The 66,213-nt window shown below is 54.3% G+C and overlaps 1 protein-coding gene, 1 long non-coding RNA gene, 2 pseudogenes and 3 gene segments (V, D, J or C); 1 reads left to right on the forward strand and 6 right to left on the reverse strand.

Moving 5' to 3' along the window:
- Positions 1–3,072: 3,072 nt before the first annotated feature.
- LOC125345350 (complex I assembly factor TMEM126B, mitochondrial-like) lies at positions 3,073–4,115 on the reverse strand. The gene is made up of 2 exons (XM_048337564.1): positions 4,075–4,115; positions 3,073–3,710 (listed from the first exon to the last, which is right to left on the reverse strand). The coding sequence occupies exons 1-2, from the start codon at positions 4,113–4,115 to the stop codon at positions 3,248–3,250; spliced, it is 504 nt and encodes a 167-aa protein (XP_048193521.1). The 3' UTR covers positions 3,073–3,247.
- A 5,906-nt stretch (positions 4,116–10,021) lies between these two features.
- Positions 10,022–12,355, forward strand: LOC125345351 (annotated as a pseudogene).
- A 9,721-nt stretch (positions 12,356–22,076) lies between these two features.
- LOC125345352 lies at positions 22,077–24,444 on the reverse strand (annotated as a pseudogene).
- A 4,842-nt stretch (positions 24,445–29,286) lies between these two features.
- On the reverse strand, positions 29,287–29,857 carry LOC125345359. The gene is made up of 2 exons (XR_007209722.1): positions 29,643–29,857; positions 29,287–29,386 (listed from the first exon to the last, which is right to left on the reverse strand). It is a non-coding gene; the product is annotated as an uncharacterized LOC125345359 (long non-coding RNA).
- A 2,698-nt stretch (positions 29,858–32,555) lies between these two features.
- LOC125345354 lies at positions 32,556–40,328 on the reverse strand. The segment is given in 4 exon segments: positions 32,556–32,996; positions 33,199–33,537; positions 33,787–34,148; positions 40,324–40,328. Coding segments are annotated over 4 exon segments (1,101 nt in total).
- Positions 40,329–42,708: 2,380 nt separating this feature from the next.
- On the reverse strand, positions 42,709–52,938 carry LOC125345355. The segment is given in 7 exon segments: positions 42,709–42,792; positions 42,873–43,006; positions 45,684–46,010; positions 46,096–46,416; positions 47,212–47,529; positions 47,680–47,979; positions 52,758–52,938. Coding segments are annotated over 7 exon segments (1,665 nt in total).
- An 11,935-nt stretch (positions 52,939–64,873) lies between these two features.
- Positions 64,874–65,834, reverse strand: LOC125345356 (the record flags this gene model as incomplete). The annotated part of the segment is given in 2 exon segments: positions 64,874–65,305; positions 65,419–65,834. Coding segments are annotated over 2 exon segments (739 nt in total), but the record flags the coding sequence as incomplete, so codon positions are not given.
- Positions 65,835–66,213: the final 379 nt, after the last annotated feature.

Raw genomic sequence — 66,213 nt, forward strand, 5'->3', positions numbered from 1 at the left:
CGTAATTCTAACACCTCCAACTGCCTACAGAAGACAGGGCCTGAGCCTGGCACCTCCTGGACAGGATGGGCCCCTGTCCCGCCCCCCCCCCCCCCAACCAGGAGAGAGGAGGGGTGGTGCTCCCTCCCCGTCCCCAGAACCCATGGGGAGTAGTGGGGACGATGCTGCCCTCGGCCACAAGGGGGCAGGAGAGACACGCTCACGCGGGTGCCGGCTCCCACTTGCAGGGAAGGTAGTTTGTTTCTAGCTTTGCTCCGCTGGCTTGTGTGGTGTGTGAGGTTTGTGTGGGTTGCCCGGGGCAGAGCCTGGCCTGGGCACAGACAGCAGGCAGCACTCTGCACAGCATGGCCCTTTGAGGCCCCGGGACAGGCCGTCCACATGGCTCTGCTGTGTGACCCCGGGGGTCGGCACCCTGGAAGTCGGGGCCATGAGACAGACTCAGGGTCCTTGGGCCCCGGGCACTAGGGGAGGTGTGCTGAGGCGTCGGGGCGTCCCTCGGCCCTCTGCTTGGGCTGGGAGCCTCTGGGGAGGAGGCCCGGGCACGTGGCTGTGGCCGCGGGCCGGAGCTGGGGCCTGTGCTCTGTGCCGTCCAGCTGGGGGCTCAGGTGTCGGCCCAGGCGGCGAGCTGTCACCCCTGTGGGAGGCGGAGAGGCCCTGGACACGCCTGTGTGTCCCGCTTGGCTCCTGTGTGTGCACATGGGTACAGGGAGCCCCACCTGGCCCTGCCTGGCGCAGGCCGATGGGCACTTACACCCACACCCTGTGGTTGTTCCTGGTGCCCCAGTGCCAGCCGTGCAGGGTTCTGCCTGGCTTGGTCCCTGGTACCCTCACCACAGTGGGGAGCACAGTCCCCTTTCCATTTCTGCATTCTATGTTCACCTTTGTGCTGTGTGTGCACGCGCTGGTCCTGAGGCTTCAACTCAGCAGCCGGCCCTGAGCTTTGGCGCCTGAGCCGACGCTCTATCGCCTGAGCCGACGCTCTATCGCCTGAGCCGATGCTCTATCGCCTGAGCCGATGCCCTATCGCCTGAGCTGATGCTCTATCACCTGAGCTGACGCTCTGTCACCTGAGCCGACGCTCTATCGCCTGAGCCGACGCCCTATCACCTGAGCCGATGCTCTATCACCTGAGCCGATGCCCTATCACCTGAGCTGATGCCCTATCGCCTGAGCCGATGCTCTATCACCTGAGCTGACACTCTGTCACCTGAGCTGACGCTCTATCGCCCGAGCCGATGCTCTATCACCTGAGCCGACGCCCTATCGCCTGAGCCCTCGTTCCACGTCTGGCTTCTTGGTGTCCAGTCTCACAGACTTTCCTGCTGGGACTGGCCTCAAGCTGCAATCCTCTGGGCTCAGCCTCCTGAGGAGCTGGGATTATAGGCACCAGTGCCTGGCATATGCCTTAAGATGATTCATTTACTATTTTTTGCAATAGGTTGGACTCAGGGCCTTGTGCTTACTCACTGTTGGTGCTCTGGTGCCTCACCTCCAGCCCTGCACTTCTGGGATTGTTTTTGGAGAGGGAATCTCACAGACTTTTCTCCTTGGGCTGGCCTTGAGTCTCAGTCCTCCAGGTCTCAGCTAGGATTGCAGGTGTGTGCCATGTCTCCTGGGCTTTGCTGCCTTGGGCTGACCCAGCTGGAGACCCCCGCTCACGCCAGCAGCCCACAGGCAGTGTCCTGGGTTCAGGTTCTGCCCGGTGGCAGCGTTCCCGCTGGCGTTGCTGGGCAGGCGTCCCCAGCTCTGGCCCTCGGCCCTCTCAGTGGGGGAGCCTCATGCGGCGGCAGCAAGGGAAACCTCACGGAAGGCCAGGGCCAGAGTCAGAAGTGAGGGCGCACGCCCGAGGTCTGGAAATCCTGGGCTCAGACCCTCATCTCCTGGGGGCGGGGCCGGGGAGGGCAGCTGTCAGGGCCTCCAGGCCGGAAGGCAGCCCCGGGAGCGATGGTCTTCTGCCCTGGCTCTGGGATTGGGATGGGGGCCAGGTCCGGCCTGGCCACAGGCAGGGACGCCTCGTCAGCGAGTCTCAGCCGCGTCCCGCGTGGATGCCCGGGGTTCTGACGGCCTGGGGTCAAGGTCGTGGGTGGTGTCTGGAGCTGTGGGCATTGGCCCTGTCCTGTGGGGGGGCCGGGCCTCAGGGACACACCACACACAGCAGGTGTGGCAGGGCAGAGGCACGAGGCCAGGTCTGGATGGCCGTGCGGTGCTGTGGGGCCAGGCAGAGGACAGGGTGGGGCCCTCCCGGCCCTGCTCCGCTCTGGGCCCTCTGACCCGAGCACGGGCCCCATGATCTTCTCGTTCATAACCCCTCACTGGCCTGTCTCCTACCCCCCTGCCCTGTGGCCCTCAGTGACCGGTCTGTGGAGGGGCAGGGGTGGGGGCCGTGCAGTCCATTCTGAGGCACAGCCTGCCCCCCCGGGACATCCGTGGCTTCTGTGGCTCCGTGTCCCCTCCTCCGCCCCCTGTTTTTGTTGTTTGGTGCTGGGATGGAACCCAGGGCCTCGTTCCGCTGAGCGAGCACTCCACACGGAGCCGCACCCAGTTCCACTTCCACTGTGGCGAGGTGGGTGGGTTCGCACCATGCCCCATGCTTCCGACACTTAGCACACAGGGTACTAGAGGTTGAAGTTTTTGGGGGGCAGAGTACAGTCATAAAATTCAATGCATAGCCTACAAAATCAAGAAAATTGAGGGAAGGGGTAGGACTTGAAGGAGGGGGAGGATGATGGAAGGGGAAAGCTGGATCAAGATGCGTTGTATTCATAAACAGCCTTGATGAATGGCAACTCCTTTGTACAACTACTTAAAGATAATAATAATTAGCCAGGAGCTGGTGGTTAGTGCCTGTGATCCTACTCACTCAGGAGGCCGAGATCTGAGGATTGCAGTTCAAAGCCAGCCCAGGCAGGAAAGTCGGTGTGACTTTTTTTTTTTCCTTTTCAGTGTAAATATTTTAATATTAAAGATTGAGAATTTTAGAAAAACTGGAAATGGAGAGGCAGTGTGACCTAAGGAGCAAAGCTACCAGGAGGGGAAAAAAACCCCACCACATTTGTTTTATAATAACATTCATTGAATTATTACATATTTATTAAGTGTCTGACATATACCAGGCAAACAGAACAGAAACAGGAGTTATTTTTCATTCTTTCAGCAATGGCTATGTCTTCAATAAAAAACACACAAACATTCTTCTGTGTTAGTGTCCATTTATTGTTCTTTACATATAGTTTTCACGTGTGCGTTCCTATACTGCATAATGTTGTAGACCATTAAATAGTCCAAAACATATCTGGAAGATCAGTGGAATCATCATTAGTTTAATATCCGTTTGACAAAGCAGCACCCGGTGGAGTAAAACTCTTCCTTTTGGTGGCAGTGGGACCGTGTGGTAATTGACTGCAAGACCTCCATTTTTAGAAAAAGCCAAAGCAGTGGGCTGCAACACGCCACACATTATACTAACCAGCAAGCTTCTCAGGGCACAGTCTTCCTTGCTTATGTTACCTGAACACAAAGCATCGGTTACAAGGAGCTTGTAAGTAACTACTGAAGATAAAAATGGAAGTGTAGCCAATGATGTAAATGTCTTCAAAGTATCATAATTGACTTTGAAGCAACTTCTGAAGACCAAGTTTGCTGATATTCCAGAGATGCCAGCTGTTGCTCCAAGGAGGACGGTTCCACTTATATTTAAGGCCTTTTCTTTTCTAAGAGATTCAGTTTTTTTTTTTTTTTTTTTTTTTTTTTTTTGCCAGTCCTGGGGCTTGGACTCAGGGCCTGAGCACTGTCCCTGGCTTTTTTTGCTCAAGGCTAACACTCTGCCACTTGAGCCACAGCACCCCTTCTGGCCATTTTCTGTATATGTGGTGCTGGGGAATTGAACCCAGGGCCTCATGTATACGAGGCAAGCACTCTTGCCACTAGGCCATATCCCCAGCCCGAGATTCAGTTTTTTTTCCTATGATATCCATGACCATTGGTCTTCTAAGTTTTGCACCTTGTAGGGGAGGAGTCGGATGACCTGGTGGGTATACTGCCATCTTGGTGTCCTCGGGCCCGCTGTCTCTCCACGGTGCCACACCGGCGCTGGGCCGGAGCGGGGGTGCCGCCATCTTGACGCCCCGGTGTGACTCTTATCTCCAATGAACCACCAGAAAACCAGAAGTGGATCTGTGGCTCACTATGGAGCATTAGCCTTGAGCACAAAGGTTCAGGAACAGCACCCAGGCCCCGAGTTCAAGCCCCATGACCACCACCACCACCAACAACAACAACAAAAAGAAAAAGACAGTAAAAATTAGAAAAAGATAAAGTTTCAACACAAGGACAAATACCAAGCAGTGCGATTGTCCTGTCTGGGGGTGCCTGAGGCGGGGCAGGGGCCCCGCTGCGGGAGCGCCCCCCACATGGGGTCTCCCGTGGGGCTGAGGGTTCCGGAAAGACCCAGTGTCCCCTCCAGTCACCGGACAGTCCTAGCAGAAGCCCTCCACTCTTGCCTCCTTTGGAACCGCTCACGAAGGGTCCCTGCCCAGCAGCCCACGTTCACGCAGGCGGGGTTGGGGGGGCTCCTTCCTTTCCCACTCTGAGGCGGGGAACCCTGTGCCGGCTAGAGCCCTGGCCGCTCTGCCTGCCGCAGCCCTTCCTCCCAGGTGCCTCCTCTTGGCGTGGTGTCCCTGCGGGGCCGGTGCCCGGGTGACAGACGGGCACACAGCACGCCTGGCCTGGCTCTCTTGGTGGAATTGTGGGGGGCAATTCCCCACCACCCTTCGCAGTGGCCCAGGATGGCCGGGTCAAGGAGTCCCTGGCCACTGCAGCTGGCCAGTTGGATGCGGGCCGATTAAACACAGGTGCCCGGGCCAGCCCAGAGGGCAGACAGGAGGGGACGGTGGGGCTCAGTGCTTACCCTGCCCCTGCCCTCCCCCAGCCCTGCACATCTGCCCTGGGACCCTCACGGCTGGTGTGGGGAGATGGGGGTGGGGAGATGGGGAGTGGGGCTTTCGGGGGCCTCCCAAGAGTGCTAGAGGCTGTGGTCAGCAGGGGCCTGAATGGGTCCTCAGGGGGCTGGCCGGGGGGAGAGGGAGCCACAGGCAGGAGGAGGTTGGGAGGAGTCCATGACAGGAGGCCCGGGTCAGGACAGCAGCACCCAAAGGGGCCGGGCGGGGCTGAGCAGGCCCGTGACTGTGTGGTGTGTCAGTGAGTGTGCACACTAGTGTGTGTTCACCAGGCAGAGGGTCTGGGTGGGGCTGAGCAGGACTGTGCCTGTGTGGTGTGTCAGTGAGTGTGCACACTCGTGTGTTCACCAGGCAGGGCAGGGCTCAACAGGACTGTGCCTGTGTGGTGTGTCAGTGTGCACACTCGTGTGTGTTCACCAGGCAGGGCTGAGCAGGACTGTGCCTGTGTGGTGTGTCAGTGTGTGTGTACACTCGTGTGTGTTCATCAGGCAGAGGGGGCAGCGTGGGGCTGAGCAGGACTGTGCCTGTGTGGTGTGTCAGTGTGTGTGCACACTCGTGTGTGTTCACCAGGCAGAGGGGGCCAGGCAGGGCTGAGCAGGACTGTGCCTGTGTGGTGTGTCAGTGAGTGTGTACACTCGTGTGTGTTCACCAGGCAGAGGGTCTGGGTGGGGCTGAGCAGGACTGTGCCTGTGTGGTGTGTCAGTGTGTGTGTGTACACTCGTGTGTGTTCACCAGGCGGGGGGTAGTGTGGGGCTGAGCAGGACAGTGCCTGTGTGGTGTGTCAGTGAGTGTGCACACTCGTGTGTGTTCACCAGGCAGAGGGGGCAGCGTGGGGCTGAGCAGGACTGTGACTGTGTGGTGTGTCAGTGTGTGTGCACACTCGTGTGTGTTCACCAGGCAGAGGGAGCAGGGCGGGGCTGAGCAGGACTGTGCCTGTGTGGTGTGTCAGTGTGTGTGTGCACACTCGTGTGTGTTCACCAGGCAGAGGGTCTGGGTGGGGCTTAGCAGGACTGTGCCTGTGTGGTGTGTCAGTGTGTGTGCACACTCGTGTGTGTTCACCAGGCAGGGCAGGGCTCAACAGGACTGTGCCTCTGTGGTGTGTCAGTGTGTGTGCACATTCGTGTGTGTTCACCAGGCAGGGGGGTCTGGGTGGGGCTGAGCAGGACTGTGCCTGTGTGGTGTGTCAGTGTGTGTGCACACTCGTGTGTGTTCACCAAGCAGAGGGAGCAGGGCGGGGCTGAGCAGGACTGTGCCTGTGTGGTGTGTCAGTGTGTGTGTGCACACTCGTGTGTGTTCACCAGGCAGAGGGTCTGGGTGGGGCTTAGCAGGACTGTGCCTGTGTGGTGTGTCAGTGTGTGTGCACACTCGTGTGTGTTCACCAGGCAGGGCAGGGCTCAACAGGACTGTGCCTCTGTGGTGTGTCAGTGTGTGTGTGCACACTCGTGTGTGTTCACCAGGCAGAGGGGGCAGCGTGGGGCTGAGCAGGACTGTGGCTGTGTGGCGTGTCAGTGCGTGTGCACACTCGTGTATATCTGTGTACCTGTGTACAGCCTCGTGTGATGATGTGTCAGCACTGTGTATTTCTGTGTGCCCGTCGAGTCATGCTCTGCTTGTATATCACCATGTGAATGTCCTGAGCAGGATTGCACTTCTGTGTCTCCAAGTGTGTGTGTCTATGTATGTGTCACTGTGTCCCCGTGTACCTGAGCGTTTCTGTGTTGTCCACGTGTGCATGCGTGTGCACGTCTGTGTGGTTGTGTGTGTGCACGTCCACATGGCCATGCATGTCTGTCTGTGCATGTGTGTATATATCTGTGTGGCTGTGCACCTCTGCGTATGAGTGTGTGTGTGTGTGCTGTGCATGTCTGTGTGTGTGTGTGTCTGCGTGTGCATGTCTGTGTGGCTGCGGGTCTCGGCGTGCCCCTTTGCGTGTGTCTGGGAATCACCCTGCCCGGGCTCGGCGCAGGGCTGGTGGGGTGAAAGGCCTAGTACACCACCCGCTGTGGCTCCTGGGCACCCGGGCTGGGTGGGGGCAGCGGGGCTCGGAGGTCCTACGGTCGGGCTGGGTACCTGACTGTGCTCACGAGGGACAGGCTAGCCTGGGTGGGGCCCAGCTGGACAGTCTGGGGGCAGGATGGGCTGGGGATGGGAGGTGCGTGCAGGGCACACGAGCCGGGCTCTGTCCCCACGGGTGCCTGGAGCCCGCTCGGGCACCTGAAGTCCCTGCCTGGGCTCTTCGGGCTCTGCTGCCGCCCGGGGCCAGGCCCACAGTGTCCTCCCAGGCCGCCCTCGGCCGTGGTGGGAGTCGGGGTGGTGGGTCAGGGGTGCTCCAGACCCTGCTCTCCTCCGGGCAAGTCCCCTGGGCCCTGGGCCCCTACGTTTCAGGCCCAGGGGAAGCCGGGGCTTTCCGCCCTGGCCCTCCACCTGCGCTGTGGTTTCTGTTCTCGGCATTTTTAGAACTACTTGCAAATGTTGTTTGTGCAGAGTGCGGCTTGGGCGTGGGAACGGTGAGTCAGGACTGGGGTCTTGTTTTTCAGATTGCCTGGGGTGGGGGGATGGGGCAGCGCGGCCCAGGCTGGACCCCAGGGCCAGCTCCTGCCCTGCGCGGCGTGGAGGAGAGGCTGCGGCTCTTCCTGGAGGGAGGCCCTGGCACCCTATGCCCAAGGAGAACGAGGCCCAGCTCTGCCTTGTGCCCTGTGCCAGGGCCCAGCCCACGGCCAGCCATGCCAGGCCAGGGCCAGTTGGGCTTCATGTTCTACTGCCGGGGACAGGAACTTCCCAACAACACGAACACCTTCATGTTTGCACGTGACACGCACGTTTCGTGTTCTCTGTGGAGCTAGCCCAGGCAAGCGGGGTCCTTGTGGCACCATGCACGAGGAGGGCCACGCTCGAGTCCTGTGTCGCACACGCGGCAGCTGCAGCCCACACCTTGACCCGCGGCACAGACATGGACGCCAGCCAGCAATGACAAGGACGAGGAAAGAGACAGGAAAGGAGAGACGAGCTAGGGAGAGAACAAGGACACGAAGAAAGAGAAAAAGAGACACTATATGGAACAGAGAGGAGGAAAAAGGGAGACATGGGCAGACAGACAGCAGTACAGGAGCAAGGCTGCACCACAGACTTAGTAATGGACGCAAAGACAGAGAGACAGACACTGAGAGACACAGAGCTGGGGATGAGGAGAGAGATAATGAGAGACACACACTGAGAGATGGAGACAGAGGACCAGGGAATACAGAGACAGAGACAGAGAGACAGACATGCCGACTCCCAGAGAGAAGCAGAGAGGTGAAGATGACAAAGAAACAGAGACACAGAGAGAGAGAGACTGAGAGACAGAGACAAAGATGGGGATGAGGTGACAGAGAGACAATGACAGAGACAGGAAAGGACAGAGACAGTGGGAGTGGGGAAGAGAGAGGCAGAGACACAGAGAGCGACCAGAGGCAGGGAGAGGAGACAACACGAGAAGAGAGAGAGAAAGAGGCAGCGGTGGGGCAGGAGAGACCAGGGACAGCACTCTGGAGGCAGAGGCCCAGCTCACAGCCACAGACCCAGAGGGCCCCCCACCCTCAGAGCCCCCAGACACACCTCCCACCACCCCCGTGACCCCGAGCCCCACAGAGACCCCCCCCGCCCCAGCCACACGCTCCCCCACGCCACCCCAGGGCCCTGTCCTCGGGAGCCCGCTGAAGGCCCGGCAGAGAGCACGGGGGGGAAGCAGGGGGGCACCCGGGCCCACCACGGGTCCCACGACTGGCCTCAAAGGGCCACCTGGAAGGGGTCACGTGCCCTCTGCTCAGGGTGTGCTGGGCAGGGCCCGCCAAGGGCCTGGCTCAGGGAGGGAGGAGTGGGGTGGTCAGTCCTCAGGCCTAGCGGGGCCTGCTTAGCACCCGGGTGGGGGGGGGAAGCTTGTCAGCAGGAGGAGGGAATGCAGGGCCCTGAGGTCCCTGGGCCCCCCACCCCACCCACTGCCCTGCTCACTGACCGGCGATGGCCAGAGCAGGCCCCGGGACCTCAGGGAGAAACCCCCAGATTCACGCGTGACTCAGACATGAGGCTGGGAGGAGAGGAGAGGGCAGAAGGACCGGGAGCTGGGCTGGTGAAAGCCCGGCTTGGGCTGCTCCGCCTGGGATGTGTCCCCACCCCGAGGGTCTGGGCGGGAAGGACAGTCAGAGCAGCACAGGCCGCAGCACGGCTGGGCACACTGGTGACACTAGCCGGTCCCAGGGCCAAGGGGCCAGGCCTGGGACTCTCAGCATGCGAGGAGGCCCTGGAGCCCACAGCCCGTGACAGGCGAGTCCGCACCGGCGCTCCCTGCCCTGGTCCAGGCGAAGACCGTCCACGGTGGCCGGGCTGAGCAGGGCCGGCCGGGCAGGGAGGACCAGGGAGGGCCAGGGAGGGCAGGGGCCAGCAGGGCCTCGGGGAGGGGGCTCAGGCTGCGCTCCGGGCAAGTCCAACGGCAGGGTGGTGGCCCGGTGGAGCCCAGGGCCCAGTCAGGGAAGAGGGCACACCGGGGTGAGGGCAGGGGCCAGGGACGAGGCAGGGGGCCTCCCCTCCCCCCATGGCAGTGTGTCCTGCTCAACGTCAACAGAGATGTGAGGACGAGGCCGGTCCCCGCCTGACCTTGGTCAACGTCCCACGTGCAGGCCCCCGTCCCCCCACCTCCTCCCCGCCTCCTGTCACACCCAGAGGCCCCCTGGAAGCGCAGGGGTGCTGTGAGGAGTGGGGGCCCAGGACACGGCCGGAGCCGCGGAGCAGAGTGGGGGCCGTTACCCAGAGAGTCAGGTGTGGCTGGGGATGCGCCCTGGTGTGAGTGGAGTGTCAGGACAGGCGGGGGTGCCTCAGAGCCCACGCACAGCCCCTCCGTCCCCCCTCACCCCCGTCCACGCCCTGCCAGCACAGGCGGCAGAGGGCCTCCTGGCCGGTCTGTGCACCGAGACCACGGGCCTCCGCGGCCGCCGTCCAGTCACCCCAGGGTGGTCCTGGGTCCCCCGGGCCCGGCCCACATCCACCTCTGTCCTCAGTGGGGAGGATCCGGCCACTCCTGGAGGGGCGACATGCCCTCCCACCCCTCACCCCAGACTCCCGCACCCTCCCGTGGAGCCAGGGTGGACGTGGGGTTTCCTCACTCATCAGTAACTCACAGGAACCGCAGGGAGAGAGGCACAGACACACGGGGCCACGGTCAGGGGGAGAGACCATCACAGAGAGATAGAGTCAGGGACCAGAGACTCGGAGATACAGAGGGAATCAGAGGTAGAACCAGAGACACAGAGATAGGACCAAAGACAGAGGGGCATGCAGGAGATACAGAGGGAACCAGATGGAAACAGACACAGATAGAAAGAAACTCAGGCAGCTGGGGGCTGGGGGCTCATGCCTGTACTTCCAGCTGTGCAAGAGGCCGAGGTCTGAGGATCAGTTCAGGCAGGAAAGTCTGTGAGACTCTTATCTTTAATTAGTTCCCCCCAAAAGCCAGAAGTGGAACTGTGGCTCAAATGGCAGAGAGCTAGCCTCGGGCAAAAAGCTCACAAAAACAGATAGCACCCAGGCCCTGAGTTCAAGCCCAAGACCAGCACACAAAAGAAAAGGAAGCAAGCAAGCAAGTAAGCAAGCAGACATAGACATAGAAACAGAGAGAAAATCAGAGATAAGAGCAGCAGGAACACAGAAAATCAAGTAGAAACAATGACAGAGACGGACACAGGAGGACAGTGCAAATCCATGTTGCTGCACAGTATTGTTAAGGCATCAGATATTGTTGATTACTCGGGTTGTTCAGATATCAGTCCTGCCTGGTTTCATTGATGTGTAGGTTCAATTTCAGTGCAATTGCAAACAAGAGTCCTAATTAGCTGCTTAGCAAAAAAGAAATATGGAGACAGAGACACAGAAAAATAAAGAGAGGTAGAGCCACAGAGAACCTGAAACCAAAATAACGACAAGAATTAAGAGAGAGTTAGAAAGACAGTGAGAGAAAGGAACAAAAATGCATAGAGACACAGCACAGAGTGATGGAGATTGGAACAAAGGGAGTCACACCCAACACCCTTACACAGCCCACGGTTGTGGGGACATCACACAGGAGCAAGTGGGGACGTCGTGTTTTCTCATTTATTTTTATTTTTTTCCCAGTCCTGGGCCTTGGACTCAGGGCCTGAGCACTGTCCCTGGCTTCTGTTTGCTCAAGGCTAGCACTCTGCCACTTGAGCCACAGCACCAGTTCTGGCTGTTTTCTATATATGTGGTGCTTGGGAATCCAACCCAGGGCTTCATGTATACGAGGCAAGCACTCTACCACTAGGCCATCTTCCCAGCCCCTCATTTATTTTTTTTAATTTTTAAAATATTTATTGATATACAGATCGGTGACAGTTTCATATGTTAGGCATTGGGTGTTTTCTCATTTATCAGTGCAGGACAGAGAATCACAGGGAGAGAGAGACACGGAGATTCAGAGATGCAGAGAGAATCAAAGAGTCAGAGACACAAGGAGAGAGATACAGCGCTTACGCTGTGTCTGTGGCCTGGCTTCCCCCCCCCCGCTCCCGCCGTGGTCTTGCCCTGTGGCTAACCCAGCAACATGGGAAGCAGGACAACCGCGTGGCCTACGTGAATCCAATAGCAACGGCCAGATCAAGGGGGCCAATCCAGTCTTCGGGGCCCACGACCCAGGATTATCTAAACCGACCAAGACCTACCTGGGAGGAAGTCAAAGAACAGCTAGAAAAGAAAAAAAGGGCTCCAAGGCTTTGGCTGAATTTGAAGAAAAAATGAATGAGAACTGGAAGAAAGAGCTAGAAAAACACAGGGAGAAATTATTAAGTGGAAATGAGAACTCATCTAAAAAAAGACAGAGAAAGAAAAAAGAAAAGAAGAAAGCTGGTAGGTATTCATCTTCTTCTTCATCAAGCTCTGATTCTTCCAGCAGTTCTTCAGACTCTGAAGATGAGGATAAGAAACAAGCAAAAAGGAGAAAGAAAAAGAAGAACCGTTCACATAAATCTTCTGAATGCTCTATGTCAGAAACTGAGTCAGACAGTAAGGACATTAAAGGACTTGGCAAGAAAAGGAAGATGTATCCTGAAGATAAACCCTTATCATCTGAGTCCTTGTCAGAATCAGATTATGCTGAGGAGGTACGAGCAAAAAAGAAGAAAAGCAGCGAAGAACGAGAAAGAACAACAGAAAAGGCAAAAAAGAAAAAGAAGCATAAGAAACACAGCAAGAAGAAGAAAAAGAAGGCTGCTAGTTCAAGTCCTGATTCATCGTAACATTTAGAAAAACCAAGATTCCCTTAAAGAAAGTGCAATGTCTAAGAAAATCTCAACTGTGAAAATTATGATATATTTACTAAAAATGCATGAAATTTCTTGTTTCTAAAATTATTCCTGGACTCTACAGTAGCCATTCAGATGCTGCTGTATGGAAGGCCATGGTTGTGCAGTCATGCTAGTGGTTAAGACATTTGGGGATTAAAGCTAATACTTTTGGCTAGATGTATCTATGGATAAACAGAAACTGAATCTAGATGCATCTTTAAGATGCAATCAGAAATGACCAGATGATTCTAGTTAAAATTTTTTTTGGGGGGGGGCAGTCCTGGGCCTTGGACTCAGGGCCTGAGCACTGTCCCTGGCTTCTGTTTGCTCAAGGCTAGCACTCTGCCACTTGAGCCACAGCGCCACTTCTGGCCGTTTTCTGTATATGTGGTGCTGGGGAATCGAACCCAGGGCCTCATGTATACGAGGCAAGCTCTCTTGCCACTAGGCCATATTCCCAGCCCTCTAGTTAATTTTTTTTTTTCCAGTCCTGGGCCTTGGACTCAGGGCCTGAGCACTGTCCCTGGCTTCTGTTTGCTCAAGGCTAGCACTCTGCCACTTGAGCCACAGCGCCACTTCTGGCCATTTTCTGTATATGTGGTGCTGGGGAATCGAACCCAGGGCTTCAAGTATACGAGGCAAGCGCTCTTGCCACTAGGCCATATCCCCAGCCCCTAGTTAAAATTTTTGAAGTAGGGATTACATTAATAGTTCAGAAATCCTTACTGTGTAGATAACTGTATTTTAATTTTTTCCCCCCTGTATACTTTTATTTACCTGGGAAGGAACTTTTAAGGCGGGAGGGTGGTTTGCTAACTAGCTAGCAGAATAGCGTGCCTTGGATCCTCACACATCCTGTTTTTGTGGACACAGCAGCCATGCTTCCTGGGAAGTTGAGAGCTGGGTACCAGCAGTCTTGTCCTTCACTGAGCTAAGTGACATCCTTGGACTTTGTGAGCTGCATTGACTGAACCAGAGAAGCGAAGCCCTTTGCAGCATGAGAAAACCCCAAAGCTGGGGAAATTACCTCCACCTCAATAATAACTGAATGTTTGTTAGCATTAGAATGTGTTATGTTGTTTGAATTTTGACTACACTTTGACTTTGGAGAGGAATAGTTTCAAATAGACACTGGTACTTTTGGAAAATGGTAGTTGAAGATCTAGAATGCATGTTTTATACTGTTAAGTTTTAGCCAGTCAAGAAAATTTTATGTAACCAGTGATTGTTAACTTTATTTTTTGTATGAACATTGTTTAGGTTGCAATGTTTAGTTTTAGTTAACTCCTTACTCTTGCTGTCTTATATTCATAACTATTTTAATGGCATATTTGCCAAGATATTTAGCATGTAAAAAGCAGGGATTTGATTTTTTTAACAGCTTCATATTGAAGCTGAGACCATATACAAGTTGAGTGCAGGCTTGATATGCTGTATCTTGTTATATAAAACTGTTGCCAGAATCTTAGTAAATACATTTTAAAAGTCTGTCGTCTTTGTAGGTTAGTAACAAACTATGATAGGTAAACTTTAAGTGAGAATTACATTACTTTTCTTACTTTGTCATATTTTACGCCTCATATCTCCTGCTGAATTATTAGGAATGTTAAAAGGAATTGATAAGTTGTTTTCATTTTACATTTTTATATAATCACGTAATAAGAAATGTAATTTGATGTACAATTTTACCTGTTTCAGAAGGTTTACTAATTATAGTGGTATATGCACAGAGCATTTTGGCATGACAAAAGGCTGAATAAATAGCTATTTTACTTAAAAATAAAAAAATCAAAAAAAGAGGAAGAAGAGAGATACAGGGAGATCAGAAACAAGAGACAAAGACTCAGAGATACAGAGAGAATCAGACAGCAATACAAAGATACAGAGAGAATCAGACACAGTGAAGGACACTAAGATGTAGACAGATACTGAGACAGAAACAGACAGGTTCAGAGATATGCAGACGATCAAAGAGAGAACCTGACACAGACACACAGGCATTGATACAGATATACATAGAGAATGACAGGCTCAAGCAGATACTGAGACACAAATACACAGAGAGATAGATAATCTTCAGAGACAGAGACAGTGATGGAGAATCACAGGCAGAGAAAGAGAGAGACACAGAGACAGAAAGACAGTCACAGAGATACAGTGACCGACAGACAGACACATCATGAACAGAGTCAGAATCAAAGATAGAAACACAGACATAACAGTTATTTCCTCAGAACACAGAAAAAGATGGGCAAAGACAACTGGGAGATAGACACAGATATGTGGAGAATCAGATAGAGATAGAGACACAGAGGCAGAGACACAGAGGGGATTAGAGACAGACACAGAGACATGTAGTAAGTCAGAGGCAGCAGCAGAAGGACAGAGACAGACAAAGAAAGACAGACACAGAGAGAATCAGTTATAAACAATGGAAGACACAGTGAAGGAAAGAGAGAAGGACCTATGGAGACAGAGGGAGGCAGACACAGAGACAGAGATGGAAATAGAGAGACATAGGAACAGACAGAGACAGAAAGGTAAAGAGAGACAGAGGAAGATAGTGAGAGACAGACACAAAAATGCACAGAAAGCTCGGAGAGACCAATGGCACGTTTTCTCTCATATGCTGAAGCTAGATCTAAAATACACCAGGACACGATAAATTATATAGGACTATAGGCATTCATATGCAGTGAGACTGAAGAAGAATGCTGGACTCTTATGGGAGGAAGACAAAGGCATAATGCCTCTGTGCCTCTGGTCCTACGAAATGATATTTATTGAAATGAATGAAACAATAAAAGGAGCAAAATTAAGAAGAGTGAGGGAAGGGCTGGGTAGAGAGGGATGGGTGAGAATGTTGAAAGTGGTGATTTTGTTCAAGATACACTGTATTCATTAACCTGCTTTGTTAAAGGGCCATTCCTTTTTTTTAAGTTGAAATAGACTTTAGGTTTTTTTTTTCTTTCCATTTTTTCCCTTTATTGTCAAAGTGAATTACAAAGGGGTTACAGTCTCATATGTAAGGCAGTGAGTACATTTCATATGTAAGGCAGTGAGTACATTTCATATGTAAGGCAGTGAGTACATTTCTTGTTCAAATTGTTACCTCCTTTCTCATTTTTTGTGTATGTGGCACTGAGAAATTGAACCCAGGGCTTCATGCATGCTAGGCAAGCGCTCTACCGCTAAGACACATTACCAGCTCCCCTTTGTACAACTTTGTAAAGATAAGAATAAAAACATTCTGTAACTACTTTCAACGTCCCATGTGTATCTGTAGCTTCTATTACTGATGATGTTCTTGTATCACCTTCCTGTGGTTGTACCTACACTATCTCTGGAATCTTATCTGAGTATATTGGAAACCATGTATACTGGTATTAGATCTAGGAAATTGAAAGGAACACCAAAATTGAGAGACACGGGGTAAAAAAAGAAAAACAACTACAAAAGCAACACTTGCAAAACTGTTTGGTCCAAGTGAACTGAACACCTCATGGGGGGAAAGGGAAAGGGGGAGGAGGGAGGGGGTATGAGGGACGAGGTAACAAACAGTACAAGTAATGTATCCAATGCCTAACGTATGAAACTGTAACCTCTCTGTACATCAGTTTGATAACAAAAATTTGGGAAAAAAAGAATAAAAACATTTCAATGAGATAATGCACAGAGACATGGAGATGAAGACAGGAACAAAGAAAAGACAAATGAGAAGATGGAGACAGGGAGGAACAAAGAAGAGACAAAACAGACAGGGAGACAGATACAGAAGAAAGCAAAGACAGAGACCTAGTGACAGATACAGAAAGGCAGCAAGTGGGACAAGACAGAGAAATACAAAGACAAAGGAGACAGAAATGAGGAGAAAGACAAAAAGACAAGAAAAGAGAAGAGAAACAAACAGTACAAGTAATGTATCCAATGCCTAACGTATGAAACTGTAACCTCTCTGTACATCAGTTTGATAATAAAAATTTGGAAAAAAAAAAGAGAGAGAAGAGAGATACAGGCAAAGAGAAAGAAAGAGATGGGGAGACAGGCCCAAAGATGCTCTCTGGCCCAACAAAAAGGAGGCAGCCCAGAACAACCCCAGGGGTCCGCGGAGATGGAGACAGGCAGGGACAAAGGTTGCAACAGCAAGAGACTGAGCCAGTTACACTCAGAGGAAGATGGAGGGCGTGCCAGGGAGATGGGGTCATCAGAGATGGGAACAGAGGGAGGGCTGGGCACGGGAGAGCATCGGGTCACGATCAGAGCCAGGGTCAGGCCAGGAGGTGACAGGCCAGGAGCTGTCCACCCCTCAGCCCACAGGCTGGGACTGCAGGACCTGTGGCCATGTGAGCTCGGGCCTCCCCCGCCCCTCCCCACCCTGCAGAGGCCCAGCTGTGAGGGGGTGTTGGAGGGCAGCTCTGGGTCCAGGCCAGCAGGGTGGCCAGTGCCGGGGCCGGGTCATCTCTGCTCAGGTCCTGGTGGGCGTGGGTGAGGGCGCCGAGCATCGCGGACATCCTCAAGTGGACCAACACTGAACTCAACAAGTCGTGCTTTGCAGGGTCAGGGTGCCCGCCATGCAGGGCGGGCCCCAGCCCCCAGCCTCCGCAGCCCTGTCTGACAGTGGAGGTGCACAGAGGCTGTGTGGGCTTTCCACGGGGTCCAGGCTGAGGGTGGCCATGAGCAGCCACTGTGTTAGGCGGGGGGTAGGACCAGGCCGCAGCTCCTGAACTCGTCCTGGTAGGGCATGGGTGCCCAGCCTGGTTTGGGCCCGTGGTTCATGGTTGCCCTCATGCCTGCCTGGGGCTCTGGCCACAGTAGGCAGCAGCTGGGGACTGGCTGACTTCAGTAGGTCATTGTTGGCAGAGGTCTCGAAGGCACAGCTGGGCGTGTTTGCCCTGGGGAGGGGGCTCCTCCAGCCCAAGGCCTGGGCTGGCCTACCCAGGCTGGGCTGGTGACCACAGCTGCAGCTGGGGAACTGATGCAGCTGTTTCTGGAAATAGCCTCAGAAAGTAAGAAATGTGAGTTTTGGTGTGGAACAAACAGCCATTTGCATGTGCCTTTGAGGGCCAAGCTTGTGCAAAATGACTAAGTCAAGGAGAAACTGAGACCAGGGCCCCTCGCACCTGCCTTGTGGGGGGGAAGGGCTGCTGGGAATGGGCTCTGTGTTTGGTCTCGTTTTGGGCCTAGTGACCTGGGCCTACCTGGTGGCGGCTGCCCTGGGCCTGGCGGCCCACCCTCAGCCTGGACCCCGTGGAAAGCCCCCACGGCCTCTGTGCACCTCCACTGTCAGACAGGGCTGCGGAGGCTGGGGGCTCGGGCCCGCCCTGCATGGCGGGCACCCTGACCCTGCAAAGCACGACTTGTTGAGTTCAGTGTTGGTCCACTTGAGGATGTCCGCGATGCTCGGCGCCCTCACCCACGCCCACCAGGACCTGAGCAGAGATGACCCGGCCCCGGCACTGGCCACCCTGCTGGCCTGGACCCAGAGCTGCCCTCCAACACCCCCTCACAGCTGGGCCTCTGCAGGGTGGGGAGGGGCGGGGGAGGCCCGAGCTCACATGGCCACAGGTCCTGCAGTCCCAGCCTGTGGGCTGAGGGGTGGACAGCTCCTGGCCTGTCACCTCCTGGCCTGACCCTGGCTCTGATCGTGACCCGATGCTCTCCCGTGCCCAGCCCTCCCTCTGTTCCCATCTCTGATGACCCCATCTCCCTGGCACGCCCTCCATCTTCCTCTGAGTGTAACTGGCTCAGTCTCTTGCTGTTGCAACCTTTGTCCCTGCCTGTCTCCATCTCCGCGGACCCCTGGGGTTGTTCTGGGCTGCCTCCTTTTTGTTGGGCCAGAGAGCATCTTTGGGCCTGTCTCCCCATCTCTTTCTTTCTCTTTGCCTGTATCTCTCTTCTCTCTCTTTTTTTTTTTTTTCCAAATTTTTATTATCAAACTGATGTACAGAGAGGTTACAGTTTCATACGTTAGGCATTGGATACATTACTTGTACTGCTTGTTTCTCTTCTCTTTTCTTGTCTTTTTGTCTTTCTCCTCATTTCTGTCTCCTTTGTCTTTGTATTTCTCTGTCTTGTCCCACTTGCTGCCTTTCTATATCTGTCACTAGGTCTCTGTCTTTGCTTTCTTCTGTATCTGTCTCCCTGTCTGTTTTGTCTCTTCTTTGTTCCTCCCTGTCTCCATCTTCTCATTTGTCTTTTCTTTGTTCCTGTCTTCATCTCCATGTCTCTGTGCATTATCTCATTGAAATGTTTTTATTCTTTTTTTTCCCAAATTTTTGTTATCAAACTGATGTACAGAGAGGTTACAGTTTCATACGTTAGGCATTGGATACATTACTTGTACTGTTTGTTACCTCGTCCCTCATACCCCCTCCCTCCTCCCCCTTTCCCTTTCCCCCCATGAGGTGTTCAGTTCACTTGGACCAAACAGTTTTGCAAGTGTTGCTTTTGTAGTTGTTTTTCTTTTTTTACCCCGTGTCTCTCAATTTTGGTATTCCCTTTCAATTTCCTAGTTCTAATACCAGTATACATGGTTTCCAATATACTCAGATAAGATTCCAGAGATAGTGTAGGTACAACCACAGGAAGGTGATACAAGAACATCATCAGTAATAGAAGCTACAGATACACATGGGACGTTGAAAGTAGTTACAGAATGTTTTTATTCTTATCTTTACAAAGTTGTACAAAGGGGGGCTGGTAATGTGTCTTAGCGGTAGAGCGCTTGCCTAGCATGCATGAAGCCCTGGGTTCAATTTCTCAGTGCCACATACACAAAAAATGAGAAAGGAGGTAACAATTTGAACAAGAAATGTACTCACTGCCTTACATATGAAATGTACTCACTGCCTTACATATGAGACTGTAACCCCTTTGTAATTCACTTTGACAATAAAGGGAAAAAATGGAAAAAAAAAAAACCTAAAGTCTATTTCAACTTAAAAAAAAAGGAATGGCCCTTTAACAAAGCAGGTTAATGAATACAGTGTATCTTGAACAAAATCACCACTTTCAACATTCTCACCCATCCCTCTCTACCCAGCCCTTCCCTCACTCTTCTTAATTTTGCTCCTTTTATTGTTTCATTCATTTCAATAAATATCATTTCGTAGGACCAGAGGCACAGAGGCATTATGCCTTTGTCTTCCTCCCATAAGAGTCCAGCATTCTTCTTCAGTCTCACTGCATATGAATGCCTATAGTCCTATATAATTTATCGTGTCCTGGTGTATTTTAGATCTAGCTTCAGCATATGAGAGAAAACGTGCCATTGGTCTCTCCGAGCTTTCTGTGCATTTTTGTGTCTGTCTCTCACTATCTTCCTCTGTCTCTCTTTACCTTTCTGTCTCTGTCTGTTCCTATGTCTCTCTATTTCCATCTCTGTCTCTGTGTCTGCCTCCCTCTGTCTCCATAGGTCCTTCTCTCTTTCCTTCACTGTGTCTTCCATTGTTTATAACTGATTCTCTCTGTGTCTGTGTCTTTCTTTGTCTGTCTCTGTCCTTCTGCTGCTGCCTCTGACTTACTACATGTCTCTGTGTCTGTCTCTAATCCCCTCTGTGTCTCTGCCTCTGTGTCTCTATCTCTATCTGATTCTCCACATATCTGTGTCTATCTCCCAGTTGTCTTTGCCCATCTTTTTCTGTGTTCTGAGGAAATAACTGTTATGTCTGTGTTTCTATCTTTGATTCTGACTCTGTTCATGATGTGTCTGTCTGTCGGTCACTGTATCTCTGTGACTGTCTTTCTGTCTCTGTGTCTCTCTCTTTCTCTGCCTGTGATTCTCCATCACTGTCTCTGTCTCTGAAGATTATCTATCTCTCTGTGTATTTGTGTCTCAGTATCTGCTTGAGCCTGTCATTCTCTATGTATATCTGTATCAATGCCTGTGTGTCTGTGTCAGGTTCTCTCTTTGATCGTCTGCATATCTCTGAACCTGTCTGTTTCTCAGTATCTGTCTACATCTTAGTGTCCTTCACTGTGTCTGATTCTCTCTGTATCTTTGTATTGCTGTCTGATTCTCTCTGTATCTCTGAGTCTTTGTCTCTTGTTTCTGATCTCCCTGTATCTCTCTTCTTCCTCTTTTTTTGATTTTTTTATTTTTAAGTAAAATAGCTATTTATTCAGCCTTTTGTCATGCCAAAATGCTCTGTGCATATACCACTATAATTAGTAAACCTTCTGAAACAGGTAAAATTGTACATCAAATTACATTTCTTATTACGTGATTATATAAAAATGTAAAATGAAAACAACTTATCAATTCCTTTTAACATTCCTAATAATTCAGCAGGAGATATGAGGCGTAAAATATGACAAAGTAAGAAAAGTAATGTAATTCTCACTTAAAGTTTACCTATCATAGTTTGTTACTAACCTACAAAGACGACAGACTTTTAAAATGTATTTACTAAGATTCTGGCAACAGTTTTATATAACAAGATACAGCATATCAAGCCTGCACTCAACTTGTATATGGTCTCAGCTTCAATATGAAGCTGTTAAAAAAATCAAATCCCTGCTTTTTACATGCTAAATATCTTGGCAAATATGCCATTAAAATAGTTATGAATATAAGACAGCAAGAGTAAGGAGTTAACTAAAACTAAACATTGCAACCTAAACAATGTTCATACAAAAAATAAAGTTAACAATCACTGGTTACATAAAATTTTCTTGACTGGCTAAAACTTAACAGTATAAAACATGCATTCTAGATCTTCAACTACCATTTTCCAAAAGTACCAGTGTCTATTTGAAACTATTCCTCTCCAAAGTCAAAGTGTAGTCAAAATTCAAACAACATAACACATTCTAATGCTAACAAACATTCAGTTATTATTGAGGTGGAGGTAATTTCCCCAGCTTTGGGGTTTCCTCATGCTGCAAAGGGCTTCGCTTCTCTGGTTCAGTCAATGCAGCTCACAAAATCCAAGGATGTCACTTAGCTCAGTGAAGGACAAGACTGCTGGTACCCAGCTCTCAACTCCCCAGGAAGCATGGCTGCTGTGTCCACAAAAACAGGATGTGTGAGGATCCAAGGCACGCTATTCTGCTAGCTAGTTAGCAAACCACCCTCCCGCCTTAAAAGTTCCTTCCCAGGTAAATAAAAGTATACAGGGGGGAAAAAATTAAAATACAGTTATCTACACAGTAAGGATTTCTGAACTATTAATGTAATCCCTACTTCAAAAATTTTAACTAGGGGCTGGGGATATGGCCTAGTGGCAAGAGCGCTTGCCTCGTATACTTGAAGCCCTGGGTTCGATTCCCCAGCACCACATATACAGAAAATGGCCAGAAGTGGCGCTGGGGCTCAAGTGGCAGAGTGCTAGCCTTGAGCAAAAAGAAGCCAGGGACAGTGCTCAGGCCCTGAGTCCAAGGCCCAGGACTGGAAAAAAAAAAATTAACTAGAGGGCTGGGAATATGGCCTAGTGGCAAGAGAGCTTGCCTCGTATACATGAGGCCCTGGGTTCGATTCCCCAGCACCACATATACAGAAAACGGCCAGAAGTGGCGCTGTGGCTCAAGTGGCAGAGTGCTAGCCTTGAGCAAACAGAAGCCAGGGACAGTGCTCAGGCCCTGAGTCCAAGGCCCAGGACTGCCCCCCCCAAAAAAAAATTTTAACTAGAATCATCTGGTCATTTCTGATTGCATCTTAAAGATGCATCTAGATTCAGTTTCTGTTTATCCATAGATACATCTAGCCAAAAGTATTAGCTTTAATCCCCAAATGTCTTAACCACTAGCATGACTGCACAATCATGGCCTTCCATACAGCAGCATCTGAATGGCTACTGTAGAGTCCAGGAATAATTTTAGAAACAAGAAATTTCATGCATTTTTAGTAAATATATCATAATTTTCACAGTTGAGATTTTCTTAGACATTGCACTTTCTTTAAGGGAATCTTGGTTTTTCTAAATGTTACGATGAATCAGGACTTGAACTAGCAGCCTTCTTTTTCTTCTTCTTGCTGTGTTTCTTATGCTTCTTTTTCTTTTTTGCCTTTTCTGTTGTTCTTTCTCGTTCTTCGCTGCTTTTCTTCTTTTTTGCTTGTACCTCCTCAGCATAATCTGATTCTGACAAGGACTCAGATGATAAGGGTTTATCTTCAGGATACATCTTCCTTTTCTTGCCAAGTCCTTTAATGTCCTTACTGTCTGACTCAGTTTCTGACATAGAGCATTCAGAAGATTTATGTGAACGGTTCTTCTTTTTCTTTCTCCTTTTTGCTTGTTTCTTATCCTCATCTTCAGAGTCTGAAGAACTGCTGGAAGAATCAGAGCTTGATGAAGAAGAAGATGAATACCTACCAGCTTTCTTCTTTTCTTTTTTCTTTCTCTGTCTTTTTTTAGATGAGTTCTCATTTCCACTTAATAATTTCTCCCTGTGTTTTTCTAGCTCTTTCTTCCAGTTCTCATTCATTTTTTCTTCAAATTCAGCCAAAGCCTTGGAGCCCTTTTTTTCTTTTCTAGCTGTTCTTTGACTTCCTCCCAGGTAGGTCTTGGTCGGTTTAGATAATCCTGGGTCGTGGGCCCCGAAGACTGGATTGGCCCCCTTGATCTGGCCGTTGCTATTGGATTCACGTAGGCCACGCGGTTGTCCTGCTTCCCATGTTGCTGGGTTAGCCACAGGGCAAGACCACGGCGGGGGGGGGGGGAAGCCAGGCCACAGACACAGCGTAAGCGCTGTATCTCTCTCCTTGTGTCTCTGACTCTTTGATTCTCTCTGCATCTCTGAATCTCCGTGTCTCTCTCTCCCTGTGATTCTCTGTCCTGCACTGATAAATGAGAAAACACCCAATGCCTAACATATGAAACTGTCACCGATCTGTATATCAATAAATATTTTAAAAATTAAAAAAAATAAATGAGGGGCTGGGAAGATGGCCTAGTGGTAGAGTGCTTGCCTCGTATACATGAAGCCCTGGGTTTGATTCCCAAGCACCACATATATAGAAAACAGCCAGAACTGGCGCTGTGGCTCAAGCGGCAGAGTGCTAGCCTTGAGCAAACAGAAGCCAGGGACAGTGCTCAGGCCCTGAGTCCAAGGCCCAGGACTGGGAAAAAAATAAAAATAAAATAAACAAAAATAAAAATAAATGAGAAAACACGACGTCCCCACTTGCTCCTGTGTGATGTCCCCACAACCGTGGGCTGTGTAAGGGTGTTGGGTGTGACTCCCTTTGTTCCAATCTCCATCACTCTGTGCTGTGTCTCTATGCATTTTTGTTCCTTTCTCTCACTGTCTTTCTAACTCTCTCTTAATTCTTGTCGTTATTTTGGTTTCAGGTTCTCTGTGTCTCTACCTCTCTTTATTTTTCTGTGTCTCTGTCTCCATATTTCTTTTTTGCTAAGCAGCTAATTAGGACTCTTGTTTGCAATTGCACTGAAATTGAACCTACACATCAATGAAACCAGGCAGGACTGATATCTGAACAACCCGAGTAATCAACAATATCTGATGCCTTAACAATACTGTGCAGCAACATGGATTTGCACTGTCCTCCTGTGTCCGTCTCTGTCATTGTTTCTACTTGATTTTCTGTGTTCCTGCTGCTCTTATCTCTGATTTTCTCTCTGTTTCTATGTCTATGTCTGCTTGCTTACTTGCTTGCTTGCTTCCTTTTCTTTTGTGTGCTGGTCTTGGGCTTGAACTCAGGGCCTGGGTGCTATCTGTTTTTGTGAGCTTTTTGCCCGAGGCTAGCTCTCTGCCATTTGAGCCACAGTTCCACTTCTGGCTTTTGGGGGGAACTAATTAAAGATAAGAGTCTCACAGACTTTCCTGCCTGAACTGATCCTCAGACCTCGGCCTCTTGCACAGCTGGAAGTACAGGCATGAGCCCCCAGCCCCCAGCTGCCTGAGTTTCTTTCTATCTGTGTCTGTTTCCATCTGGTTCCCTCTGTATCTCCTGCATGCCCCTCTGTCTTTGGTCCTATCTCTGTGTCTCTGGTTCTACCTCTGATTCCCTCTGTATCTCCGAGTCTCTGGTCCCTGACTCTATCTCTCTGTGATGGTCTCTCCCCCTGACCGTGGCCCCGTGTGTCTGTGCCTCTCTCCCTGCGGTTCCTGTGAGTTACTGATGAGTGAGGAAACCCCACGTCCACCCTGGCTCCACGGGAGGGTGCGGGAGTCTGGGGTGAGGGGTGGGAGGGCATGTCGCCCCTCCAGGAGTGGCCGGATCCTCCCCACTGAGGACAGAGGTGGATGTGGGCCGGGCCCGGGGGACCCAGGACCACCCTGGGGTGACTGGACGGCGGCCGCGGAGGCCCGTGGTCTCGGTGCACAGACCGGCCAGGAGGCCCTCTGCCGCCTGTGCTGGCAGGGCGTGGACGGGGGTGAGGGGGGACGGAGGGGCTGTGCGTGGGCTCTGAGGCACCCCCGCCTGTCCTGACACTCCACTCACACCAGGGCGCATCCCCAGCCACACCTGACTCTCTGGGTAACGGCCCCCACTCTGCTCCGCGGCTCCGGCCGTGTCCTGGGCCCCCACTCCTCACAGCACCCCTGCGCTTCCAGGGGGCCTCTGGGTGTGACAGGAGGCGGGGAGGAGGTGGGGGGACGGGGGCCTGCACGTGGGACGTTGACCAAGGTCAGGCGGGGACCGGCCTCGTCCTCACATCTCTGTTGACGTTGAGCAGGACACACTGCCATGGGGGGAGGGGAGGCCCCCTGCCTCGTCCCTGGCCCCTGCCCTCACCCCGGTGTGCCCTCTTCCCTGACTGGGCCCTGGGCTCCACCGGGCCACCACCCTGCCGTTGGACTTGCCCGGAGCGCAGCCTGAGCCCCCTCCCCGAGGCCCTGCTGGCCCCTGCCCTCCCTGGCCCTCCCTGGTCCTCCCTGCCCGGCCGGCCCTGCTCAGCCCGGCCACCGTGGACGGTCTTCGCCTGGACCAGGGCAGGGAGCGCCGGTGCGGACTCGCCTGTCACGGGCTGTGGGCTCCAGGGCCTCCTCGCATGCTGAGAGTCCCAGGCCTGGCCCCTTGGCCCTGGGACCGGCTAGTGTCACCAGTGTGCCCAGCCGTGCTGCGGCCTGTGCTGCTCTGGCTGTCCTTCCCGCCCAGACCCTCGGGGTGGGGACACATCCCAGGCGGAGCAGCCCAAGCCGGGCTTTCACCAGCCCAGCTCCCGGTCCTTCTGCCCTCTCCTCTCCTCCCAGCCTCATGTCTGAGTCACGTGTGAATCTGGGGGTTTCTTCCTGAGGTCCCGGGGCCTGCTCCTGGCCAGCGCCGGTCAGTGAGCAGGGCAGTGGGTGGGGTGGGGGTCCAGGGACCTCAGGGCCCTGCATTCCCTCCTCCTGCTGACAAGCTTCCCCCCCCCCCCTGCCCAGGTGCTAAGCAGGCCCCGCTAGGCCTGAGGGCTGACCACCCCACTCCTCCCTCCCTGAGCCAGGCCCTTGGCAGGCCCTGCCCAGCACACCCTGAGCAGAGGGCACGTGACCCCTTCCAGGTGGCCCTTTGAGGCCAGTCGTGGGACCCGTGGTGGGCCCGGGTGCCCCCCCCTCCCCCCGTGCTGTCTGCCGGGCCTTCAGCGGGCTCCCGAGGACAGGGCCCTGGGGTGCGTGGGGGAGCGTGTGGCTGGGGCGGGGGAGGTCTCTGTGGGGCTCGGGGTCATGGGGGTGGTGGGAGGTGTGTCTGGGGGCTCTGAGGGTGGGGGGCCCTCTGGGTCTGTGGCTGTGAGCTGGGCCTCTGCCTCCAGAGTGCTGTCCCTGGTCTCTCCTGCCCCACCGCTGCCTCTTTCTCTCTCTCTTCTCATATTGTCTCCTCTCCCTGCCTCTGGTCGCTCTCTGTGTCTCTGCCTCTCTCTTCCCCTCTCCCACTGTCTTTGTCTTTCCTGTCTCTGTCATTGTCTCATCCCCATCTTTGTCTCTGTCTCTCAGTCTCTCTCTCTCTCTCTCTGTGTGTCTCTGTTTCTTTGTCATCTTCACCTCTCTGCTTCTCTCTGGAAGTCGGCATGTCTGTCTTTCTGTCTCTGTCTCTGTATTTCCTGGTCCTCTGTCTCCATCTCTCAGTGTGTGTCTCTCATTATCTCTCTCCTTATCCCCAGCTCTGTGTCTCTCAGTGTCTGTCTCTCTGTCTTCCTGCTCTTTTCTGTGTTTGTCTCTGCTTTGGTGTCTGTGTCTCTCCTCTTTCCCACTCTTTGCACTGTCAGTGTCTCTTTGTTACTGTCTCTGTCACTCTGTCCTTCCATTTGTGTCTCTGCATCTCTTTGGCATCTCTGACTGTATGTTCCTACCCTATTTCTCTGTGCCTTGTGTTTCTTCCAGTATCTCTTTCCATAGCTTCTTCCCCATGTCTCTCCGTGTCTCTGTCCCCTTATTCCTGCCTCTAGATCTGTAGTATCTACCTCTCATGGTCTCTCTTATTATTCTCATTTCTGTCTCCTCTCTGAGCTCATTCATGTTTCCGCGTTTCTCTTTGTGTGTGAATGTCTGTCCTCCCATCTTATGCCTCTATCACTGTGTTGCTCTGTGTTGCTGTGGTTGTCCTTCTCTTTCTGTCCTTGTCTCTTCTTATTTTTATCTCTGTGTCTCTCAGGCTATATTACTCCCACAGGCACAATTCTGTTCCTTTAAGATCTCAGGTTTCCTGGGTGTAGGGCCAAGTCTTTCCATGAGGTTCAGGGGTGTTCCTGGCAGTGTGGTGGCTGGGTCCCCAGGGACACAGGCACAGGGGGTTCAGGGTGTGGGGCCTGGTCAGGCCTCCCTAGGTCCCCCTGACACAGCCCTGGTATGAGCTGTAAGAGCTGCAGGCTGCTGAGTCCCTGTCTAGGAGAGGCCAGCTCAGCTGGCCAACCCAGGGTGGTGGCAGAATAGCCTGGGCAGACCCTGGCTGGGTGACCTTGGCTCCAGTCTTTCATCCTGACTGCCCTAGTTGGTACTGGAAGCCCCTAGCCAACATTGGAAGGCCCTGGCTGAGTCTGGTCTTATTTGGCCCTTGCTGGTCTTGGTCCACCTTGGGTGCCCTGTGCTGGCCCTGGGCACCCTGTCCTTGTTTGGCTCTGAATGACCCTGGGCAGACCACAGTTGGTCTTGTTTGACATTTTTTTTTCCCCAATCTTGGGTGAACTTGGCCTCCCTCAGGCTAGAGAGAGTCTGACTCTGGCTGCTACTGTGTGTTGGGGTGGGGGTGGGGCTTCTCAGGCCTTGGAGGCCTCACCACCTCTGTGGGCTCTCCCAGGGTCCAGGGTTCAGAGCCTGGCAGAAGCCCCAACCACACCTGACCAGGTTTCGGTTTGGGGTGTGATTCTCAGAACAACAGCTCTCATTGTGGGACACCTGGGTTTAGCTGGGCTCCTAATGACTCAACCACCCCCAGGGCTATTTTGAGTCTTTCAGCAGGTGATCGAGAAAGGAGGCTATAGAAGAAAAGAAAAAACAAGAGATGGATAGCAGATAGGTGCCTGGCCTCCTTCTGTACTGCAAAGGGTCAGCACAGTGGTGACCCCTGAGGTTGGGACCAGTGTGGTCAGAGCCTTCCACTTGTGCAGGCCCGTGTCTGCTCGCTGTGTACATTTCTGTGGGCCTGGAAAGGGTGGCTGAGCACAGGGGCCATTGCTTCCCCTCCAGCATACTTACAGTTTCTTAGATCCCTGGAAGCCTCCTTCCAGCCCTGCAATAAGACTGAGGTCTAAACACAGAAAACAGGACTCAGGCCAGGCACAGTGACACAGGCTTAGACTTCAGGTAACGCCGTGACCTGAGATGACTGGAGTCCAGGGACCACAAGTAATGCCATGATTAGGGCTTGGGGATCCGAGTTGAGGCCCACAGTTCAAAGATCAACCTAGGATCTAAGTGGTCAGCACTAGCACCAACTGATCAAAACCCAGAGAATGGGAGCAAAACTCACATACGAGATGAGGGCTTAGTGGTCAGAGCTAGTGCCCGGGGCCCAGCGATCAGGATCAAAGCCCAGTGATCAAGAGTGAGGCTCAGTGATCAGAATCAGAGCCCCTAATTAGGATCAATGTCCAGTGATTAGAACCCTGGCCCAGTAATTAGATTCAGGGTCCACTGTTCAGGACATAGATCCAGCGGTTAGGGCAGGACCCATTTATCAAATCAGGCCCCAGTGAACAGGACCAGGGCTCAGTAAGCAGGATCAAGGCGGTGATCAGAACATGAGTACAATGATGAAGATACGGGCCCAGTGGTCATCAGGACCTGGGCCTAGTAATCAGGACTGGGGCCTAGTGGTCAGGACCAAGACCAATGAATAATAACAGGGCTCAATAAGTAGGACCAGGGCTCAGGAAGTAGATCAAGGCCTAGTGATCAAGACATAGGTCCAGTAATGAGGACATGGGCCTGATGATCAGGGCCAGAGCCCAATACATAGGATCAAGTCCTAGGTACTGGGTCAGGATCAGGGTGCGGTAAGCAGGATCAAGACCCAGTGATTAGGACATTGGCTCAGTGATCAGGACCAGTGTCCAGCATACAGAATTAAGGCCTAATGATTAAGATCAGGCCCTGGTAATCAGGACCAAGGCTCAGTAAGCGAGGTCAAAGCCCACTGATCAGGACCAAGAATTCAATGACCAGGATCAGAACCAGGATTAGTTAACAGGACCAGGATTTAATGACAGGGACCAGTCCCTGTGATGAGGACTAGGGCCCATTAATTTGGATTTGAGCTTAGTGTTTACTGTCTTAATACATACATATATATGATACTTTGCTTAGGACCTAGAAGTTGGCCCAGTGCTTAGAGCCAGTGTCCAGCGATCGAGATCTGGGTCTACTGATTGGAGACCTGAGCAGAGTTCCAAGGAGGCATCCTCCCAGGCACCCTGTCCTGGGGAAAGAAACCACAGGGAACCTTGGGCCTCAGGTGTAGGCAGGACCAGGTCATCTTGGACATGAAACCAGGGACATGTTGTCCTGCTTTGACACCTACACGTTCTGTGACCTGCATGTTCCAGGCTCAGCACACTCTCCCTGGACGCCTCCTCCCCTCATCTGAGAACGTTTGCCATTGAAAGTCTGAGAACGTGTGGGTTTGGCATGGATTTATTGCGCAGGAAGGAGTGTGCACATAGGTGGGGCGACATTCAGGGCTCAGCTCTTACATGTAGAGGGCTCTTCCAGCCTTCTTCCCTGTGAAGACAAAAGGGGCCTGGGTCTGAAGGGCTCCTGAGGGTGGGTGGCATTCCTCCAGTGCCCAGCCCCAGGCCCTGCCTAGCTCATGGGAGAGACTGGGCTGAGTCTTGGGAAGCCCCTGCCCCAACTCCAGGCCCCGTGTCCTCAGTGCCGCCCACTCCCGGGAGGGCAGAGGCCCTGCGTGCTGGAGGCTCTCTTCTCGGAGTTGAGCCCCCGTGCCCATGGCTGTCCACCTGCTCCCTCCCTTCCCCACCTGGTCCCAGCCGCTCCTCAGTACTGGGGGTCCTTGCTGCCAAGTGGTCCTCGCACACTTGTCACCGTGAGGGCGGTGCTGTAGAACAGGCTGAGCAGGAAGAGGGTGAGGAGGGTGACGGTGGTGGGCCACAGGCTGGCCCCCGGGGCCTCCTCCTCCAGGCTGTCCTGTGGCTGGTCCAGCAGCACCCAGGGGAGAATTTCTGTAAGACACGGAGGGCCTGACAGACCAGACCCAAGTGGACATCAGCCAGGGCCAGCGTCCTGCCTCCTGTGACAGATGGTGGGAGATCCCTAGCTCAGGAGGGAGGTTCAGGGGGGCAAGGAGGCAGCCGCGGGCCAGTGGCTGGGTCCTGCTACTCTTCGGAGGCCCACAGGGTCCATCCCTCTCGGAGGGCCTTGGGGAGGCCCTGGCAGGACAGGAGCATGAACACAATCTTCACAGCTCCACCAGCGGTGAGCCCAGGGCTGCCTGGGCCTCACGCCTCACCCCTGTCCAGGTGCTGGGGTGACCCCGAGCGTGATCCTGGGCCCAGAAAGGACCAGATTAACCCTCAGGGAGATCCGAGCCAACCGAGCTCTGAGTCTGAAGGGCCCAGTGGGTGTGAGCAGAGAACTGGGCTCCATTTCCAGCAAGCGGCTTAGGGATTACCCCAAGGGCCAGGTGAAGGCCACTAGTACAAGCAGCCTTGCAGCCTTCAGGGACCTAGGGTGTAGACCTTCCGTATTAAATGTGAGTCAGACCTGCGTGTCATATGATACTATATCCAACCATTCATCCTTCTTTCTGTTCATTCCCCCACCCCCATACATAAGTTATTATCCACTTGTCCCTCCATCCGTTTTCTTATCAATCCACCCACCTAGTCATCGATCACTCTTCTACCCATCTATCCATCCATCCTTCTACCCATCCATTCATTATCCACTGGCCCATTTACTTCCAGTTCATCTGTTACCCATCCATCCACCCACCCACCCACCCATCCATCTTCGGGCTGCTCACTCATCTATTTAACCACCCATCTGTCAGTCATATGTGCCATGATCCATCTGCTGATCTGCCTTCTCTCAATTTGCGGGTGAAGTCCTTCATCTACTGATTCTCCTTCCTTCCCCTGCTCTAGAAAGCCCCTCCTGAGCCAGGCTCTGGGCCCCTGTGAGGTGGCTGGGGACTAAGCTCCTCTGGGACAGTATTTCCTTAGTTGGCTGGCTGCTTGCCCTACCCCCCTGGGTGACTGGACTCTCAGAGGGGATAACAGTGCTCAGGGCACAAGTGAGCTTCCACTCCACCTTGGCCCTAAGGGCAGATGGAAGCTGCTGGAAGCCAGACTGCCTCGGGGAGGCTCTGAAGGCATCCGAGACAAGAGCAGGTCCCCCACTGCCCTCTTGTGGGCACCTGGCGCCTGCTGTCCCTGCAGGTGCTGTGGAACTGTTGTTCTCTCTGGTCTTGGGGATGGAACTGAGGAGAGGCCTGAAGAGAGGCCTGTGTAAGAGAGGCCTCTGGCTTGCTCTGGCCCCTCCCAAGCCTTACCCGGCTCTGCCTATGGTTTGGTCATCCTGGGCTTAGGGAGGGAGGGAAGACTTGGTCTATGGGCCCGGCAGGGCACGGAGACCACCTGAGAGGGATCTGTGGAATTGTCCCTTAGCCGAGTGTAGTAGGCTGGACACACAGGAAGACCAGGAAGGGCTCGAGGCAGCAGGACTGGGCCTGGGGACCTGGGGTCTGGGTAGGGACATCTCTTGCCTTCTTGGAGCCCTGTGTGGGCTGTGCACTTCCTGCAGCAGCTGCAGGGCTTGGGTGTGGTGCGTGTGAAGGTGTGTGTGTGTGTGTGTGTGCGTGCGCGTGTGTGCACTGTGCCCACATGCACACGTGCAGGTAGTAGTGTGTGCTGGGCAGGCTAGGCCTCCACGTGGCTCCTTCCTGTGAGAGTCACCAGTGCTCTGCACTGCTGTAGCTTGCTCTACCCACTGCGAACAGGCGGGTCCCCACCTCCTGGCGCTCCTGGGAGCCAGCCTGGTGACCTCTCCCAGGGCCACCTGCTCTTCTCCTGCTTTCCCTCATCCTTCCTGCCTGCAGCTCAGGGTAGCAGTCTAAGATACAAATGGCCATGTCACCTGCCACTCGGGAAATTCCCACCGCCCACCAGCTCTCAGCTCTCAAGACTCTGCTGATGTCAGATTTCACTCCCAGCTTGGCCTCAACTTGTGTGCACTGCACACGCACACATTCATAGATACACTCACAAGCACACATGCATGTGTAATACACACTCAGACATGTGCACGCACACTTGCAGGTATACACTAACATATATACTCAGGTACACGCGCTCAAGTATACACACAGACACACACCTACAACTATGCACACACACAAGTGCACACACACAGGTACACACAGTTAAAGGCACATACACGTAACTATGTGTGCATATTCATAGACACACATATATAGCTACATGTGCACACCCCATTCACAGGCGTATTGTCATACAGGCATAGATATACCTAGAGGTACATACAAAGGTATCAGTACTCACAGGCACACATACAGGTACACACACAGTTGTAAGTGTGCACACACAGGCACCACAGGTACCCACGCAAGCATTCATACACAGGCATCCACAGAGGTGCACACAATCACAAGCATGTACACATACAGGCAGATGCACAGGCGTGCACACACAAGTATGTACACACAGTCACAAGTATTCATGCACACAGGCATACACACGCAGCTGCACACACCCATGAACATGTGCTTCCGACGTGAAGGCACTCCATGGTGCCTGAGGCCCCAGAGATGCAGGCAGAAGGCACCCTTCCCCCTTGGCCCCGGCCCCTCCCATTGTGTGTGTAAGGCCCCGAGGAGGATGGACGGGCGCTAGATGGATGTGCAGGGCTGCTCTGGACGAGAATGGAGTTTATTTGAGGGTTGGACCAGGCAGGGTGGCTTAGTAGCAGACGCCATCCACATCTGACACGATCACAGACACATTGACCTGAGTGGGTTTACCCGACTGGTGGTCGATGGTCTTCTGGGTGAAGCCCGTGGGCAGGGTCTCGTGGCCCACGGTGCAGGAGAAGTTGTCGCCCTGCTTCCAGGCTGCGGCTGCCACGCGCAGCACGCTCGTCACGGCGAAGGTGGTGGCTCCCTGGTCCGGCTCCCGAAGGGGTCCCCACACCAGGTACGCGTTCTTGGGCAGCTCCTGGTTGCCATGCTGCCAGCGCACCAGCACCTCCTTAGGGCTGAAGCCTCGCACCAGGCAGGTCAGTGACACCAGCTCGTTCAGGGACAGCTCTTCTGCTGGCGGCGGCAGCAGATGGACTTGGGGCGGGAAGGTGTTCTCTAGAGGGCAGAGAGTAGTAGGGTCAGGGGTCTGAGCAGGAGTGGAAAGAGCCCCCTGCGTGGCCTGGTGCCCCAAGCTTGCCCTAAATGTCCTTACGTAGCCTTGTTTTCCCGCTGTAAAATGGGTGTGGGGGTAGGGAGCAGGGGTGCTGGAGGGAGGAGGGGGTGGGAGGCTTGCAGGCTGGGCCGGGGCTGGGCCCACCTGAGGCTTTGGCGATGGTGGCAGTCTGGGGGGCCTTGAGCTCCGAGTGGTTGGCTGTGCACGTGAAGGTTTCGCCCCGGTTCCAGGGCTCTGCACAGCTGGGCAGCACGCTGGTCACACTGAAGCAGCCACAGGACGTTCTCTTGGGCTCCTCCAGAATGGGGGTCTTCTCGATGGAAGACTGCCAGCTGAAGGTGACTCCCTCTGGGTTTTTGAGGCCACTGAGTGTACACCTGAGGCTAGCATCTGAGCCGAGCAGCAGGTCCTCGAGGGCTGGCCGGTGCAGGGTCAGCTGGGGCTGGCAGTACGGAGTGTCACAAGGTTCACAAGGTACGGGGTCTACTTGTGTGAGAGAAGCTCTGGGAGGTCATCATGCCTTCGTCCCCCCTGCCCTGTCCCCCCTTGCCCTGCCTCTGCCCGTAGGCCTCAGTCCCTCCTGGCCTGTCTGGAGCCACCCAGGGGCAGTCCACTCTGCCCCTGGCTCGTGAATCCTCTCTTAGGACAGGGACATTCAGGCACCAGGTCAGGCCAGGACCACCAGCCCAGTACCAGCCTGCCCTCGGCCCCTCCCCCAGCCTGCCCGCTGACCTTTATCTCCGCAAGGCACTTCCACTGTTCTGGCGGGGGTGGAGTCGTGCTGCGCAGAGCATATGAAGGAGGTGCCCGCTGGGCACTCCGTGGCTGGCAGGGTCAGCTGGCTGCTCATGGTGTACAGGCCCCCTGAGGTCTGGGCAGGTGGGTAGTTTATGAGGGCCACATTGTCTCCGCTTTTGCTCCAGGTCACGTTCATAGGTCCCGAGGGGAAGAAATCGTGGATCAAACAGCCGAGGACCACGTTGTCATTTGGCACGGGCTGTGCAGGGCTCAGTGGGAAGAGGGTAGGGGTTGTCTGGGGCACTGGAACAAGAGCATGTTGTGAGATTGTGAGCCTTTCTGCTGGCCTGCCTCTCCTTTATGCTAGAGGAACCTGGCTCAGAGAGGGCCAGTGACCACCTGCCCACTGGTCTGGGGTCGGAGCTGGCCAACTCTTCTTGTTGTACTGCTTTTGAACTGGCTATCGGTAGTCCTTGTTGGCCAGGGCTCCCACAGGACCTAGCACAGACAGTAAATGGTGCTCACTGCCCCCGTCACCTGAGTCTCTCTCCCTGAGGGCAGAGAGCACAGCATGCTCTTGACCCCAGAATTTGGAGATCATGATGTGTTGCAACGTCCAGGTAGAGGCTCAGCCCCTGGGGGCGGGGGTTGCAGGGCAGGGTTGTCTTGAAGGGCACACTAGGAGGAGGGGCCCATCCTCCCTGGGTGCCCTGCCTTATCAGAGCCCCAGGCTCTTTACCCATCATTCCACGGGCTCCAAGTGTCAGTAGACCGTGATGGTTTACAAGAGCATCTAGGGCAGAGGCTCAAATCCAGAGCAGTGGTTCTGCCTGGCAGGGCCAGGGACTTTGGGTGTGCACTGCTTGCATGCTCTTCCACATGCATCAGTGTAATGGGGAGGAGAGGAGAGCCTCTGGTGACCCACTGAGTGTGTGGCTCTGTGCATCCCAAGAGAATTAGGGGCTGCCTGATGGAGCCAGAGGTCCAATGCGGATCCACAGTCAGCCTCTGACTGGATCAGCTGGGCAGAGAGAGCCCAGTGAGACAGCCCAGCTCAGCTCAGCACAGCTCAACCCAGAAGAGCCCAGTTCAACCCAGCCCAGTCCAGTCCAGTCTAGCTCAGCTCAGCCTAGCCCAGCCCAACACCGTTTAGCACATCTCATCCCAGCTTACTCCAGATAGCTCAGGTCATATTTGCTAGTCCTCTCAACTCAGTTCATCCCAGCTTAGTTCAGTCTAGTTCAGCTTGGCCCAGCTCAGCCTAGACAGCGCAGCTCACTTTGACTCAGCTCAGCCCAGCCTAGCTTAACCCAGTCTAGCTCACCAGCTCAGCTCAGCTCAGCCTACCTCAGCCCTCCTTGACCCAGCTCAGCCCAGCTCAGCCCAGCTCAATACAGCCCAGCTTAGCCTAGTTCAGCCCATCACAGCTCAGCTCAGCTCAGTCCACCTCACCAGCTCAACCCAGCTCAGTTCAGTTCAGCCTAGCTCAGCCCAGCTTGACCCAGTTCAGCCAGCCCAACCAATCCAGTTTAGCTAAGTTCAGTCAGCTTAGCCTGACTCAGTTCAGTTCAGCCCTTCTCACCCCAGCTCAGTCCAGATAGCCCAGCACAACTTGGTCTAGCTCTGTCCAGCTCATTCAGCCTGTCTCAGTTTAGCCCAGCCCAGATATCCTAGCTCAGCTTGGCTCAACTTTGCTCCACCTACTCAGCTCAGTTGAACTCAGCTTAGCCTGCCTAGTCCAGCACAGCCTAGTTCAGCCCAGCCCACCCCAGTCCATCCCAGCTCAGCCTTGCTTTTCAGCCTAGCAGCTCACCAAAGGTCAGATTAGCCCAGCCTACACCAGCTCAGCTCAGCCTAGCCCAGCTCAACGTAGCCCACCTCAGCTCAGCCCAGCTCAGCCCAGCTCAGCCTGTAACCCAGCTCAACTTGGCCTAGTTCTGCCCAACCCACTAAACTCAGCTCCTCCAAGCTAGCCCAGCCTAGCCCCATTCACCTCATCCTAGGTAGGGAGGCTCATCACAGCTGAGCTCAGCTCAGTCTAGCCAAGTTCAGCCCAACCAGCTCAGCCCACCTCAACCTGTTCCAGCCTAGCTCATCTTAGCTTAGCTTAATTCAGCCTAGTTTAGCCCAGCTCAACCCAGTTCAGCCCATCCCAGCTCATCTCAGTTCAGCCTAGCCCAGCCCAGCTATGCCCAGTTTAGCCCATAGTAGCCCAGCTCAGCTAAGCTCCTCGCAGCCCAGTTCAGTCCAGTTCATCCTGTCTCAGCCTAGCCCAGCCTAGCCCAGGTTAGCCTGTTCAGCCCATCCCAGTTTAGCTTAGCCCAGCCCAACTCAGCCCTGCTTAGCCCATTCAGCCCAGTCCAGTCCAGCCCAGTCCAGCTTAGCTCAGTTATTTCAGCCCATCTTAGCTTAGTTTAGCCCAGCCCAGTTCATCCCAGTTCAGCTCAGTTAGCCCAGTTCATCTCAGTTTAGCTCAGTTAGCCCAGCCCAGCCCAACCCAGCCCAGCCCAGCCCAGCTTAGCCCAGTTCAGCCCAACCCAGCCCAGTATAGCTCAGCACAGCTCAGCTCAGCTCAGCTCAGTCAGCCCAGCCTATCCCAGCCTAGTTCAGCCCAGCTTAGCCCAGGTTAGCCCAATACAGCTCAACGCAGTTCAGCTTAGCTCAGCTCAACAATTCCAGCCCAGCCCATTCCAGCCTAGCTCAGCTCAGTCTATTTCAGTTGAGCCAAGCTCAGTTCAGTCCAGTCCAGCCAAGCCAGTTTAGCCCCGCTCAGTTCAGCCTAGCTCACCTTAGCTCAGCCCAGCTAAACTTATTTCAGTTCAGCCCATCCCAGCCTAGCTCCATTTCAGCTCAGCCCAGCTGAGCCCAGCACAGTCTGTTCTTGCCCAGCCCAGCCCAAACCAGCAAATCTAGCCCAGTATAGCCCGTTATAGCTAAGCTTGGCTCAGCTAGTACATTCATTAGCTTTGTTTAGTCCAGATCAGTCCTTTTCCACCCAGTAGAGTTCAGCTCAGGTTGGCCTAGTTCAGTCTAGACCAGTTCATCTCAGCTTAGCCTAGCTTAGCCAAATTTGCCCATTTCATTTTAGCCCAGCACGTTCCACCTCAGCTCAGCTCAGCTCAGCTCAATCATCTCAGCTAGTTGAGCTCAGCCTAGCTCAGCTCAGCTCAATTTCAGCTAGTTTAGTTCAGCCTAGCTCAGCTCAGCTTTATCTCAGCTAGTTTAGTTCAGCTCAGCCCAGCTCAGTAAATCATCTCAGCTAGTTTAGCGCAGCGCAGCGCAGCTCAGCTCAGCTCAATCTCAGCTAGTTGAGCTCAGCCTAGCTCAGCTTAGCTCAATCTCAGCTAGTTTAGCTCAGCCTAGCTCAGCTCAGCTCAATGTCAGCTAGTTTAGCTCAGCCTAGCTCATCTCATCTCAATCTCAGCTAGTTTAGTTCAGCTCAGCCCAGCTCAGCTCAATCTCAGCTAGTTTAGTTCAGCCTAGCTCAGCTCAGCTCAATCTCAGCTAGTTTAGTTCAGCCTAGCTCAGCTCAGCTCAATCTCAGCTAGTTTAGCTCAGCCTAGCTCAGCTCAGCTCAGCTCAATCTCAGCTAGTTTAGCTCAGCCTAGCTCAGCTCAGCTCAATCTCAGCTAGTTTAGCTCAGCCTAGCTCAGCTCAGCTCAATCATCTCAGCTAGTTTAGCTCAGCCTAGCTCAGCTCAATCTCAGCTAGTTTAGCTCAGCTCAGCTCAGCTCAGCTCAGCTCAATCTCAGCTAGTTTAGCTCAGCTCAGCTCAGCTCAGCTCAATCTCAGCTAGTTTAGCTCAGCTCAGCTCAGCTCAGCTCAATCTCAGCTAGTTTAGCTCAGCCTAGCTCAGCTCAGCTCAATCTCAGCTAGTTTAGCTCAGCCTAGCTCAGCTCAGCTTAATCTCAGCTAGTTTAGTTCAGCTCAGCCCAGCTCAGTAAATCATCTCAGCTAGTTTAGCTCAGCCTAGCTCAGCTCAATCTCAGCTAGTTTAGCTCAGCTCAGCTCAGCTCAGCTCAATCTCAGCTAGTTTAGCTCAGCCTAGCTCAGCTCAGCTCAATCTTAGCTAGTTTAGCTCAGCCTAGCTCAGCTCAGCTCAGCTCAATCTCAGCTAATTTAGCTCAGCCTAGCTCAGCTCAGCTCAATCTCAGCTAGTTTAGCTCAGCCTAGCTCAGCTCAGCTCAAGCTCAGCTAGTTTAGCTCAGCCTAGCTCAGCTCAGCTCAAGCTCAGCTAGTTTAGCTCAGCCTAGCTCAGCACAGCTCAATCATCTCAGCTAGTTTAGCTCAGCCTAGCTCAGCTCAGCTCAGCTCAATCTCAGCTAGTTTAGCTCAGCCTAGCTCAGCTCAGCTCAATCTCAGCTAGTTTAGCTCAGCCTAGCTCAGCTCAGCTTAATCTAAGCTAATTTAGCTCAGCTCAGCTTAATCTAAGCTAATTTAGCTCAGCTCAGCTTAATCTAAGCTAGTTTAGTTCAGCTCAGCCCAGCTCAGTAAATCATCTCAGCTAGTTTAGCTCAGCGCAGCGCAGCTCAGCTCAGCTCAATCTCAGCTAGTTTAGCTCAGCTGAGCTCAGCTCAGTCAATCATCTTGCTAGTTTAGCTCATCCCAGCTCAGCTCAATCATTTCAGATAGTTTAGCTCAGTTCAGATCAGCCCAGCTCAGTCCATCATCTCTGCTAGTTTAGTGCAGCTCAGCCCAGTCCAGCTCAATCTCAGCTAGTTTAGCAGAGCTCAGCCCAGCTCAGTCAATCATCTCAGCTAGTTTAGCTCAGCTCAGCCCAGTCCAGCTCAGCTCAATCATCTCAGATAGTTTAGCCCAGTTCATCCTAGCTCAGCTAAGTCAATCATCTCAACTAGTTTAGCTCAGCTTAGCCCAGCCCAGCTCAATCTCAGCTAGTTTAGCAGAGCTCAGCCCAGCTCAGTCAATCATCTCTGCTAGTTTAGTGCAGCTCAGCCCAGTCCAGCTCAATCTCAGCTAGTTTAGCTCAGCTTAGCCCAGCCCAGCTCAATCTCAGCTAGTTTAGTTCAGCCTAGCTCAGCTCAGCTCAATCTCAGCTAGTTTAGCTCAGCCTAGCTCAGCTCAGCTCAATCTCAGCTAGTTTAGCTCAGCCTAGCTCAGCTCAGCTCAATCTCAGCTAGTTTAGTTCAGCCTAGCTCAGCTCAGCTCAATCTCAGCTAGTTTAGCTCAGCCTAGCTCAGCTCAGCTCAATCTCAGCTAGTTTAGCTCAGCCTAGCTCAGCTCAGCTTAATCTAAGCTAATTTAGCTCAGCTCAGCTTAATCTAAGCTAGTTTAGTTCAGCTCAGCCCAGCTCAGTAAATCATCTCAGCTAGTTTAGCGCAGCACAGCCCAGCTCAGCTCAGCTCAATCTCAGCTAGTTTAGCTCAGCTGAGCTCAGCTCAGTCAATCATCTTGCTAGTTTAGCTCATCCCAGCTCAGCTCAATCATTTCAGATAGTTTAGCCCAGTTCAGATCAGCCCAGCTCAGTCAATCATCTCCGCTAGTTTAGTGCAGCTCAGCCCAGTCCAGCTTAATCTCAGCTAGTTTAGCAGAGCTCAGCCCAGCTCAGTCAATCATCTCAGCTAGTTTAGCGCAGCTCAGCCCATTCCAGCTCAATCTCAGCTAGTTTAGCTCAACTTAGCCCAGCCCAGCTCAATCTCAGCTAGTTTAGCAGAGCTCAGCCCAGCTCAGTCAATCATCTCTGCTGGTTTAGTGCAGCTCAGCCCAGTCCAGCTCAATCTCAGCTAGTTTAGCTCAACTTAGCCCAGCCCAGCTCAATCTCAGCTAGTTTAGCTCAACTTAGCCCAGCCCAGCTCAATCTCAGCTAGTTTAGCAGAGCTCAGCCCAGCTCAGTCAATCATCTCAGCTGGTTTAGCGCAGCTCAGCCCAGTCCAGCTTAATCTCAGCTCAGCTCCACCTACCTCAGTTTACCTCTCTTAGTGCTCACAAGCACAGGTGAGCCACCCCTTGCCATCTACTTCCTTTCCTCTGCTCAGTTCAGCCTCAAGATCTCTTATGCTTCCCAGGAAGATTTTCTGTTCTTCTTCCCAGCCCAGGGTTCCACTATCATAGTCTGTTCCCGACTAGGTGCCTGCCCTGTGCCCCTCTGGGTCTCCCTCTTCTCTCTTGCTCCGGCTCCATGACGGTTCTCTGTTCTATGCATCTAGGAGTGCCTGGGAGCAGACAAGGCCAGAGAGCCTGGGTCCCACCTGCTCGAGGCTGCTGGGTGTCCTCCACTGGAGACAGGCCATGGCTGGGTGGCCTTTCACCTGGAATCCATCCTCATGGCTATTTCCTACCATCCCCAGAGGCACTACAGAGAGAAAGGAGCGCAAGCCTGGCTTGGGCCCGGCCGCTCTGGCTGTGTGCTCTCAGCAGCCGCCGTCTTGCTCTGGCCCGGCTGCTGTGGATGGGTCAGGCTGGATGTGGAGGGAGCAGCCTGGGGAGGGGCTGCGTGACTGTGTGTCTGGCCCCCAGATGGGGTCCCTTGCCCACTTCCTGTTCCACCTCTACATTGTGGCCGTTCAACCCCACGTCATGTCTGGTCTGTGGTCTGGCTGTGGTGGGGACAGGTGTGTGTGTGAGGCCTGGGTTCTGTGACCCTATGGGCCACGGTGGAACCAGGACTTCACATGACTGAGGCACAAGGGCAGTTAGTTATTGGTTGAGAGATACTGAGACAGATGGAGGGCTGAAGGGGACATGAAAGCACCCGTCCCCAGGGACAAGGCTGGCCAGAAGGGATCCCTTGTCAGACAGGGCTCTGCAGACCTGTGAGGCCAAGGGGAGGCATGGCGTCTAAAACGGCATGGCTGGAGGCACTCCAGTCTGGCCAGGAGTGCAGTCACCTCCTTGGCCAGTTCCATGAGACACTGGGTCCCCAGATCATGTCACAGTGCAGCCTGGCCTGGAGGCCCCAGACAAATGCCCAGCGCAACCTGGCCTGTAGATCTCATTCTTGATCACTGATTTGTCTCTGCTTGGTGCACCAGGACATCCTAGTTTGCTGGGGAGGGAGCGGAGGATTGGACAGTGTTTCCACACGCAGTGGATGGGCAGATTGTGGTGGGCAGATCGTGGCCCTTGGCGTAGGATGCCAGCTCCCTCCACGGTGACTTGTGACCAGGTCCCTGAAGACCCCTCGTGACTATGTCGTTGGCTCCTCTGACTTTACTCACAGTGGGTTCACTGTTGCTTCTACTTCAGTCTGAGAGGCAGCATGAGTTTGGGCTGGAGGCCAGTGGATGTGATGGACCGGCTGGGAGACTCTGGTGTTGAAGAGTTTCTCACAAGGGGCAGTGGTTTGACCCTTGACCTTTGGCCCTATCTTTCCCTGGCCCCAGTCCTCTGTCCTTTTCCCTGGGACCCTGCCTCCCAACACCTCCTCAAAACACACTTAGGGGTCTGGGGATATAGCCTAGTGGCAAGAGTGCCTGCCTCGGATACATGAGGCCCTAGGTTCGATTCCCCAGCACCACATATACAGAAAACGGCCAGAAGCGGCGCTGTGGCTCAAGTGGCAGAGTGCTAGCCTTGAGCGGGAAGAAGCCAGGGACAGTGCTCAGGCCCTGAGTCCAAGGCCCAGGACTGGCCAAAAAAACAAACAAACAAACAAAAAAACAACAAAAAAACACACACACTTAGGAGACATGGGTCCCTGGAAAGGAGCGTTACTAAGAAACCCAAAGATGAAACAGAGCTGGCAGCTCAGGGATGGAGACTGATGAGACCTGGTTTAAGGAAACTTATAGGAAATGGATAACCCGAGCCATCAGGTCATCAGAATAAAGAAATGGCAGAAAGCAAACTCAACAGACCAGCGGGCTTTATTCAGGAATGAAGCCTGGGAAGGCCACTGAGGTTCCTTCCGCCTGGTTCCAGGGGAAATGGAACTCCCCGCCTTACAACTCAGGCTCTCTAAGTATTAGGGAGAAAGAATGAAGTGGTGGTGGGGGGTAGAACCGACGGAAGTGGGGGGAGATGGAGGTGGGGTAGGTGAGCAATGTTATTTTGACTGCAGAGTTCAAGGTCTCAACAGCCTCTGTGTTGGTCAGGGGCACCAGCATCGGACGTGGCCTTGGTCTTAGGCTCTCTTCTCTAAAACTGCAGGCTGTGTTGGTTCAGGGGGAAGGGGAGGGGGGTGATTCAGCAGGGTCTGCAGTGAGGACAGGTCTAGGCTATGGCTGTCAGAGGGGACGGTGAGTGCTTGAGGTTAAGTCACTTTCCGGCACACAGAGCTGGGCCCAGCAGGACTCCCCTGTAGGAAGCCACTTCCTGCAGGCTGCGGGGTCCCTCTGCCTGGCCAAGAGCTGAAAGCCCCCAGGACTCCCATAGTCTGACCCCTCTGGAGGAGGAGGCTTGTCTGCCTCCGCATTTATGGGGACAGGGACTGGGAACACGGAGTAGATGGGAAAGGCTGGGCAGGCCCAGGGGCAGGCAGGAACAGGGTGGGCTGGACTCTGGGAAGTGAAGCCCTGGGTTTGTATGGGGCTCCGAGTGTGTCTTGGCTTTAGCTCTGAACTCAGGGTTGTGGGCAGACCATCATCTCTGGGCCTTTATGTGTCCTTGTGTTTATTTGGCTAAAGACAGAAAGGCCCTTATGCCTAAAGGCCTAGGGGCAGGCCAGGGTGCCTGGTGCCTCCTGCAGCCCTGGACCGTCTGCCAAGGGGACAGAGGCTACTTAGGGGCTTATCTCAAAGTAGGGCAAGACTGTGGCCAGTGGTCTCTACTGGTTCCTTGAACCTTGAGGCTGAGCTGGAACCTTCTGGACTCTGGTTTGCTGGTTGTTGGAACCCCTGACTCTGGCCCCCACGAGGGGGTGATCTGATTGTTCCTTTCCACCATCCAGGGTGAAGTGGGAGCCTCACCCAGAAGCGCAGACTGGCAGGGTCCAGGCCTGTGTGGGGGCCGGCGTCCGGTTCAGGCCCGAGGCCAGAGGACGTTGGCGTAGTCGTGAGGAGCCTGGGGTGCCTCCAGCAGCTGGGAAGAGTAGACCCACTTCACCTGGAGGGAGCAGGCTTGTGAGAGCAGTTCTACAGCTTGGCAGTGCCCCTCTCCGGCCCTGCCCAAGGCAGCAGTCCCACCTTAAAGAGGGAGATGGTGGCGCCATAGCTCACGCTGAGAAGGAACAGGGTGATGAAAATGCAGGTGCTGGTCCACAGCTCCTCTAGCTCCTCAGCCTCAGCCTCCTCGGTGCACAGCTCCTGGAGATCCAGCTCTGGAGGGACCAGATGGTCAGCCCTCCCGGCCTTGGGGATGGCCTTGGGGAGGGATGGAGCCCTTGCTGGTCTCAGTGAGGCCTGGGGTGGCAGACTCCCTGTCCGGATGCCCTGCCCTGCCTTGGGGATGGCCTTGGAGATCCAACCTATCTCCAAATCGGCGGGACCTGGGTGTGTGTGTGTGGAAGTCTTGGTCCTCTGACCTTTCCTGACCTTGACCTTTTACTTCCTCTCCACCACCCCAACCCCCAGTGTGTCCTGGCTTATTTCTCTACCACTTCGCATGATTTCTGTGCTGGTGGTGCTGGGTCCTCACGGGCCCCATCCCAGAGGATACCCCAGGACCTCAAGAAGGGCTCTGGGCTTCCACCGTCTCCTGAGACCCGTGTAGGTTCTTCCCGCAGGAATCTTAGCAAGGTGTCTGCAGACGGCTGGCCCGGCTGATGGTCTCTGTGCTCAGTCCTGCCCCCACCCTGCATGCCCCGGCTCCCAACGCCCTGGGCCCATGATGCTGGTCTCTCATTCCCACACAAAAGCAGATGTCAAGGGGAGTGTGTGTGGGGAGACAGGAGGAGACCAGGGAGGGTGACAGTGCTGGACAGGAATTGGACTCATTTCCTTACTTGTGTAACTGTAACGCCTCTGTACATCACCTTTACAAATTAAAAAAAAAAAGGGCTGGGGATATAGCCTAGTGGCAAGAGTGCCTGCCTCGGATACACGAGGCCCTAGGTTCGATTCCCCAGCACCACATATACAGAAAACGGCCAGAAGCGGCGCTGTGGCTCAAGTGGCAGAGTGCTAGCCTTGAGCGGGAAGAAGCCAGGGACAGTGCTCAGGCCCTGAGTTCAAGGCCCAGGACTGGCCAAAAAAAAAAAAAAAAAAAAAAAAAAAAAAGAAAAAAATGCATGAAATGGATATCCTTCTCTCTATCTCTTCATCTGGGTCTGGGCTAGAGTGAGGAAGGTACGTGGGTCTGGGGCAACTTCGTGTGTGTGTGTGTGTGTAGGCCTCTAGTGTGTGTGTATGTGTATGTCTGGGGGTGCCTGTGTGTGTGTGTGGGGGGGCAGACTTGAGTGTATGTGTCTGGAGAGGCCTCGTGTGTGTGTGTGTGTGTGTGTGTGTGTGTGTGTCTGGGGTGGCCTTGAGTCTGTGTGTATATGTGACATGGGTCTGGGACAACCTCCTATGTGTGTGTGTGTGTGTGTGTGTGTGTGTGTCTGGGCCGGCCTCGAGTGTGAGTGTGTGCCAGGCTGCAGTGGCTATTATAGCCGTGGGGCCCATCCCCAAGCCTCTGGGGCCCTTGGGACGCAGGCCGTGCTCCTAGGCACTAGGCACTCATCTGGCACGTATGTTGGGTCTGTGTGAACAGTTGTGCATGTGTGAGGCACGCCTCTGGCTGGAGGTGTGTGCGTCTGTCCTGCCCATAGGTGGGGCTGGGTGAGGTGAGTGCAGCTTGGCCCTGACACCCTCACCCTCCAGGGGCTGGGCTGGACATGCCTCCCTCTCTGGGCTGTGGCTGAATGGGGAGCGTCCTGGGTTCAGGTGCATGTCCGTATGTTCCTGGAGTATGTGTGTGTGCTCATTCGTGTGTTCATATATCTCCACATGTCTGCACATGCTTATGTGCCTTCTTTCTCTGTGTGTGTGTTCATGTGCCTGTCTCTGTCTTTCCTTACAGGACAGAGGGGTGCTGGGAGGCAGGAAGCACAGAGGTGGCTGTGTGGGGGACGCTGGGTACCAGCAGGGGTGCAAGGCCCCTGTTTCTGTCTTGGACTCAGTGGCCCAGGTGTGTTGAAGGAAGTGCTCAGGGATCAGGAGGGGCTTGGGCTAATGGGCAGTGGTGGCCCAGGGCAGGCCGTGCATGAGCGTGTTTAAGACATGTCACTAAGTGGGGTGCAAGTGACAGTATGTAGCTGGTGGTTGGGGGCATGGGTGGAGTTGTCCTGCTCTGGCTGTGTGCACCACGGTGTGTGGAGTGCAGGGCTGGGTGTGCACCACGGTGTGTGGAGCAGGGGCTGTGTGGCCGGGTGTGCACCACTGTGTGTGGCCGTGCAGAGGTGGCTGTGTGAACGTGGCTGCTCATCCTGGGCCCCATGAGGACTTGTGGTGGTGTGAGGCTCTGCAGTGGGCCAGGAACCTTGGGTGCCCACCCAGGCAGGCACAGGTGTTGTAACCATGTGGGCGGGTGTGCGATGGGTGGGTTTGGCCCCCTTGGCTCCCAAGCAGAGCGGGGAAGGCAAAAGTGCTGTCTTGGAATATCTTCTGCACCTGTGTGGGTCTCTGACTTGGAAGGGCCCCAGTGTCCAGGGGTTTGTCTGCCCAGAGGGAGGGAGGCTGGGGCTCCTGTGTCTGGGTCACTTGGGTCCTTTCCTGAGGACGAGGGGCAAGGAGGGCCCGGGGTGTCTGTGCTGAGCGCTGGAAATGTGCTATTTGACAAATGCCCCCGGCACGCAGGCAGATGGACGAGAAGTGCCTCACCCATGCCCCATCTCCTTGTAGCCCATCTCTCGGGAGGCCCTTGCTCTGTGTCAAGACTCCTCTTCTTCCAGCCCGCCATCACCAATGACATCATCCAGGCTAAAGCAGACACCGAGCATTTATTAGGAGGCTTCCTCACTCTCCCAGCTGGATGGGGCCCTGGGAGGAAGGAAGAGACAAGGAGACATCATTTACCAGGGTTCTTGGACACTGTTTTGTCAAGGGTCCGAGGTTTGTCCAGTGCCTCATGGACCACACGGCAGGTGAATTGATTATTCTGTATCCAGTCTGCCCTGGTGACCTCCAGGCGGCTGAAGAGGAAGAAGGTGTTGCTGGAGTAGCTTGTCTGGAGGGGCGATGTGGTTCTCTGTTTGCCGTTCAGAATCGGCTTCTCATTTTGCAGCCACTGCACCGAGATGTCCACGGGGAAGAAGTTCTGGATTAGGCAGGTGAGGGTGAACTTTTCGTTGCTCTCCTCCTCGGGGGGTGGGAATACGTAGACCTCAGGGGCCTCACGTTGCCCTGTGGAGGGACTTGGGTCAGCCTGGCCTCTGTCTTCTCTCTGACAGCAAGGGAGGGCCCACACCCATCCCCGGCCTGTGCTCACCTGGGGTCTTGGTGATGGACCGCACGATGGCCTTGGGTAGGAGGGCCTGGTTCACTATGCACCGATAGGCCTCGCCACCAAGCCAGTCCTGGGTGTCCACAGGCAGGGTGGCAATGATGCTGGTGGTGGCGTTGCGGTGCCTGATGCTGTTCCAGGAACCTCCATTTGCTGGTTTCCCGCTCTCCCGGGACCAGACCACATGGACGCCCTCCTCGCTCTCCAGATCCACCACCAGACAGGTGAGTGTGGGTGCTTTGTGGACGTACAGGTCCAGAGGGCTGGGCGGGATCAGGTAGGCACTCACACCTCTTGGCTCTTGATCTGAGGTGCGGGGAAGGAGCCATGAGATCCAGCCCTCACTTAGACCCTTCGGAGTCTGGGAGCCAGGGTGGGCAGGGTGGGCAGGGGCTGGCGGGGTGGGCGGAGGCTGGCGGGGTGGGCGGGGCTTCGGGGTGGGCAGGGGCTGCGGGGTGGGCTGAGGCTGGCGGGGTGGGCGGGGCTGCGGGGTGGGCGGGGGCTGGCGGGGTGGGCGGGGGCTGGCGGGGTGGGCGGAGGCTGGCGGGGTGGGCGGGGCTTCGGGGTGGGCAGGGGCTGCGGGGTGGGCTGAGGCTGGCGGGGTGGGCGGGGCTGCGGGGTGGGCGGGGGCTGGCGGGGTGGGCGGGGGCTGGCGGGGTGGGCGGGGGCTGGCGGGGTGGGCGGGGCTGCGGGGTGGGCGGGGGCTGGCGGGGTGGGCGGGGGCTGCGGGGTGGGCAGGGGCTGGCGGGGTGGGCGGGGCTGCGGGGTGGGCGGGGGCTGGCGGGGTGGGCGGGGCTGCGGGGTGGGCGGAGGCTGGAGGGGTGGGCGGGGCTGCGGGGTGGGCGGGGGCTGCGTGGTGGGCGGGGCTGCGTGGTGGGCGGGGGCTGGCGGGGTGGGCAGAGGCTGCGGGGTGGGCGGGGCTGGCGGGGTGGGCGGGGGCTGGCGGGGTGGGCGGAGGCTGCGGGTGGGCTGGCTGCGGGGTGGGCGGGGCTGCGGGGTGGGCGGGGGCTGCGGGGTGGGCGGGGCTGCGGGGTGGGCGGGGCTGCGGGGTGGGCGGGGCTGCGGGGTGGGCGGAGGCCGCAGGATGGTTGGAGGCCGCACCTGTGCACCTCTGGGCATGGGCCTCAAAGGTTAGGCCTTCATAGGTGACCCGGCAGGTGAAAGTACTCTCCGACAGCCATTCTTCCTGAGTGAGGTTGAGTTCACTGTGGGTGGAGGCCAGCTTGCCTTCCAGCTTGGGTGGGGCAGTAGGTGTCGCTGTGATCTCCTGATCATTCTTTAGCCAGGTGACCTGGAGGTCACCTGGGATGTAGCCAGAAATGAGGCAATAAAGGCGGATGGCAGGGTAGAACCCACTGGGGCCGCAGGAAGAATGGAGGAGCTCCACGGTGGGCTGTGTGAAGTTGGAAGGGAGGCAGGCTAGGGGAGAGACGGCAAGCGGTGAGTGCCCCAGGCCCTAGCCCGGGACCCAGCACTCAGGGTGCCCCCTGCCCCTAGCGTGCCCTGGAAGTCCTCTGGCTCTGACACCGTCTGTCTGGCTGCTGCTGCAGCCAGCTTGGCCCTGCTCACCTGGAACGGCCTTATTTGTGTCGGTTGCGGATGCCTCATGCACCACACGGCAGGTGAAGCTCTTAGTGGTCAGCTTGCCCAGGACGGTCATTTGGCTGGTGGTGACATGGAGGCCATAGCCGAGGGTGGCAGGGAAGTTCCGGACACTCACGTTCTGGGAGGCTTCATCCCAGGTCACTGTTGCTGGTGTGGGGAAGTAGCCTGTGGCCAGGCAGCCCAGGGTCCTGGAGGCGGAGCCTCTGCAGCAGGGCCTCAAGGGAAAGACCAGGGGCTTCTTCACAGGGGCTGTGGAGCAGATTCAGGTCAGACTGGACTCAGACAATGCCTCCTGCGGTGGGTGTGATGGGGGTGGGGCTCTGGAGACCCTGCTCCCACCTGGAACCCAGTGATCAGGCGCACATTGGCTCTTGTTCAATGTGGTGAGTCTATTTCTTCTTCCAGGTTCCAGACCCCAGGTGCAATTTAATATTTCGGTACCACTTCCTCAGGGCTGTTGTCACTCAATACCTTGAGGCCAACTTGGGCACAGGGGCTCCTAGGAGACACCTGGCCTCAGCCCTGAGGGCTGGCGTGTGGGTTTTGGTGGAGCACAGGCACCAGGGTGTTCCCATAGATTGGAACCCAGGGCATAAGAGGCATAGAGGGGCACAGACGGCACAGAGGGAGGGTTACACAGGAGCAGAGAGGGGCACAGAGGCCCCACAGGACTTGGGGACGCCAAGATCCCAGGAATTGGCATATTGTTCCTTTGACACCGCCCCTAGATCCTAAGGGACTGGGAACCCAGAGCTTCCCAGGACTGATAGTGCTGCACTCCATTCATTGTTGGGGGGTCCTGTGGGCAAAGTTTGCCTGACCTCCACCCTGGGTCTATGCCCTCCAAGATTCTGGGCTCAGTTCCCGCAGACATCTGAGAGCTCTGTCTTGTTTTTCCCTTCACCTCAGTCCTTGCCTGGCCAGCCAGGCCGCCACGATACTTTGCCTCCTTGCTGACCTGAGGGAGGGTCTGGGGAGAGCTGGCTCTGGCAGCATGGGCATAGACACCAGCGACCACCGCAGAGGCCACCACAGTTCTCCTGCCCCGGTGACTCTGGTGTGCATGCCCCTGCACCCTTTCCCTGGCCTTGGAGCTGAGACTGGCTTTCTCTCTAAGTCTGCTCTAGGTCTCAAGAAAGCACCAGGCTCAGCTTCACTCTGTTCTGCTCTGCCTCCCTGTCCAACTGATCACACAGAGCTCAGCCCCACGCTGTCCTGCTCTGCCTCCCCATCCAGCTGGGCACACAGAGCTCAGCCCCACGCTGTCCTGCTCTGTATCCAGCTGGGCACACAGAGCTCAGCCCCACTCTGTCCTGCTCTGCCTTCACACCCAGCTGGGCACACAGAGCTCAGCCCCACGCTGTCCTGCTCTGCCTCCCCATTCAGCTGGGCACACAGAGCTCAGCCCCATGCTGTCCTGCTCTGTATCCAGCTGGGCACACAGAGCTCAGCCCCACGCTGTCCTGCTCTGCCTTCCCATTCAGCTGGGCACACAGAGCTCAGCCCCACGCTGTCCTGCTCTGCCTTCACATTCAGCTGGGCACACAGAGCTCAGCCCCATGCTGTCCTGCTCTGTATCCAGCTGGGCACACAGAGCTCAGCCCCATGCTGTCCTGCTCTGTATCCAGCTGGGCACACAGAGCTCAGCCCCACGCTGTCCTGCTTTGCCTTCACATTCAAGCTGGGCACACAGAGCTCAGCCCCACGCTGTCCTGCTCTGTATCCAGCTGTGCACACAGAGCTCAGCCCCACTCTGTCCTGCTCTGTATCCAGCTGGGCACACAGAGCTCAGCCCCACTCTGTCCTGCTCTGTATCCAGCTGTGCACACAGAGCTCAGCCCCACTCTGTCCTGCTCTGTATCCAGCTGGGCACACAGAGCTCAGCCCCACGCTGTCCTGCTCTGTATCCAGCTGTGCACACAGAGCTCAACCCCACGCTGTCCTGCTCTGTATCCAGCTGGGCACACAGAGCTCAGCCCCACGCTGTCCTGCTCTGCCTACCCATCCAGCCGGGCACACAGAGCTCAGCCCCACTCTGTCCTGCTCTGCCTTCACACCCAGCTGGGCACACAGAGCTCAGCCCCACTCTGTCCTGCTTTGCCTCCCCATTCAGCCGGGCACACAGAGCTCAGCCCCACTCTGTCCTGCTCTGTATCCAGCTGTGCACACAGAGCTCAGCCCCACTCTGTCCTGCTCTGTATCCAGCTGGGCACACAGAGCTCAGCCCCACGCTGTCCTGCTCTGTATCCAGCTGGGCACACAGAGCTCAGCCCCACTCTGTCCTGCTCTGCCTTCACACCCAGCTGGGCACACAGAGCTCAGCCCCACTCTGTCCTGCTCTGCCTCCCCATTCAGCCGGGCACACTAGACAAATTATATAGACAACCTATGGGCAAAACCATCACAGATCAAACAATTTAGAGGAATCTACCTCTTTTGATTTGACAAAGGCAAATCAGGCCAACAAAACCCGTCTTAGCCCAGGGTAGTTTAGCTTGGCTCAGATAAACTCAATTCACCCTAGCTCAGCCCAGTTAAATTCAGCTAACAGCTCATCTCAACCCAGTTCTGTCCAGCTCAGCCTAGCTCTTCCAAGGTTATCTCAGCTAAATTCAGTTTTAACCAGCTTAGCCCATCTCAGCTAAACTAAATCAGATTGTCCGAGCCCACATTAGCTCAACTTAGCCCAGCTCGTCTCAGCCCAGTCCAGCTCAGCTCATTGTAGCCCAGTTCACCCTGTCACAGGTCAGCCCAGTAGTTCAGTTCAACACAGTCCAGCCCAGCCCAGTCTAGCTGCTTAGCCCAGCTGAGCCCAACACAGTCCATCCAGTTCGGGTCTGCCCAGGCCATCTCAGCCCAGCTGATCCTTTCCCAGCCCAGTTTACCTTAGACCAGTCTATCCATTTCAACCCAGCTCAGCCCAGCTCAGCCCAGCTCAGCTCTTACCAGCTAAGTGCAGTGAGCTCAGCCTAGTTCAGTCCATCTCAGCCTAGCTTAATCTACCTTAGTCCATCCTAGCCTGGCTCAGCCCCGCTCAGCCTAATCCAAGTCAGTCCAGCTCAGTTTAGTTCAGCACAGCTCAGCCCAGGTTAGCTCTGCCCAGCCCAGCTCTCCCCTTCAGCCCAGCCCAGCCCAATTCAGTCCATCCAGCACAGATCAGCCCAGCCCAACCCATCTCAGTCTGGCTCAGCCTAGCTTAGCCCACCTCAGCTCAGCTCAGCTCAGCCTAATCAAAGTTAGTAACTCAGCCTACTTCAGCTCATTTTAGCCCGGCCAGCTGAAGTCAGCCCAGCCCAGCCCAGTTCAGCCTAGCTCAGCTCAGCCCAGCCCAGCTTCACTGTATCTTATTCCAGTCCAGCCCAGTGCTTCCCAGCCCAATTTAGCTCAACTCGGTCCAACCCAACTCAGCCCAGTTTGGCCCAGCCCAATGTAGCTCAGTCCAACTCAGTCGATCCTAGCTCAGCCCAGCCCAGTCCAGACTAGCTCAGTTCATCTCATCTTAGCCCTGCTAGCCCAATTTAGCTCAGCCCAGCCCAACTCAGATCATTCAGCCCATCGCAGTGCAGCCTTGCTCAACCCCGCTCAGCCCAATTCAGCCTCACTCACTCCAGTCTAGATCATCCTAGCCCATCTCAGCCCAGCCCAGACTAGCTCAGTGCAGTTCGCCTTAGCTCAGCTTAGTTCAGGCCAGCTCATCCCAGCTCAGCCTAGATCAGCCCAGCTCTGCTAGTTCAGCCCATCTCAGCCCCGTCCAGCCCAACTCAGGTCAGTTCAGCTCAGCCTAGCTTAGCAGCCCAGCCCAACTCAGCCCATCTCAGTCCAGCCCAGACTAGCTCAGTGCAGTTCACCTTAGCCCTGCTAGCCTACTCAGGGTAGCTTAGCCCAGTCTAGCCCAGCTCAATCCAGCTCAGCCCAGCTCAGCCCAGTCCAGCCCAGCTGAGTCCATTTTAGCTTACTCTAGCTCAGTCCAGTCCATCCCAGTGCAGCCCGCCTCACCTTAGTTCAGTCCATCCATCTAGTTCAGCCCAGTCAGCCCAGCTCAGCTCAGTCTGTCTCAGTTTAACTCAGATGCAAAGGTAGTCAGCCTACTGTGCAGGTTAGCACTGCTTTGCCTGCTGCTGTTTGCTGTCTGGTTGACATCTTTGTCCTGAGTGCAGGACAAGATTCATGACTGGTGCCTAGCCTGGGTCCCTGGGTGCCCCCGACCTCTGTAGCTCTCCATCTGGTTTAGCCTCCCTGGTTGAGACTCACAGCCTCTGCCTTCTCTAGGTGGGCTTTCGTCCATTTCTGGTCTCTGTCTGCCCCTGCACAAGGAAGGGGCAGCTGAATGGCATGCAGTGACCAAGAAGCTTGGTCCTGCTGAGAGGGCAGCTCAGGTGTCCCCTCCCCCATCACTTGCCCCGGTAGCCTGCCCACCCTGGCATGTAGGCCAGTCTGTTGGGCAGGATTCCCTCCCGTGGTCCTCTGTAGATGCCTGTGGTGGGCATGGCCATCACCTGTACCCATCTGCCAGGTTCCTGGAGAGGTGCCTAGAGAATGTAAACTGCTAGTAACCATTGTTATTTTTATGCCCAGGTGATAGTGCTTAGGGTGGGGGGAGCTCTGCCTCAGTGCCCTCAGCTAAAAGTGGGATGGGAACCCCCAGGCCCCAGCAGCCCAGGAAGTCCCCTTTTCTGTGTGTTCTTGGGAAGTCAACGATGTGATGTTGGGGTGAGGCCCTTCTGCAGGGGACACTCTGGCACGTTCCAGGGGAGGCCCTCTCCTCTGCAGTCAGACTCAGGAGTCACTTGGTTAGCTCTCATCTCAATGCCATGCACGGGGTGGCCACCCTGGCTGCTGTCTTGTGGGGAAGAGCTTCGCTTCCATTCGTCAGGACAGGGAGCAGGCCCTAGGCAGTGCCATCTCTGCTACTTCAGGAGAACTTCAGGGAGATGAGGCACCTTTCAGACTTGAGAAATGAGGGAGAAGACCATCCATAGATGTGAACATGAAAGGTCTCTCATAGCTGCTGGCCTCGTTCCTGCGTCAGGTTTACAGCTGACCTCCTGAGGCAGTGACCTTGACCTGGTACTCATTTCTAGATGACAGTCCCCCAGCTGGGGCCTCCACATGCTGCTCTGCCAAGGGAGCAGAGACAGTGACCAGCAGGCACGGAGTGGACACAGGTGGCCAGTGACTCTGCAAGGCCACTGCCACCATTGGACCCAGGGAGTGCTGTGCCATGTCCATTCTGGGGCTGTGTGCTGCAGGAGAAGTGCATAAGGCTGGATTCAGGCTCAGTAGTTTCTCTGGGCACTCAACACCAACTGTAGCCATAGCCAGTGCTCCATTGTCATATGGGAAGGGAGAATGTGGGCTGAGTTCAGGCCTCTTCCATCTTGTGAGGACCTGGGCTGAGTGCGGTCTCCTCCGTGGTATGATGTGTCCTTAGGCCTGTCTCCCTGTGTGTCACTCTTAGGCCATGTGCATGCATGGGAAGGCAACCCAGCACTAATCTGACTTGTCAGTGTGCGGCTAAGGCAGGACATGCAGGCTTTGGAGAGGGATGTCAAGACCCGTCTCCTGGACATGACCAATCCCCGTGGGGCAGCGGACGGATATGGTATCTGCCAGAGCTGGCATCCTCAAAGGTGCGTTCGCGATACATTTGGAGGACTCCAGAGGACTTCGGACCACAAGAGTACCAGGAAGCATGGGCACTGACCCGGCATAGTCTGTTGTGCCAGGAGCCCGAGATGAAGCTAGCGATGAGCCAGCGCATGGGGATGAAGGCTGGGGAAATTGGGGCTGGACTTGACCAGTCGCTCCCGGAGAAAATAGCCACGTTCGCCTATCTTGCCCTCAGTTCTGGGAGGTTGGGGCAAGTGCCGTTTCTTTCAAGGAGAAATGGCTCGGAGAGCCCGTTTCTCCCAGGGACCTGCCCAGGTGGGAGCCTCCAGCCCTCCAGTTCAGGCACTGCGAGCCTGCAGTGGGCACGGCCACCTGACTTACTCAGCATCTTGTAACTTGCTCTCCCTAGGGGTGAGCAGAAGGGTGGAGGGGCTTCCACACCAAGCCTGCTTGTTGCTGGTTGTTCTCTGACATCCTAGGGTCTACTGGGCTGGTTGAGTTGCAGCAGGCAGGACTCTGTGTTGGGTGGCAGTGGGTCGTCCTCTGAAGGAGCTCCCGAAGGAGCTTTGGGTCACCTGCAGCTTCTAAAGCCCCAGCCCACAGGGCCCTGTCTCCTTTCTGCTTCCCACTGCCACAGTGCCACAGCACCCTCGCCCTTCTCCACCTCCACCTCTCCTCCCTCTGCCAGAGCGAGGGCTTCATTTAGAGTCCAGCTGCCCTCTGCTCCCCTGACAATGCGCCTTCTTACATCAGTGCGCTGGAACTGATCTGTCCAAATGTTCTACTTTGAGCAGCATACACCTCTGTGTCTGTGGGCATGTGGGGGTACCATCTGTTTGTGGATAAGTGTGTCAGAGGGAACAAGGAAGGTATCTCATCCTATTTCAGCCCTCCAGTGGTCCTGTAGGGCCCAGGGAATCTTGTGTGAGGACAGTACTATGTGTAGGGTAGGGATGAGACAGAAAGACAAAACTTTCCTTAGGCTAGGACGTAAGCCCTGTAAAGTAGTGTTAAAATAGAGCTCTGTTGTAAGCACCCTTTCATGCTAAGGTAAGTGAAGGGGCTGTGATTTGACTCTTTGAGAGATGTCAGATCCTTGTAGTGCCTTGCTGTCTCATTGCCTTGGGCAGGAAGCTTTTAGACAAGAACTGGACTATCACTGTGGCATCCTAGCTGCTTTGATCATTTCCTGAACTCCTAGAGGACACTGTGCTCCAGCTGCAAGGAACACTATATCCATGACTACTGTGGAAGCCTAGACTTAGGATTCACGAGGTCTTGTTCCAGTCATGACTGCTCAGCTGAACCAGAGCTGGAACATGTCACTTCAGCCATGACTTATGGGTGCGGGCTGACAATTTCCAGGGGACACAGAGCCAGGGGTGTGACACCTAACTCTCTGAGCTCCTCAGAGTTCCTCAGAGAGTGACTGTGGAAGGAATCTGCAAGAAACCAAGACTACAGAGAACGATGGAAGTATTAAAAAAGAAAGATGCTGAGAGAATGAGAACTGCAAATTACTAGAAGGGCTTGAGAGAGCTGACAGGGTCCTGACAGGCAAAACTCAGGAGTTGTAACTCTAGTCACTGATGTTGGTGCTCTAAGCCCAGAATGATAAATCTCTGTGTGTGTGACGTGACCCCTGTGCTGTGGTGGCATGTCACGGGGTGGCCCCCAGGCAGGCCGGTGTTTATAAAGGGACAGTTCCCTCGTGGCTGATGTGTGTGGATCATGTGGCGTACTCTGGGTGTGGCAGCATGTAGGGGTGCACCGTGGCAGTCCCTGCCTGCCTGACTCAAGCGTTTCTCCTCTCCAGGAGAGTCTGCTAGCAGCTTGGCCATGGAAGGTCAGCAGGACACAGGCATGTGGTTTGAATGGGGAGGACCAGGCTCAGAGCTCTGGGCTGTTCAAAACCCCACCTCCTGCTGACCCTGGACCAGTCCCTGTGGTCTCCCGGCCGAGGAGAGCCAGCAAGATCCACCCTGAGGTTTGTGTCACTACAAGATCAGGGAGGGAGGTGTGTGAGGGGATGAGGTAGGAGACAAGTCAGGTACATGGAGTATGTAACCCTCCACTGGGCACTGACCCAGGGGGGCGCTCTCCACTGGGCACGGACTCAACTCGAACGTGGAGTGACACTCAGTGTCATTGGAGGCCTAGTCTGTGTCTTGGGCCCATAGCCACTGCCCTGCCAGTGGAGGCTCTATCCCAAGCCCCCATGCTGCTTCCCATAGACAAAACTTGGTTCTGTGCTCCTTGGCCTGCGTGGCCCCGTCTCTGCCCCTCAAGAGCTCAGTGGAATTTGAGCAACATCTGACTGGGTGGAGGCCCGTCATAGCCTGGTGTTATGCCCTCTCACCCCACAGAAGCAGATCCTTTCTCCAGGCCAACGAGAGTCTAGTGTGCTTGAGTGGGCTGAATTCCATCCCAGAATGAAGCAGAGACAAGTCTCAGCCCTACCTGATGTGGGTGATTTTTGGAGAGTTTGGAGTCAGAACTGATGCTGGAATGGGGAGACCTGGAGGATGGTTGGGATGGGGGCGTGTGGGTGGGGAGTGACTTCTCACAAAGCCATGAGCTTGTTCAGGCCAGAGGGCAGGCTGTCACGGGCTGAACCGCGTCCTCTACAGATTCATTTGCTGATATTTCAACCTTCCAGAACCTCAGAATGTGCCTGTATTTGGACATAGTTTCTTTCTAATTTATTTATTTTTGCCGGTCCAGGGGCTTGAACTCAGGGCCTAGGCTCTGTCCCTGAGCCTCTCTGTGCTCAAGACCAGTGCTCTACTACTTGAGCCACAGCACCACTTCCAGCCTTTTCTGTTTATGTGGTGTTGAGGACTCGAACCCAGGGCTTCGTGCCTTCGAGGCAAGTACTCTACCACTAAGCCACATTCCCAGCCCTAATTTAATTTTTTGTCTGTTTGATATTTATTTGTGTCAATTAACACATTCATTTATATGTAGAGTGCATCTTGAGCAGTCACTCCTTCCATTGTTCTCCACTCTCACCTCTTTCCTTCAGTCACGCCAAGTTTTTTTCCTTTTTCACATATGACATTGAGTATTAGGATTGTGTTTTTCCACCATTCCCTAGGAATTAGGAATTCTCTAGGCCCCTCCTGTTATGCCAAGTCGCGAAACGACCACCAAGAAGGCCACCGAGACTCAGACATTCTGGAATGCAAAAGCAAGGCAAGGCTTTATTCAAGCGAGCTGCAACTCGGGCCTCGTCCTACCCACCGACACAGCGGAGGTTAGGAGGAAGCCCCGAGCTGCGATTGCACAGGGCTTATAAAGGCAAAAAACAAAGTTACAGCCATCAGGTGTTCAAGCAAGACAAAAAAACAAAGTTACAGCCATCAGGTGTTCAAGCAAGCAAGATTAGGACACGGGTACAAATCTGATTGGCTCAGGGCTCGAGGCATTCTGGGGGCAGTTAGAGTTAAGCATTCCCAGCGGTTAGAGTTCTTGACCGGCTGGGCCCTAATAAGCTTGTCCTGGGTTTGCTCACAGGGCCTGCTTATCTCAGGTTCGCGTGGTAAAGCGGGGCCTGACTTCAAAGTCTGGCTCTTCACTCCCACCAATAAAGACATGTTTCAGCTTCTGCCTCAAACTGTTGTGACTGGGGACAAGGGAGTAATGGAGATGATTGTGGGTTGAGGTTTGGGGTGCCAGGGGACCTGAAGCCTTCTGCCAGCTTCAGATCCCAAGGTTCCATTAACCAAGGTTTTTATTTGCATTTAGTACAGGGAATTACTGGCAGAAAGTAAGGTATAAACATCAACATGTGACAATGTTTTGTATACAGGTGACAAATCACTTCCTTATCTTGGAAACTGGAGGTAAACAGTAAACAACTTAGGATTTTGCGTGAACCTTAGTCTACTCCCAGGCTCCCAGGTGGTTTAGACCACACCCAGGACAGAAAGATGAATTCCTGTTAAGCCAGAATGGATTGAACTCTTTGGGGGAGCTCTCAGCATTCTGAATTTTGTTGGGAGAATGGCCTTCCAGACTTCATTCCTTTCGATCTCACAGCTCTGGCTTTTCGGGCTCTCACAAGCCTCCTGATAACTATTTTGTTAAGCTGTCTGCAATTGTTCCAAAGGTTTACACCATGGAGTTTCACTGCTGCACACACTGTTTTAGTAGCTTGGCCATGTGTATGTTCCTGGGCACCTCTGTGCACACGGGAGGCCATGTTGTGTGTCTAAGACCCACCTGTGAGAGAAAACGTGCCCAGCGGTTTTCTGGGCCTGGCATACTTCAGTTAGCATGCCTTTTTCCTAGATAAACCATTTCTCTGCAAGTGACATAATTTCATTCTTCCTGATGGCAGGGCTAAATTCCATTATGTATCTATATATCTCTCTATATATCTCACATTTTCTTGATCCATCCATCCATTGCAAGGAATCTGGATTGTTTCCATAACTTGGATATTGTGACTAGTGTAGCCATAAGCATGTGCTTTTGTTGTATCCTAGATAGCTTGCAATCCTTCAGATAAATGCCCAGTAGTAGGATTGCTAGGTCATAGGGTAGTTCTATGTTTAGTTTTGAGGAATCTCTATATTTATTTCCATAGTGATTGCACTAATTTACTTTCTTACCTACAGCATATTAGGGTCCCTTTATCTCTTCATCCTTGCCAGCATTTGTTGTTGTTTATATGTAAAAAATTATTATTGTAATCGAGTCACCCCTCCCCCCTGAAAAGGGAGGGGATTCCTGGTTCCTCCTAGAGTCCACCACTCAGTCTCCAGCAAAAAGATGATAAAAGGATGGATTTATTGGGGAAGTAAAAAGTGAACTGATGGGCCAGGGTCACAGCCCAGACACGGGAGCTGAAACTGCGACCATATGAGGCCTTCCAGGCCTGGTTATAAAGGCAAACATCACATAGCCAAACCTGCCACAGGTGGCCAATGGGGTGACAGCACTTACAGAGCGTGCCAGGTCACACGCAGGTGGCCAATGGGGTTACAGTCTGTCTCACAGTATCTGTTTGAACCAACCTATCATTCTAGTTAGAATTGGCGCATGAATTTGGTGGGGCTCACATGATGCAGGTGGATTGGCCTGCTCTTGGGAGGGCACAGGTTTAACCTGGAACGTTCCTTGAACCTTCCACGCCTCAGGTGGTCAAGCAGTTTGCACAATCTCATCATAGTGAAGGGGAATTTCCCTGGATTGAGCAGACAGGGGCTCAGGGGCAGGGGAGAGCTTAGTGCAGCTTCTGAAGCTCTCTTTAACCGAGATGGAGTCAATCTGACACCCCTCAACAGCCAGTGATGGTGCTGGCCAGATCTGACCTCCATATTACAATTATAAAGGTGATGTACAGAGGGGTAACACACTGCTCCATGAGTCAGGTAAAAAATACATTTCTTTTTGGACAATGTCTACCTTCCTTTACTTTCAGTTTTTCCCTCCTGTCCCCACCCACAAGTTGCATAGTTTGTTTTCAACACAGTGTCTAGTGAGTGCCACTGCATATGTGTGTGTGTGTGTGTGTGTATTTGCCAGTTCTGGGGCTTGGACTCAGGGCCTGAGCACTGTCCCTGAGCTTCTTTTGCTCAAGGCTAGCACTCTACCACCTGAGCCACAGCGCCACTTTCAGCTTTTTCTGTTTATGTAGAACTGAGGAATCAAACTCAGGGCTTCATGCATGCTAGGCAAGCACTCTACCACTAAGCCGCATGCTCAGCTGCAGCTTTATATTCTCAATGATGGCTAATCTGACTGGAGTGAGATGGAATCTCAGTGCTGTTTTGAGTTGCATTTCCTTTATGACTGGGGATGTGGAACATTTCTTCATGTAGTTACTGACCACTTGAATGTCTTCTGAGAAGTGTCTCTTTTTTTCATCGGGCTATTGATTTTTGGAAGCTTAATTTTTTGAAGCTCCCTGTATATTCTAGTTATTGGTCTTGGGTCAGATGTATCACTGGCAAAGATCTCCTATGCAAGACAGGGTCTTTAACAGGTAAGTGGTAATGAGATCTCTGGGGTGGACCTAATCCAACATGACTGGTGTCCTTCGAAGGAGAGGAGATCAGGACACAGACACAAAGAGGGGCCTGTGAGATGCAGGGAGAGAGGGTCTACACACTGAGGACGGAAGTGACTTGATCTAGGACGCAAGGGGTCCAGGCCTGTAGGAAAAGAAGCATCTGTTGTTTACTCTCTGGTATGTCTGTCTCATTTTTATATCTTGTGCAGGAAGTCTCACCTGCACTGACAAGGGCTGAGAAGAAAGTGCTCCTTCACAAAACATTATGTTGAAAACGAACTATTCCACTTGTGGAGGGGGGGCGGCTGGGAAGGAGAAACTTGGAGAAAATGAGGAAGAGGTGACACTGTTCAAACACAAATGTGCTCATTACTTGACTTATGTAACTGAAACCCCTCTGTACAGCACCTTTGCAATAACAAAACAAGGAAAGTGCTTCCTTGGAGGGAAGGCTGAGGATCCCTGGAAGCCAGAGAGCCACAGCTGGACCCAGGGGCTAGGGAAGGTAACTAAGGAAGGCCAGAAGGACTCAGACCTGGGGGTAGAGGGACCTGCCTGGCTTGCCAGTCTCCTCTAGCTGTGCCTTGTGCCTGGATGTCAGGGATTCGTGGACACAGGAAGACCAGAGTGAAATATACAGTATTGAAGGACTGTTTTATTGTCATTAAAAAAGAGAACTTAAAGACATTAATGGGCTCCAGAAAGTTAAAAGAAAAATGGCTAAAACTGTCCATCCTCTGAGCATTTCCTGAATGTGGCAGGTACATGCCATTTCTTCCCTTTTTGTCTTTCTTGCTGTCTGGAGATTCTGAATTGGCATCTACCTCAAGAAGTAGCAGAGAAATAAATTGCCATCTCTGTCCAATGCCCAGGGTGCTCCTGGCCCCAGCTCGCCAGGCCACAGGGCTTTCTCTGGCGTCTTGTCCAATTAGCATTTCCTGCGGCGAGGGAGCCAGGAGTGGGTGCCATTGCCTGTGGCCAGGGCCTGGACTTCACTTCTTACTCCCGATGAGTGCCAGCTTTCTCTATCCATGAGACCCACCTGGGACCTAATCACCAGTTCCCTCCCCTGGAGGTCTGGCTTCCTCAGGGTTTTCTGCCCTTACACCTGTTAGGGGTCTGAGTGTCCTTGTGACCAAAGCCCTCCTCTGAGTGGTCTTCTTGGAGGAAAGCCTGGACTCTGAGTGGAGGTGACAGTATCTTGGTCCAGAGTAGGTAGGTTGGAGTCCCACTTCTGAGTACCCAGTAGGCTAGTACATATCAATGCCTGCCGTGTCAGGAGCTTAAGAAGCGGACTGCCAGCTACTCAGGAGGCTAAAGTCTGAGGATCACGGTTCAAAGAAGCCCAGGAAAGAAAGTCTGTTGAGACTCTTATCTCCAATGAACTACTCAGAAAAAGCTGGAAATAGCTCTGTGGCTCACAATGGTAGAGTACTACAATGAACATGGGTGTGCTGGTGGCTTTAGTGTGCCTGGTCTGTGGTGAATTGGATAAATTCCCAGGAGTGAAATTCCTGGAGCACAGGAAAGCTCTGTGTTTGAGGAACCTCCATACTGCTTTTCAGAGTGGTTGAACAAGTTTGCACTCCCATCTACAGTGTAGTAGTGTTCCTTTTTGGCCACATCTCCACCAGCATCTGTTAATATTAGTTTTCTTGGTAATGGCCATTCTAGCCTGGGGTGAGATGGAATCTCAATGTTGTTTTGATCTGGATTTCGTTTTGCTTTTTTGCCAGTCCTGGTACTTGAGCTCAGGGCCTGAGCACTGTCCCTGGCTTCTTTTTGCTCAAGGCTAACACTCTGCCACTTGAGCCACAGCGCCACTTCTAGCCTTTTCTATATATGTGGTGCTGAGGAATCGAACCTAGGGCTTCATGTATACGAGGGAAGCACTCTTGCCACCAGGCCATATTCCTAGCCCTTGATCTGCATTTCTTTTATGGCCAGATGTTGAACATCTATTCATGTGTGTTTTGGCCAACCTTACTTCTTCTGAGAAGTCTCTCTTTAAGTCTTATGCTCATTTATTAATGGGGTTGTTGTTTTCCCCCTTGTGTTGCCATTTTTGATTTTTGCACTTTTTGTCTTATATGTAAGTTTATCTGTTTTGGGGAAGGGAAGCACAGAAGAGGTGGACAAAGGGTGAACTTAATTCAGTAATGATACTCACTAGACACTATGTTGAAAATGAACTCTGGTGACACTGTTTAGAAAGAAATGTACTAATTACCTGACTTATATAACTGTAACTCATCTGTCCATCACTTTTACAATAAAAATAAAAAAAGATAAAAAATTAAAATGTGAAAGCCAAAAGAAAAAAAAAGTGGTAGAGCACTAGCTTTGAGTGAAAGAGCTCAGGGATAGTGTTCAAGCCCTGAGTCCAAGCCTCACAACCGAATAAAAGAGAAACATTGGTCATGCTGACATTATCTCAAGTGCTGAGATGGAGCCTGGATGGGAATGGTCTGGGGCAAAGTTCACGAGCCACCATGGCAGGCCAGCCCAAGCTCTCCTGTGGGCCACGATGGCTGTATACGCCCCTAACTTGTACCCAGTGTCTTCACTCTGCACCCCTCCTTTTCTCTCAGAAGAGCTCTATGGTCGGGAGACTAGCATGGATGGGGCCATCTCCAAGGCTAGTCCCTGACAAGACAGATGTGGGACTCTGTACAGTGCTGGACTCTGCCTCTTACAAGACAAAGCCCTATTGCCGGAGGACAGGGATGTCCCAGAGAGGCGAGACCAGGCACAGCTGGTGCTGAGCTGGAGGGAGCTGTGGAGGATATTCTGACCACGATACTGACGTTGTGGGGTAGAACCTGTGATCCATGTGGTCCTATGAGGGCAGTTGCAGATCAGGGAGCCATAGGTTCAGGGTCGGTGAGGATGAAGGACAGGTGTGAACTGGCTGCCAGGCCCCTTGCCTTGATAGAGGGCTTCCTTCAGGGGTCTGGGAAGTCCTTGGTCCTTGTAGCAGGCAGTCCTAGGGCCCCTGCCCAATCATGTTCCTCTAGTCCAGGGTGATCACCTTCCTCAGCTTTTCAGGGGTCTGCAGAGCCATGGCCCTGGCAGCAGACAGTCCTAGGGCCCCGGCCCAATCATGTTCCTGTAGTTGGGGGCGATTGTCTGCTTCAGCTCCACCACGGAGGAGAAGATCCACTTGACCTGTGGGAGGGCAGGGGTGAGCCAGGCAAAGGACCCCTGGGCTCCTCACTCCAGCCCATGCAGGAAAATGGGGGACTGCATGGGACAGATGGGGACAGTGTGGAGGAGAGCAAGGGGACACTGTGGGGGACAGCATGGGGACAGCATGGGGACACTGTGGGGGACAGCATGGTGACAGCATGGGGAACAGCATGGGGACACTGTGGGGGACTGCATGGGGACAGCATGGGGACAGCATGGGGACACTGTGGGGGACAGCATGGGGACAGCATGGGGACAGCATGGGGGACAGCATGGGGACACTGTGGGGGACAGCATGGGGACAGCATGGGGACAGAGTGGCGGACAGCATGGGGAGAGCATGGGGGACAGAGTGGGGGACAGCATGGGGACAGCATGGGGACAGCATGGGGAGAGCATGGGGGACAGCATGGGGACAGCATGGGGACAGTATGGGGACAGCATGGGGACAGCGTGGGGGACAGTGTGGGGGACAGCGTGGGGGACAGCATGGGGACAGCATGGGGACAGCGTGGGGACAGCATGGGGACAGCATGGGGACAGCATTGAGGACAGCATGGGGACAGCATGGGGACAGCGTGGGGACAGCGTGGGGACAGCGTGGGGACAGCATGGGGACAGCATGGGGGACAGCATGGGGACAGCGTGGGGACAGCATGGGGACAGCATGGGGACAGCATGGGGACAGCGTGGGGGACAGCGTGGGGACAGCATGGGGACAGCATGGGGACAGCATGGGGCCTTGCTGGAGAACAGCATGGCGACAGTGTGGATGGCAGTAGCCAGTGTCAGGATGCAGTGTCACATGAAGGGAAATGGCATGGGACACGGTGGCAAAGGCACAGACTCAGCTTGGGACATCATGGAGAGCCTGTGGTGAGGCTTGGGGACAGCACGGGGACAGCATGGGGACACTGTGGCTGACCTTGAAGAGTGTGACCGTGGCGCTGTAGCACACGCTGAGCAGGAAGAGTGTGATGAAGATGGTGATGGTGGTCCACAGCCCGTCCAGCTCCTCGTCCTGGGCCTCAGCACAGGTCTCATCGAGGTCCAGATCTGGACAGGGAGAGGGTGGTCACTGTCCCCCACAGCCAGGGTGCGGGTGGCTCCCCGTGTGGTAGGGTGGGTTTAGTAGGGAGGCCAGGGAGGAAGGGCCAGCCAGGCTGGGCCAGCGGCTCCACGTGGGGCCGGGGAAAGCACATCCGCGTCCCAACAACTCCACTCAGGTCCCAGGCCCCGCTGGGAAAATTCTGGCCTCTCTCCCGTGGGGTCAGTTCCTCGGTGCTGGGGCTGGTCAGAAGGCTCAGGCCTGGAGGCCCCTGCGGGCAGTGGCCTTCCACCTTCCCTGCCTTCTCCCTGTCCCCTGTCCAGGCCCAGAGGGATGGGGTGCTGAGGTCCATTCCCAGTGATGCCTGTGCCGAGTGGAGCTCAGCCCTGGGCTTGAGTGGGCCAGGGCACATCAAGTAGGGGCTTGAGAGGTGATGGCAGCCAGGGCCTCAGGGTCAAGGATGAGTGTGGGGAGGCAGTGGTGCCGCTGCCCTGTGGAGCAGGAGGGTTGGTCCTGTCTGGGCTGGCCACACGTGGCTGTTGAGGTTGGGGACGGGATAGCCTGTGACCAGGGCAGTGTTCAGTGTGTTCCCCTGCTGGGTCTGTGCTGTTCCAGCTGCCATGTGAGGTCCCAGTGTGGTGAAGTGTGCGTCTGTGTGTGCACGAGTGTGTCATCGCGTGCACGTGGGCGGGGGCCGTGTGGGCTGTGTTGTTTAGCAGGTGTCTTGTACAGGGTCTGGCTGTGTCTTTGGGGCATCAGGACAGCATGTCAGGAGGCACCAGCGTTGCCTCCTCGGCCCCTCTGAGCACAGGAGAGAGTGCACCAGGGTTGGCGGAGGTCTGTGGGTGGGTCACCCTGCTGTCATGTAGGTGAGATGAGGGTTAACTGCCCGTTTGTAAGTGGGGAGACAGGCGGCCTCTCCCCCGCAGGCAGGCTGGGCTGCCAGGCACAGTAGGAGACAGCTGGGCAGAGAGAGTGAAGAGGGCAGACTCTGAGAGAGGCTGCTCTCGTTCCATGTCCGTTCCCTGCTGGGCTCTCTAAGGGTGTCCTCATGCCCTGCCCAGGGCCATGGGCCAGGAGGAAGGCCTGAGACAGGGGCTGCCTTGGGCCATGGCTCCTTTCTGTGAGGGCCAAGTCCCTAGCTGTCTTGCATGCTTGGCACGGTCGGACTCCATCCCTCTGCCTAGTGATACTGGATGAGACCTCAGACACTGGCCTGTCCCCACTGCACCGGGTCCAGGCAGGAAATGAACACTTTGCCTCAGAAAGAACCAGGACATCCTCGCAGGGTCTCAGGGATTGACTGGGTGCTTTATTGACATGGTTGGGGGTGGCATTGAGTGTGAGCATCGTGTGGACCTGAGGCCCAGAAGGGAAGTAAGGGATTGTGAGGCCCAGCTCTCATTTACCGGGAGACCGGGAGATGGTCTTCTGTGTGAAGTGGTTGTGCAGAGCCTCATGCATCACCGAGCAGGTGAATGAGTCTCCTTGCTGCCACGCATTCTTGTCTACTTGTAGCTTGCTGTAGAGGAAGAAGGTCCCATCCGAGTCCAAGACAGGTGGGGTGTTCTTGTAGTTCTCCTCTGGCTTCCCATTCCTCTCCCATTCCACAGAGATATCCATAGGGTAGAATCCTTGTAGCAGGCAGGTCAGAGAGACCTCTGTATTGGCCAACTGCTCCCTTGGTGGGGGCAAGGTGTACACTTGTGGCTCACGGGCTTGCCCTGTGGGGACAGAGATGAAGAAAGAGGTCACGGCCAGGGCTAAGGGCTGTCCAGGCCAAGCTCTGCCCCTGTGGGTGTGGCCGCCCTTCCCCCACTAAGCACAGTGCTCCCACCTTTGACTTTGGAGATGGTTTTCTCGATGGGGGCTGGGAGGTCGTTGTTGTTGACCTTGCACTTGAACTCCTTTCCTGACAGCCAGTCCTGGTGCAGGATGGGCAGGACGCTGACCACACGGAATGTGCTGTTGTACTGCTCTTCCGGGGGCTGAGTCTGGGCCCCTTGTACCTCCACATTGTCCATGAACCAGGTGACCTCAACCTCAGGGTTATCCTGGCTCACGTCTCCCACCACACACGTGACCTTTGGTTCTTGGGAGATCATGAGCGTGTCCTTTGGTTTTGGAGGGAAGATGAGGACAAATGGTCCTACCTCGCACGGACATGCTACAGTGGGAGATATGGAGGAAGAGGTCAGCACGGAGGCCTTTCCTCCAATGCACACTCTTTGGACAATTTTCTCAGTCTGGAGGCTGGAGGATTAGATCTGGTAACTTACCTGGGCAAGAGCATCCTGATGAGGGGGTGCCTGAAGTGCTAGACACTGCAGAAAGAAGGTTGTGGTTAGTGACACCTGAGCAGAAGAGGTGCCTCACCGAGGGATGGGAGAGTTTGGCCCCGGGGGAGGGCTCAGTTTAGACAAGAGCTGACCCTGCTTGTGACTCTGGACAGCTCTCAGACCCGTGCCCTCCCCTGTGTATCTAGAGGACACACATGAGGATACCCGGTTCAAAGGGCCTTCCCCAAAGGAAAGAGGTGAAGAAGCTAGGGCACCTGGTGCCTGGTTTGTGAGAGACAAACAGGAATGTGGGGCCTGGGATGTAGCTCAGTGGCAAAGCGCTGCCTAGCAAG

The sequence above is a fragment of the Perognathus longimembris genome, unplaced genomic scaffold (genome assembly GCF_023159225.1).
Source record: "Perognathus longimembris pacificus isolate PPM17 unplaced genomic scaffold, ASM2315922v1 HiC_scaffold_5536, whole genome shotgun sequence".
In the NCBI taxonomy this organism is placed as follows: Eukaryota; Metazoa; Chordata; class Mammalia; order Rodentia; family Heteromyidae; genus Perognathus; species Perognathus longimembris.

Excerpts from the sequence above, each read along its gene's own strand:
- LOC125345350 (XM_048337564.1), bottom strand. The coding sequence starts at position 4,115 with ATGGCGGCACCCCCGCTCCGGCCCAGCGCCGGTGTGGCACC. Across the intron at positions 3,711-4,074 it reads CCCAGCGCCGGTGTGGCACC|AAAAGAAAAGGCCTTAAATA; the intron begins GTGGAGAGACAG and ends TGAATCTCTTAG.